General features: G+C 41.0%; 1 protein-coding gene and 1 long non-coding RNA gene across 6 annotated transcripts in view; both read right to left on the bottom strand.

The window, feature by feature from the left end:
- Positions 1-5,053: 5,053 nt before the first annotated feature.
- Positions 5,054-55,560, bottom strand: LOC135488913 (cilia- and flagella-associated protein 43-like). Of its 5 annotated transcripts, XM_064773844.1 has the most exons (34): positions 55,426-55,560; positions 54,277-54,527; positions 52,515-52,608; positions 51,593-51,760; positions 50,875-51,139; positions 50,007-50,121; positions 48,839-49,062; positions 45,896-46,012; positions 44,701-44,930; positions 43,705-43,964; positions 43,273-43,451; positions 37,638-37,787; positions 37,349-37,476; positions 32,733-33,087; positions 32,076-32,201; positions 31,823-31,927; positions 31,343-31,501; positions 28,057-28,101; positions 27,277-27,349; positions 26,088-26,105; positions 21,619-21,710; positions 20,527-20,733; positions 19,833-20,003; positions 18,464-18,589; positions 17,206-17,433; positions 16,242-16,417; positions 12,574-12,600; positions 11,068-11,287; positions 10,156-10,268; positions 8,822-8,981; positions 7,915-7,988; positions 7,681-7,771; positions 6,955-7,189; positions 5,054-6,640 (listed from the first exon to the last, which is right to left on the bottom strand). In XM_064773844.1, the coding sequence occupies exons 1-34, from the start codon at positions 55,452-55,454 to the stop codon at positions 6,471-6,473; spliced, it is 5,181 nt and encodes a 1,726-aa protein (XP_064629914.1). In that variant the 5' UTR covers positions 55,455-55,560; the 3' UTR covers positions 5,054-6,470. The 5 variants fall into 5 exon arrangements, with proteins under 5 accessions (XP_064629914.1, XP_064629917.1, XP_064629915.1 ...); XM_064773847.1 differs by lacking the exon at positions 28,057-28,101; XM_064773845.1 differs by lacking the exon at positions 26,088-26,105.
- Positions 55,561-71,957: 16,397 nt separating this feature from the next.
- Positions 71,958-72,089, bottom strand: part of LOC135489772 (uncharacterized) — a 10,101-nt gene continuing 9,969 nt past the window's right edge. Inside the window, exon 5 of the long non-coding RNA XR_010447220.1 lies at positions 71,958-72,089. This exon is cut by the window's right edge and continues 1,246 nt beyond it. This is a non-coding gene — a long non-coding RNA (uncharacterized LOC135489772).

The raw sequence follows: 72,089 nt of genomic DNA on the forward strand, positions 1-72,089 counted from the left end.
AACCTATCTATATCAACATGTGCTCCATCTCGTAGCAACTCCTCAAATGGTTTCACATGGGCTGGGGAAAGAGGACTCCTTCCATTACCCAACGTCGTCCAGTACACCTCACTTCTAATATTCGCCATGGCCTATACAGAATCAAACTGACATTGCCTCTCCCATGCCTTAACTTCTATTATACCCTGCAAAATAACACTGGACTAAAGAAATGGAAAGAGCCCTCAACCCCCACCCATGTGAAATAAATTTCACTGGGGAAAGACTCCCCGGGTTAGGGTCGAGAACTAGGACGAAATATACTCTAAATACTACTTTCATCTAGAGGCCTATTTCATTTTATTGAAGTCGCGGATGAAATGTTGGTCCGAGCCACAAAAATAACATCCAGACGATCCCCTACCTCTGCCCCTACTACCTCTATAATACCCTCTAATGGAGATGTTGGTCTCTTACGAGCTCGCGGAGGAGTCGAATCCGAGTCACTCTCTGCCTTCTTTACCCTTCTTCTTGCTCCTTGACAATGCTTTCGCGACGATATCAAAAGCACCCCCGCCCAACACCGATAAGGTGAACGCAGGCAAATCAATTCTACCCTGATTATGTTTGTCTAATTTCTCGTCACTTCTTGAAAGATGAGAGCACTACTTTCATCGGACGTCTGGGCAACCGTGGTTGTGTAACAGGGTGTCGTCAGTACAGGATGGTTGTGCTGAGAAACTGTCCTCAATGTGCTTGTACCACAGGGTTTCATCAGTATTGGCTGGTTGTTCTCAGTATAGTATAGTTGTGCTGAGAAACTGTCCTCAATGTGGTTGTACCACAGCGTTTCGTTTGGGATAGTTGTGCTAAGAAAGTGTCTTCAATTCAGTTAGGACAAAGGGTTTCGTCAATATTGGATTGTTATGCTCAGAAAATGCCCTCAATGTGGGTGTACCGCAGGGTTCATCAGAATGGGATGATTGTGCACAGGGACTGTCGTCAATATGGCTGTGCCACAGGGTTTCGTCAGTAGGATGGTTGCGCACGGGGACTGCTAACAATGTGGTTGTGCCACAGGGTCCACCAGTACGGAATGGTTAAGCACAGGGACTGTCCTCAATTTGGGTGAGGGTTTCCTCAGTATTGTATGTTTGTTTACTGGGTCTGCCCTCAATGAAGTCGGGCTGCAGGGTTTATAAATACTAAATTAGATTAGATTGTTGTGCTCAAGAACTGTATCAAAATATGATTGTAAATAATAAATTATCTTGTAAATAATATTCCAAGGGTATTATGTGCCTTGTATCCGATTATTGAATAAAAATACATTAACATTATGATAAGACATCTTGTTATTTTCATTGGCGTATACTTTGTTGAGACCTGTCCTGATTATCAAGCCACTTTAATATCTGCATCACCAAGAGAATACCACATGGTACAAGTTTTTGAACTTTCAATACAATTGTTGGTTGTGACAGAATGAAGAGAGTGTAATACATTGCCATGGACTTGAACACCAATATCAAGGGTTGTGACAAGATGGGGACAATAGTACATATCCCGGGACTTTCCCCTGGTTATAAGAGGGAGACAGTGAAATATTTCCCATAGACTTTAACACCGATGACCAGGGAATCCCTTCCCAAGTTAAGATAGGAATGGGATACAACTCGGTCCCTTTTGTGACTGCCACATCTTTTTCATCGTTTTGGCCCTATTCAGTGTCGTTGTGACTGTCGCATATCTCACATCGTGTTGGCAAGATTGTGGAGCGGCCAGGCCCTGTTCCGTCCAGTTGTTATTATCGCATTTCCAACATCCTGTTGGCAAGACGTTGGAGCTGCCAGGTCCGTCCCATTCAATCTAGAATATGTGACTGTCACATCTCTTTCATCGTGTTGGCAAGACGGTGGAGCTGCCAGGTCCTATTCGATCTAATTGTCACTGGTGCAACTCTCTGACCGTGTTGGCAAGACGTAGGAGCTGCAAGGCACCATTCGATCTAGTCCTGACTATCACATATCTTTCATCGGTTTGGCAAGACCGTGGAGCTGCCAGGCCCCATTTGATCTGGTTGTGACTGTCGCATCGCTTTCATCGTTTTGGTAAGACGGTGGGGCTGCAAGATCCTATTCCGTCGAGTTGTGACTGTCACCTTGTTGGCAAGACAGTTGAGCTGCCAGGCCCCATTTGATCAAGTTGTTACTGTCGCACCTCTCATCGTGCTGGCAAGACGGTGGAGCTGCCAGGTCCTGTTCTGTCCAGTTGTGACTATCATATCTCTCTCATAGCGTTGGTAAGACGGTGGGGCTGCCAGGTCATGTTCTGTCCAGTTGTGACTATCATATCTCTCTCATAGCGTTGGTAAGACGGCGGGGCTGCCAGGTCATGTTCCGTCCAGTTGTGACTGTCATATCTCTCTCATAGCGTTGGTAAGACGGCGGGGCTGCCAGGTCATGTTCTGTCCAGCTGTGACTATCATATCTCTCTCATCGCGTTGGTAAGACAGTGGGGCTGCCAGGTCATGTTCCGTCAAGTTGTGACGGTCACGTGGTTCAACCAAAGGGGTTCCTTGCTTTGGAATGGTTGTGCAAAGGGACTGTCCACAATGTATTTAAACCACATGGTTCATCAGTATGAGATGGTTGTGTTCAGAAACTCTCCCCATCGTGGTTGTGACACAGGGCTCATCAGCATGGGATTGTTGTGCTCAGAAACTGTCATCAATGTGGTTGTGCCACAGGGTCTACCAGTACGGGATGGTTGTGCTTAGGGACTGTCCTCAATGTGGTTGTGCCACAGGGTGTCTTCAGTACTGGATGGTTGTGCACAGGGACTGTCCTCAATGTGGGTGTACCACAGGGTGTCTTCAGTACGGCATGGTTGGGCACAGGGACTGTCCTCAATATGGTTGTGCCACAGGGTTTCGTCGGTATGGGATGGTTGTGCACAGGGACTGTCGTCAATATGGTTGTGCCACAGGGTTTCGTCAGTAGGATGGTTGTGCATGGGGACTGTCCTCAATGTGGTTGTGCCACAGGGTCCACCAGTACGGAATGGTCGTGCACAGTTACTGTCCTCAATGTGGGTATACCCTAGGGTTTCTTCAGTACGGAATGGTTGAGCACAGGGACTGTCAACAATGTGGGTGTACCACAGGGTGTCTTCAGTACGGGATAGCTGTGCACATTGACTGTCTTCAATGTGGGTGTACCACAGGGTGTCTTCAGTACGGGATGGCTGTGCACAGGGACTGTCTTCAATGTGGTTGTTGACAAAGGGTTCGTCAGTACGGGATTGTTGTGCTCAGAAACTGTCTTCAATGTGGTTGTTGACACAGGGTTTCGTCAGTATAGGATGGTTGTGCTCAGAAACTGTCTTCAATGTGGTTGTTGACACAGGGTTCCGTCAGTACAGGATTGTTGTTCTCAGAGACTGTCTTCAATGTGGTTGTTGACACAGGGTTTCGTCAGTCTGGGATGGTTTTGCTCAGAAACTGTCTTCAATGTGGTTGTTGACACAGGGTTCCGTCAGTACAGGATTGTTGTGCTCAGAAACTGTCTTCAATGTGGTTGTTGACACAGGGTTCCGTCAGTACGGGATTGTTGTGCTCAGAAACTGTCTTCAATGTGGTTGTTGACACAGGGTTCCGTCAGTATAGGATTGTTGTGCTCAGAAACTGTCTTCATTGTGGTTGTTGACACAGAGTTTCGTCATTATTGGATTGTTGTGCTCAGAAACTGTTTTCAATGTAGTTGTTGACACAGGGTTCCGTCAGTATAGGCTGTTGTGCTCAGAAACTGTCTTCAATGTGGTTGTTTACACAGAGTTTCGTCAGTATAGGATTGTTGTGCTCAGAAACTGTCTTCATTGTGGTTGTTGACAGAGATTTTCGTCAGTATAGGATTGTTGTGCTCAGAAACTGTCTTCAATGTGGTTGTTGACAGAGAGTTTGGTCAGTATGGGATGGTTGTGCTCAGAAACTGTCTTCAATGTGGTTGTTGACACAGGGTTTTGTCAGTATAGGATTGTTGTGCTCAGAAACTGTCTTCAATGTAGTTGTTGACACAGGGTTCCGTCAGTATAGGATTGTTGTGCTCAGAAACTGTCTTCAATGTGATTGTTGACAGAGAGTTTCGTCAGTATAGGATTGTTGTGCTCAGAAACTGTCTTCAATGTAGTTGTTGACACAGGGTTCCGTCAGTAAAGGATTGTTGTGCTCAGGGACTGTCTTCATTGTAGTTGTTGACACAGGGTTTCGTCAGTACGGGATTGTTGTGCTCAGAAACTGTCTTCAATGTGGTTGTTGACAGAGAGTTTCGTCAGTATAGGATTGTTGTGCTCAGAAACTGTCTTCAATGTGGTTGTTGACAGAGAGTTTCGTCAGTATAGGATTGTTGTGCTCAGAAACTGTCTTCAATGTAGTTGTTGACACAGAGTTTCGTCAGTAAAGGATTGTTGTGCTCAGGGACTGTCTTCAATGTGGTTGTTGACACAGGGCTCATCAGTATGGGATGGTTGTTCTCAGAGACTGTCCTCAATGTGGTTGTGCCAGAGCGTCTGGTCCTTCAGTATTGGATGGTTGTGCTCAGAAATTGTCTTCAATGTTGTTGTTGACACAGGGTTCATGGGTCTGGTATGGTTGGCCTCGGGGACTGTCCACAATGTGGTTGAACCAGTATGATATGGTTGTGCTCAGGGACTGTCCATAATGTTGTTCAGAATTGGATGGTTGTGCAAAGGATCTGTCTCCAATGTGGCGGACGGTTCATTGGTACGGGAGGGTTGTGCACAGGAGATGTACCCAATATGGTGAGGAACTCCTGGCACCAATCAGCTCTACGTCCAGACACACTTCCATCAGTAGATGGCATTATGATGCAAGCTCTGTGTGGCACTTTTGGATCCCAACGACATCCATTATTCAGGTTTCACTATGAATTGTGTGCTTCCTTCCAAAATACGTTTAAGACAAGAAGAGTCAATGTCTTTGATTTCCTTTAAAATCTCTGATGAATTAAATTTGATGAGAAACAAAGCTTTTGCAACATGTTTTTATTGTCAAGTGAAAATTCGTTTTGAAACGTTCAATAACAAACATGAAAAATTAAATCATTAGTTAACGGAATGTATTTATAACATTGCATACACATTTAGAAGGTTTATATGTAAATAAAGGAAAATTCAGCAGAAAATAGCAGAAATCTTTAACATTTATGTAGGGATGAAATGAAAAGGAAGAGTATTTGGAAATATTAAGGTACATGTAATTTGGTACAATTAATTATGGCCCATGTTCGCATTAATGTGTACTGCCAGCTATTTTCTGCACTGTCATGGCTGTAAGGGCAATAATTGTACCACTTTACCTTACTGGGTCCTTTAGATATGATTAGAAATCAGCACGAATCAACTGTAAACGGTAAAGGAAGTTACATGTAGATACAAAATTCAGCAGGAAAATATTTTATGCAACAATATGATATTAAATATCACCTATATCAACTTACAAAATGTGAAAGAGTATCATTGCATAATGTAATATATCTATTTTTGATAAAAACAGTTTCAAAGTTAGGAATTAACCTGAAACTGGAAAACTTGACATTTTTACTGTTGGCCCTGATCCTCTTAAACTTGGAGAACAGATAGATCATTACTATATATGGGCAATGCCATTCTGTTTTGCAACTAAACTCCCCCTACACAAAAACCAATCAAACAGAGAACTTTTGGACGGAGTACATTTGTAAAATGAAACGGACGGATCAAAAAACAAAAGATTTTCGCATAGAAGTTTTACAAAAGGAATTACTTTCAAAACTTATATCACAGTACAGAGGAGATACACAGCAAATTCTAAATGATAAAGCCTTTGCATAAAACTGTTACCATAGGTTCCTAGAAAATGATCATGGAATGATTTTGAAATCGATTACTCAGCAGTAAGTTACTAAATCAATATCAGGAAAGTTCTATGTAGACTTTGTGATGATTCTGCAAGAAACATCTTTACAATTCATAGACACCTACAAGAACAATAACATCTCAAATTTATCACAGACATTTTAACATCAAGTTGGACCAACACCTGTATCAAACTGCTTGTCTACAATTGCTGTGATATTTTTGGACCCAAAGGCCCTTAGATGTCAATGAAACAAAGCTAACTTTTGGTTTTCAACCGTTTTTTCCTAAAATGCAGAAAATACAAATTGATCACTGAATACCACTGGACTGGAGAGAGTGCCCCCTATATGAAAGCACATGACTTTCACGGAAAGCTTACAATCCCCGATAACTTTGTATGCGTCACAAGTTGTAATTGTGAAATTTTTCGGTAGAAATAGTGTCGTTTTTATTCCAGACTTTCTCAATCAAATTTTATAATTCCCGCGAGTGGCTACATTTATCAGAAATACACCTGGTCTTGCCTAGCATATATCGTAGAGGCAGAAAATGTCTTTTTCACAACGTTATCGAGTTTATCGTTCGACTTGTACCAGTGCAGGGAAGGTTCTCATCCTCAGCCTCTCCACCTCTGCCCTCAGGACGGCCACCTCCTGAGCCTGCGCCTTGGCGAGATCAACAAGTTTCCGCCGCTGCACGATATCTTGGTAACGTTTTTCGGCACCGCCGTCACTGTGCTTCTCAGCTGAAATGAATAAATTATAACAAATTGAAATTGACAGACTCTGGGGCAAAAACAAGACCAGAAACAGTGAAGACAAGTAAAGTAGAACCTCCCTTAGCGGACACCTCTCTATTAAGGACACCCTCTCTATTAACAACACTAGTTTTGGTCCCAAATTGGGTGTTTCCATTCAATTTGACCTCACTAATCAGGACACCCCTCTATTAGGACAGCACTTGTCTCACACTTAGCCGAAGCAACAAGGTATTACCCACGTTGCCCTTCATTCTGCAAAAATAATGCTTCGAGCAACAATCTTAAAGTGAATTTCATACCATTGACTTCATGGATGTGGCGTCTCTCATTGACATTGACGTTCAAATCCTCAAGGTCAACATCTAACTGTTTATTGTCCTCTTGTTTTTCTCGGATGACCTTATGTAAATCTTTCAAAATGCGTTTCCTCTCTTCGACATTTTTCTCATGCACTTCTTTCTGTTTGACTATGGTCTGTTCAAGCGTAGCGATTTCTTGGACCTTTCTGGCATCATGATCCTCTTCGATCAAATACTGAAATGGTAGGAAAATGAAATAACATTTATTTAACCCTTTGCCAAGAAATTTCTCATGCAAAAATTACCCATCTATGACCATCCTGACCCACCCACAAGTGGAGTATTATTGACTCCCTTTGCATGCACAACTTCTGACACATAGTCAGAAAGAGTTTTAACTCCATACTAGGTTAAAACTTCATGACAGTTTGGCACATGACAGTGTGACCCTCCAGCCCACAATAACCAAGCATCCTAAACAATGGAGAGTACTACTCCCAGTCACCTGATGTTACTATCAAAGCTGGAATAAGCTGGGGCCTGATAGGCCACTAGGCTCATGACAGATGACCCCCCATCCGACCTGTGATAAACAAGCATCCTAGCAATGGGGTGTACTGCCCCCAGTCACCTGATGTTACTGCTAGAGCTGGAATGAGCTACATGCCTCCTAGCTAGGAAATTGACCCCCAGACAACCAGAAGTCCTGCTCGTGTTTAAACTTACAGCCTGGATTTCCCTTGTGACCTTGAGCATCTGTATATCACGCATCTTATTTTTCAAGTCTTCCATTTCCATCAGCATCTTCTTGTGCTCCCTGAAAACGTAAGTTAACGAAAGAAAATAAGCACTTCATCAAGTTTTGAGGCCCATAATCTGGAAGACTGATCACCCAAGAAGAGTGAATCAGTTTCTCGCCACAAATCAGCATTTTCGTTTCAGCATTTCATCTTATCTTACCATTCTTGGTGTATGATTCCCTTCCTAAAGTCCTTGCTTTCGACCATGCTGGATATCTTGCCTTCTCCAAGAGCCTGAAAAAGCATATATAAATTCACTGTAAAATGCAATTAAAGAGAAGTCACCACTATAAAGCAAGAATTTTTTTTTTACAAACTCGATTCACCCCATCATGCAAATGTCTTCCCAGAAGGCACTTTGGTCTTCTTCTGCGTTCAAAATTTTTGAGATGCACGCAAGACAGTCAGTCTGTTTTCGGTAACCAAGGCACCTCTCCTAGAAAGTTCTGCCATTGAGCCCAAGAGTTTCGTTATCAGGGCAGTGTCTCTCGACCAATATTTCTCTTTTCTTCATGAGGTAGCAGGTCTAAAGCTCATGAGCCATTGTCAGGTCTCCAGCTCCACATAGGAGGCACTGTGATGAGTAGGCCTTCCGAAATTATAAGCCCCTGTGTTGTTCTGATGGAAGCTCCCCAGGAAAATGTGATGGGACTGCATCAACCCAGTTTTTGATAGTTTGCCGTATCCAGGAACAGTTGCCTAGATAAATGATGAGCCCAGTCTATCCTGAGTTACGTTTTTCTTCTTCTTCTTCGGCAATACAGTGGAACCTCCCTTAGCAGACACCTCTCCATTATGGACAACCTCTCTAATAAGGACACTAGTTTTAGTCCAAAAACAGTTGTTTCTATTCAATTCGACCTCTCTAATCAGGACACCTCTCTATTAAGGACATCACTTGTCTGTCCCGAGGGTGTCCTTAATAGAGAGGTTCTACTGTATTAACAATGTTAGAATTACCCTTGCTGACTAGGGTAGGGGTTGAAGCTATTTTTGTGGCACTGAGTGCTGACACTGTTGACCATCATTAGCAGACTAAAGACTAAAAGAACTATTGAATTCCTCACCCGGATTTTTGCGTTGAGATCCTCGACGACACTCCTGTGGATGAGGATGCTGTGGCTGTAGTCGTGGATGAACGGCCCAGCATCCACCTCCACTTGACCTTGCTTCAGCAGCAGCTGGATCTCAAGGTTACACTGGAACCGCATCTTGTCATCCTTCACCCTGAGCAGAAATAAGACAAGATGATAAGTTTGGCTTCTTTCAGGTTACTTTTTAAAAGAATCCTTCATCGAACTGCTCTGTCACACGGAATTTCTGTAGATAGTACATCAAAGTCTTTGAATGTCTATACTAACACACCTTGTTTGTAACGTAGCCTCAATTTGCAAGTATTTTATACAGCGCCTCACTTTCAAGCCAGCAGACTCTCGATTATACGATTGAGATATGGACTGCACAATCGAGTTGCAGGAGCTCGGTTGGATTTCAATTGAACAAAGCCACAGTCAATGAGAGTTTTCAGTACGTTCTGTGAGGAAAACACGCAAGATCTTCGGAGTGATAGAACAGAATTGAAACCCCACTGTTGGGTCTCTGTATTAAAATCGAGGCCGTCAGGGTAAGCTAAAAATTCCACTAAACACCTTCACCAAAAGCACCTCAGGTTTGGTTCACATTTTAGTTCCACCCTCCAGGTCTTGATTTTAGTAGAAACCCGACAGCGCTGTGTAAATTTCTTGATTAAAGAACTAAAGAGGCTCAGAGCTAACAATTTCACTGACTAAGTTGTTTCTTAAGCATGGCCCAATGACCACCATGTTATGTTCCACATCATTTTCCCCAGTTCATGTCACTATGCAAATACAAGACCACCGCTAGGAACAGACCTTATTCTAATCTAGACACAGACGAGTCTCAATCTATTAAGTAATGACTAGATCCACGATAATGGCCCAGTGGCAAAGAAACTGCCTCATGTCCATCAGATCAAAGATTTGTGGGGTCTGGAGGTTCCAACGACACAGTTTTTCAATTTTAAATTCAAATCACTCAACACTTTCAGCGCCCTAGTTTCACCTCCAAAAAAACCTTTTCAGACCCAAAGTAGCCGTATTTTCTTCTTTCTCTGGTTGAAAATTGACAACAAGTTACCAAAATGGCCACCTTTTCAGCAGTCCCCGACCCCCTCAACAATATTCTGAAGTCAGAATCACCGCATAACAGTGTTATTGCGATGAATGAGTCATTTCCTTCATCACCTTGAAGATGGCATATGTGTTGCTTTAACGTTGAAGCCTTTAGAGAACTAATAAGTGGCTGGAGGCGGGGGTATTTTGGGCAAAAAACCCAACATAGATCTACGTTGGAAAGTGTTAATGTTTTTTGCTAAACTTACTTGTTGAGAGCATGTGTGAGGTCATCTATCTCATTTCTCAGTTTCTCATCTTCCTCCTGGCGTTTCTGCATGAAGGCGTTCATGTCGGCCAGAATCAGTGCCTTGGCCTTCACCTGCAATCAAGGAGATAATACTGATGGGTTACAACTTCAACTTCAAGAGGTTAAGTTTTACGCTCTTGTCCAAGTCATGTCCGCTGTAGCTAGAGATACCAGTTGTCCCCCGGATTTAACTGAGTCTTAAGAAAAGATTTGAGCAAAAAAGCGCACATATGCCCAGGTTGATTTCATCGATGCACTCCCAGTTTGCTCTGTCTATTGGTTATAAACACCTGCACGTGATAGTTTGTAAGATTTAGCAATATCACACATTTTTTTGGCAATATGTGTACAATGTTGTATCTTTGACCATGTGTCAGACTATGTGGACTAGTGGCATCTCCTTGGCTAAGAGGAATGAGGAACCTGCACAACAAAACCTGCCAATAGGGGGCCCTGCAGGCAAGTGGACCATGGTTGTAAAGAGAAAGCCATTTCCCAGGTCAATGATTATTGAATATTTCATCCCTTAATAACTCTACACGGGGAAAAAGCACCAAAAATGTTGATTTATTGATCCTTGATTCGTTTTAGATGAATTTTAGGAAGAAAATCAGTAAAACTTAATTTTTTAATGGAAAATGCACTGGAAGTGTACCTTTTAGTACTGGTGCTGCCATCTGGATTTTTAGTTCTGTAGGTTTCTTATTTGGGTGTTTCGAGGGGGTTGGCACCCAAATTGGTCACAACTGCCCAAAATTGGCGACAGTTCACAAAATGGGGATATCCCTGCCTTACGAATCATAACCAACCATCTGAATTAATTATGACACAATCAGAAAGTGATGCTGTTAAACTAAAGAAGTCAACTCACCAGTTGTTCACTCTCTATCTTCTGCCTCCTGTAGGCACACATCTTCTGCCAGATGTGTAGCTCAACCCCCTCGGGTATGTTGATATCTTTATCGAGTTCGATCATTGCTGCCTCGAGCGATTGCTTGGCCAAGGAGTGCTGGCGTGCCGTGCTCGGCCGATCAAGGAATGGGTTCGGCGCATGGTCATGGCTGGGTGTGTCTTTGGCGGCCCTGGGACCTCTGGAGAGAGATGAAGACTATGATGAAATGGCAAAAGCTCCCATTGAGGACTACATTTGAGTCCACAACACAATGCTAACCTGGATGTTGTGATTATTGTTCCTTCAAAGACTAATCAAAACATACATGTGTGGAGGCCTACATGCACATGCACATGTACAGATGCGTGGATACTTGACTTCTAAGTATCCGGAAAAATCTTTGCAGTTTCCTTCTATGATCTTCGAAGCACTGCAAAAATTATACCGGAGAACTTTTATTGACCACTGCCACTGGCTAGAAGCCTTGGCCCGGTTGTTCAAAGCTCCAGTATCTGCTGATGGTGGTTTTGTCAGGCTAACCCAAAATGGCGGGAGATTTCAGTCAACCGATTTTCAGTGGCTGAAGCGCTTGTACATTGACTAAAAACAAAGCCATAAATGAGTTCGAATCAATGCTCAGGCAGCTAACCCTAAAAATTAGATATTCTTCTGAAATTCACTTTATTCGTTGTACATAATGAGCTTCTGCCAATTATTTCTGTTTCGGAAAAGGAGGCAAAAGTTCAATTTTTCATTAGAATGGCAACTTTTTGATTCTTTATATATCTTGGATTGCATTGCAGTAAATGAAAGAAGACACCAAGAGCTTTAAGATGACGTATGATGTATTGTAAGTAGTTCACAGCAATATTAATGTTAGATATTTTGATTCAAAATTGCTGTTTTTAAATTTTTTGGCGCGTAGCATGACAAAAATCATGCCACGGCATCAAAGAGTTAACATTATGGCAATTACCAGAGATAAAGACAACTGATCACCTTCAGATATAATAAAGAGAGGAAGTACTGTAACCAAGTAAGCTAGACCCCTTAGTTCCAGTCACCAGAACATACTGTGAATACGGAAATATTTGTGACCATTTTATTTCAGAGTTTCATGAAATTGCAATTTTTTCAATTTAACATTCTCAGAACCCTGTCATAGCAATTTAGATAAGATTTTCTTTTTCGCTGACACATATTTTTGCAAGTATCTGTAAATGCAAAAAACTCCAAAATATAAGGCACACAAATATTTCTGGGCTACAGTTTACCAATTAAAGCATCCCCAATGATAGTCCTTTCAATGCAGTCACCAAGAAAAAGAAATAATTAAAGCGGCACTGAGACCCCCTGCTCTGCCCAGAGCTAGAATACAAGGCAAAGTAAGGGCCAAAACTGAATTGAATGAAACAGAATAATTCAAAAGGCATTGAACAAAGTTTTGAAAGTAAGTTATTGATCATATTTGTATAAAGGGTTTACCTTTTCAATGCATTTGCACTATGGATCCTAAATAAAACAAAGGTAAGGGATGGAATTTAGGAATGACGATAAAACAGGAGAGGGTTCAAGGGATGAGAAACTATCTGATGCAAGGATTGGAAGTCTCGTAACTTTTCGACGTTGATTTCAAGTGGTTTATGTTCCCAAACCACGGTACTGCAGCTGTCCAGTGATAGTCATTTCCCAGGAACAAAAGCTTCTGTGAGTTTTCACTTTGTCAAAGGAGTCAAAACAGCCCGAGAAACAGTAACAGTCTGACAAAATTCTGTAACAGGCTGACAGAATTCTGTAAAAGCCAGACAAATTTCTGTAAGTGTAACAACCTGACAAAATTCTGGAACAGGCTGATAAAATTCTGTAACAGTTTGACAAAATTCTGAAACAGCCTGACAAAATTCTGTATCAGCCTGACAAATTTCTGTAAACTAAAAGCCTGACAAAATTCTGTAACAGTCTGACAAAATTCTGTAACAGTCTGACAAAATTGTGTAAGAGTCTGACTAAATTCTATATAGTCTGACAAACATCTGTACTAGCCTGACTAAATTCTGTATATTAATAAACAGCCTGACTAAATTCTGTGACAGTCTGACTAAATTCTGGAACAGTCTGACAAAATTCTGGAACAGCCTGATAAAATTCTGTAACAGCCTGACAAAATTCTATAACAGTCTGACAAAATTCTGTAACAGCCTGACTAAATTCTGTAACAGCCTGACTAAATTCTGTGACAGTCTGACTAAATTCTGGAACAGTCAGACAAAATTCTGGAACAACCTGATAAAATTCTGTAACAGCCTGACAAAATTCTGTAACAGTTTGACAAAATTCTGGAACAAATCAAGCTTTAGGAAGTGGAGTTGGAACAAAGTTAGAGAAATGGGTACGAATGTTAAATTTCCCATCGGATACTAATCAAAAGTGGTGCGTAGGTTTTTTTAAGGAAATAATATTCTACGGTACTTGTTCAGGTATCTCGTTTCTAGACTGAGGCAAAAATCATAAGGCGATAGACTCCATACCTGAGAGTGTCACTGAGAAAGCTTAGGTTTATACTAGCTAGAGTACCGCGTGACTTTGAAATCCTGTCAAATATCATAAATTGATATGTTAGGTTATATATGGTGATTGGAATGAGGTAAAGCTTCAGACTACTGAGGTTAAAGGGGTACTCCGTTCAGTGGTCCAGTTAAATAGAAATCCACTAATACACAATGCTGTAGTGCAGTTATTGTGAATACTAATACTGTTTAAACTTAGTATTCATAGTATTTGTATATCAGTCTACACAATGGCAGTGTTGAAATGTATATTTGATATATGTATTTTCGCAATTGGACATTTAAAAAAAATTCAATTACAAATTCAAAATCTTTAAAGGAAGGCGTAGGCCTTTAAGTATTAACAAGAATGTATCAACTAACAATGTAAATCATAAAAAATGGTGTGACACTGTGCAGAGAGTCGGGGAACCTGATAGCTCAACTGGTAGTGCAGTGGACCGGCAATCCAAAGATCTGTGGTTTGAATCCCAGTCAAGGCAGCTTGATTTTTCTGTACTAATTTCATTCAACTAAGTCTAAATCAGGCATGTGGCTGTGGCAAACTTATTAAGACAAAGATTATCTAAAAAATAATATCAACATTCTGAAAATTTTGAAAAAAGGGGATAAGACAACAGATAACCTTCACCAGAACATTGATTTACCATGTATAAGATGTTGTGAAAAAGGTTTATCGTTACCAAAATAGTGATATGTGATAAAGAAATGTACATCAATTGACAACGTTCTCCAATTTGTGATCGCATATGACATGAAGACATTGTGACAAATTCTAACTGTGCCCGAATTAATTTGCCTAAAAACTGTGCCATACTTAAATCAAGACGTTCCTTTTGTCTTGTGCTCGAAAAGGTGGTTCTTTTAGAAATGTCTTACGCGTCGAAAATGGAGTCATCATCAGTGTCCGAGTCTAGTATCATTGAAATAGGAGTCTTGCTCAATTCGGAGCGAGTCGTTGCAAGACTACCGCAGCCGTAGGACTGAGCAGACCTGGCGTAATGGCGCAGGAACGCATGGGTTCTGACAGCATGGGGGAAGAAATGTGAAGAGATATTCCGTTACCAGTACGTTACGATTGAATTTCAGACTTAGTTTTGAAGCAAAACAGAAGAGCCAGGTAACTTGAATGCACAAAAACTGGGGCCTTTAGACACATGATTGGGCATAGAAACAGACGCATGGCATGATAGGAGCCTCATAGTCTAGTGGTAACACTGCCAGCTACCATGCAATAGGGCCAGGCTGCTATCCAAGATAAAACCCAGAATTGTATTTCTGAATAAACTGGCATAGCTTTCAAAGCACCAAAATTCCTGGCTCTTGATCACAAGTTTGAGGCTCAATAAGAGATGAATTTTAAAATGAGGTGCTGTTGGATGAGACTCAAAGCCATAATCCCTTGTACCTGAGTGTCTTGGCCAGGGCAAGTCACTAGACCCCTCTCAGAAGTCAGGTGGACAGCAGCCTGTTGTGGACTCCCTACCACCCCGGCAAAAATCCAATGGGGTTATGACACTGGTAATGATGATGATGATGGTAATGATGATGATGGAGATGATGATGATGATGATGATGATGGAGATGACAATAATGATGATGATGATGATGATAATGATGATATCACACACCAGAGAAGCAAACCACCCATTCAAAAACCGAAATCAAAAGACCATACCAGAAATCAACTTAAATATGTGACCCGCTCTACCAAAACTAGGCGCTTGTCGCATCTGAACTTGACAGGTTGATACGGACTTGTTGTTCATTTCCCTATTGTAGACCTTTTGTTGAATATGACCAAATCAGTTTGTAATAGATTTTACAAAAGGTCAACAATAGGGAAATGAACAACAAGTCCGTATCAACCTGTCAAGTTCAGATGCGACAAGCGCCTAGTTTTGGTAAAGCGAGTCACATATAAGTAAACCATGATTCAAAGATAACCAGAAATACGCCTCAAGTCACTCAACCATGCGGCAGACTTACTGTTTAGTAGAACGATTTCGACCGATTGATTTGCTATCTGTATTGGATCTAAACATACTAAATATAACAGATGGGTAGGTGTGAGACATTTAAATACAATTTAAAGCTTTTGTTTATTATTCACTGCAAATTTCTGACTTGTAATGAATGATGAATAGTCAGACTTTGAATAAATGACATGGCCAGGGCCATTGCGCTCACCTCCCTTACGGACAGTTTATTGTTTTTTTATAACCAACAGGTGGCAATACAAGGAATTAAACTGGACCATACTAAGTCCTTATCTTGTATTCCTAAACCGACTGACTTTTAAAGACACACACTGCAGACATGGGGTCCACCTCAAGAGGATGAACATGGCCAGTGCAATGCAACAGATCAGACACCAGAGTGTGATCGAAAAGTGCCCGCCCTGGGACACTGAGAGACTTTCCACATGGCCAAAGGGTGCATCAATGGAGACAAAGCTCTGGGAATCTAGGGAGGTACAAGAGATGACAGCCAGGCTTATTATAGAGACGTAGGCCTAGTTTAATAGTATCGCCATTAAAAGAAAATCGAACCTTTAGGAGATGATTCAAGAAGAAGAATATATACCTTGGTCTCCTCCTGAACAACTTGTAAAGCTGTTCAACCTGAAGTGCCGTCGCGTCATGGAACTCCCGCTTAAACGCCTTGTCCATAACCTTGTCTTCGGCCAGCAGGATGTCGTAGCCATCACGGAAATTGTCAACATTCTTCCTGGCTTCGGAGAAGGCTTCTATGGCAAGGACCTAAAGAAGAGAATATGGTTCTATAAGAAGGAATATAGAACAACACTGTGCAGACTTGGGCTGCGATGTTCATTGTTCTCAATGATAGCAGGAGTGAACTTCTCTATGACTGCATGAGTAGACGGTCCAAGCACGGACTGACCCTGTGCCCTCAGTGGTGACATGTGCAGAGTAACTACCATGACTGAAACAAGACCATGACAGCTTGATTGTTTCACCACGAGGTGCTTGTTAGAGTCATCTCATAGTCTAGTGGTTAACCTTGCTGGCTACCTGTGTCCTCAGTGGTGACATGTGCTGATGATTCTTCTGATCATCAGTGTTATCCACAATAATACCAGTCGTTACCCCTATGCTGTTCAACTTGAAAACATGGTCAGGCAGAGTAACAACCATGACTGAAACAAGACTATGACAGCTTGATTGTTTCACCACAAGGTGCTTGTTAGAATCACCTCAAATTCTAGTGGTTAATACTCATGGCTACCATGCAAAGAGAACCCAAGATTGTATTCCCGGACCAGGATTGGACTCCATACCTCCGGCAAAAAGTCAATAGGGTTACCTAGGCAGTCGAATGATGATGAAGTTATTGCAATCATTGATTGACAAACATTCTCTTAGATGACGACTGCACAGAAAAGACCAATAAATCAATGCCAGAGAGAAAGTCGGGCCTAAGGCCGTAAGGGTTTAAATATCTTGCCCCGAGTTCAAGCAATATTGCTTAAACCAACCTTACATTGAACCTAGAACCTTTAGTTAATGAGACAAACACACTAGTTTACCTTGCACTCCTTCTTGTGCTCAAGCAGCCTGACCAACTCTCTCTCACGCGTGTTCAACTCATCCTCCACAAGGAGGGCGTATTTCAGGCGGACGATTTTCAACTCTTCCTGGTAGATCACCATCTCGGTTTTGATCTTCTTGGTGAAGAGCGTATTCAGCATGTCGTCGTACTGCTGGGCGCCATCGCTGATGAAGCCTTGAAGTTTCTTTAGTTCTGTCTCCAGTTGCTGTGAATTGATACATTCAGAATCAAAGAGAGCCTGTACTTTCAGAAGGGTGTAAATCAACATAGCTCATTTGGTATTGGTTTGGAAAACCTTTGTACTCCCATGCAAAAGGGCTCAGGTTTTAAGCAAGGTAGAACCAAGATTTCCATCTTCTGATGTACAGTAAAACATCCCTTAGCGGACACCTCTCTATTTAGGACAACCTCTCTATTAAGGACAACCTCTCTATTAAGGACAACCTCTCTATTAAGGGCACTAGTTTTGGTCCCAAATTGGTTGTTTTCATTCAACCTGACCTCTCTAATTTCTATTAACGACAGCACTTGTCAGTCCCGAGCGAGGGTGTTCTTAATAGAGAGGTTCTACTGTATTTGACTGGATTTCAAGAGAAACACATTATGTGTTTTTTTCAATACTCTAAATGAGCCTTATTGAGATTCTCTGTGGACACAAAGTGCATATACAAGGCATTCTAAATGATAACAGGGTATGTCTGCTACTTTCAAAACAATTATCAGGAGGAAAATGTTACCAAACCAAGGGGAGGGTCAGAAAATACCAACAGCTTCTGCACTTGCAGTGCTCATCATAATCAGAATCAAAGTCCACAATATTCAAGCATCTGAATACCACCGATTCAAGTAGAAATGAAAGCAGACTCGAACATTTATTTTGAGATCTACACAGATTTATTTGGAGAGTTTCAACTTGCTATAGGTTACACTGCATAAGCCTTTGAATTTCAATGAGAGGAGAGCTCTCAAATATGTGACCCGTCACAGCAAAACCAGGCGCATGTTGCACAGAAGATGAGCCTAAATGACACCAGGAGATAATGGAAGAAATTGATGTGCTCATATTTCACAAAAGGCAGACAATAGAGGAATGAACAAACAGTCCGTCTCAACCTGCCAAGCTCAGAGCGACATGCGCCTGGTTTTGCTGTGACGGGTCACATATTGTGACACTGGTAAAATGACTACGGTTCGAAATGTCCTTCATTCTCGATCAATAGAAGAGGAATACTAACCTTCCTGTACTTCTCTCTCTCCTCCTGGAGGTCTTTCACCTTCTTCTCATAGTCCTTGGCGAGCTTCTGCTCATCTTCTGTCCACTCCTCGGCAGGTTTGGACATGAACGCTGGCACAGGCACATCCTAGAATTAGACGGAATAAAGTTACTCATGAATATTCAATTACTGGCCGAACTTCCAAGCAACTCGTGGAAGAGATATCACCCTCTTGGCTAGATACAAATCCTTTTCAATCCCTCTACCGTAGAGCAGGATGAAATTGGCCCGGGGGGGGGGGTGAAAATGAAATTAAAATTATTCACAATCGTTTTTGGGGTAAATTAGGTTAAGTTTAGCCCACATATTTTTGCATAGTGATTCAATACTATCAATAAAATATTGAAATGAGAGGTGATCGTCAACAAGGACATTATTAGCTCTTTAAACAATGGGCGATTATAATGTATGGAGGAGGAAACCGGAGACCCCGAAGGAAATCCACGCTGTCGAAGAGAGTCGCCCTCTATCACATGAGTGTGCCGGGAACGACCAGGAATCAAACTAGGGACCTCAGAGGTGACAAGTGTTGATGTTGCCACTACACTACTCAGACAGCCATTTAACACTGCTCCGACAGTCATTTAACACTACTCCGACAGCCATTCAACACTACTCTGACAGCCATTCAACACTACTCCGACAGCCATTTAACACTACTCAGACAGCCATTTAACACTACTCAGACAGCCATTTAACACTACTCAGACAGCCATTTAACACTTCTCAGACAGTCATTTAACACTACTCAGACAGCCATTTAACACTACTCAGACAGCCATTTACTAATAATGGTTCTAGGGAAGGGTGGAAAGTGTAGCAAAATTTCACACCACTTTGGGATTATGCCGTCCCATCTTACGTTAGGTTTCTTCCTGTGGAACTAGGTAACATGACCTGCCGTATGACAGTTGATTCTCACAAATTTGCCCATCGACGAATTGTTCATGGGACCATTTTTCCAGGAGAATTTATTCAAGCTGAATAGTTTGCCCCCTTCAATGTACATGTACTCACTTACAACGACTCATATTTTTAAGTCTCATCTTCTTTCCTGACCTCAAGTTGGTCTACCCCTACCATCTTGATGTCAAGGGCTGCCCCCCCCCCCCCAGAAGTCATGTTAAACAGTTACGTTAAGTATCCTTAGGGACATTACCTCTTTCAGTTAATCCCATTGAAATTTTCTCGTTAAGACTGAACGCTTCCGTTAAATCTAATGTTGTTTTGAACAACTCAGCCCTGGAGTTTTCATTTTGCCCAAAAGTTTAGCACGAATTCGAAGTAATCAAAATTTCAGAAATTCATAAACTACAATGCAAACTATTACCTTTTTCAGTTCATCCTCCTTCTTCACCTCTAGTACCCCTCCCATCATGGTGTCCAGGGCTCTCTCCCTCGCATTATCACCCTTCTCCTTGGCCTTGCGCTCCTCTTCAATCTTCTGTTCTTTCTCACGCTGTTTCTGTTGCTCTGGGGTCAGGTATTTCTCAACCTTCACCTGAAACAAAAGATGAAAACTGAACAATGACCGAACTGCCTACCCTTGTGTCCAGCAAAACGATACTTTATGAAATTTATCAGTCAAAATCATTGTCAAAAACACATTTTTGGGACTTCTGTGGGCAATTTGATACTCCCCTGATGGTCATACAAATCTCACTTGGACTTGACTAATAGGGGAATGATGCCATGTCTTGGCTAGGAGTTGAACTCACAACCTCTTCATCATGAGGCAGAAGCTCTTCCACTGCACCACCACTGCCCCTAGAAGTAGATCACCCTCACCTTAGAGGACCTTTTTTAATACTTCGAAAGACTACGTTTTACAGCATTATCGGAGAACTGAGTGGGGAGACTAATTTTGTCACTATGTGGTATTAGCCACATGGGTTATGACCATCCCCTCAGGAATGACCTCAATCATGTCAATTGAACCTGAGTTGAATATTGTTCTAATCTACTCTACAGGCCTCACCGCAGCCATAATGAAATTAAGGAAAACGAAGTAATGATCTCAGTACCTCCTCATCTTCGACTACCAAGAGAGACTCTGGCTTCTCAAGGACGCCGAACTCTGGCTCAAACACCTCGTCCAAGAGGTCAAGGTCGACGATAATCTTCTTGATACGGCGGTTTTTATCTTTGATACGGGTGATCTCCTGCTCTTTCTTCTTCAGCATCTCTTCGAACTCTTTGTTGAAGTTGACCTTGATCCTGTGAATCGCATCCTAGAGGAAAGGAAAATATGGATGAGTATATACCCGGGTCGTTTAGACAGCAGAGCATGGACCTGTGGTGTTTTATTTCTCAGTGCTTCAATTGACACTTACACTGCACACATACTGTGTACTGTACACTTTTTCGGGTTGACCACAGGTACCGCCATTTTGGCTACAACTTGAATTCCTAAAGCAATTAGAACTTTTTCAAAATTTAGTGAATGCTCATTTCAAGGGCTTGAGTCTGTTCTTTGTTTTCCAGGGAACAGCCTCCCAGGTTTTAAATGAGCATTCAATTAATTTGGAAAGTGTTTTAATTGCTTTAGGATTTTGAGTTCGAGCCAAAATTGCGGTACCTACATGTATGGTCAACCCCACCAGTGGATGCACAGCTGTTACACATAAGTCTATTAGTCCAGAGAAACACACGTCACTTGTCACGAGTAACTGATGAAGGCTTGAAAACATGACATGAGGGTGAAAAGCGACATCATGAATCATACCATAGCCTGCTATTTGGAAATGACTTGTTCGTTCTTCTTGACACACATGATAATTTAACAGTGACAAGTTGCATGTGAAAATGTGAACTCTATACAATATAACGGCCTTGAAAGTAAAATAGGCCTTCTGTAAAGGCGCCCTGAACCGGTTTATATCCGTCAACACGTCACAGTATATGCGCGTAAAACCCAATTCTGACAGACATTTATAAAGTCAACTGGACATTGGCTGATATTTATAAAAGACTAGTAAATGCTTTTACTTTAAACTTCATGTACATTTACACTAGCCATCTCTGTAGAAAACTGTAGTAAAAACATTTACTAGTCATATTTGAATATTAGCCACTATTGTGTCGACTGGCTTGGCAATATATGCCAGCTGACGTACCTCCAACAGAACTATCTGGTTGATCTTCTGCTCCCTGGTGCAGAGCTCAAACTGACTGTAGAACAGCTCACTGCCACCACCATACTGGGCACCTGAAGAAAACAAACACAATGTCGTCACTACAGATACAAGATTGTTTAACAGATACACAAGAATCACAAAACAAAATTCAGATTTTGAATTCTTAAGCTGCCCAAATTAAGCGAATTTGATAACAGCCACCTGCAATCATGATTGCATGCGACCAAAAATCGCCCATCTGCATTGGTCATTGCAGGTACCTGAGATGATCATCAGTGATCGCACTCTCCTTCAATCAATATCAAACCCATCAGCGATAACCAGTTTTACCCGCAGAGAAGAGATATTTTTGTCACACATTGCAGCAATTATAATTGTGGGTCGCAGCCATTTTGAGTGGCACTTTATGGCTAGTTCTACACGCACCTCAGATAGGATTGCGCCCAGACTCTATAATTCCCTCATCTGATAATCGACCGGACATAAAAAATAAGTGGGTTCCCATTTTACTTGTGTGCATGTCCAAACAAGTACTTTCTGACTGTCAACAAAGCAGCTATGAAAAAATTGCAAGTACTGTGAGCACTGTGAAGTCACTTATATTGGTCTCAACTGCAGGTTACAGGCCATAAAGGAGTCATAATCTTAGTACATACGCATCTGATGGGGAAAGGGGGTCAAGAATTTGGGTGCTCATTTGTGTACCCTGCATTTTTTACCACTTTTAGGTATGGGGGGGGGGGGGGGTCTTGAAAATCAGAAAAATGTGTGTATGTTATTAAATTGAAAGTATGCCCCCCCCCCCCCCCCAAAAAAACACTTGATGAATACTTTCAAGTTTCAGAAACATTTTCTCATTCTTGAACTTGAAGAACAGGTGAGTGGGTTTATGACACCATGGAGGTATCAGTAATACCTCCATGATGATACCCAATCATTCTAGGATCTCTAAACCAAATACATGTAGTGAAATATAACTTGAGAGCAAGTGCAGTCATGTCGTAAATCTCAAAATGACTATGAATGGCATGACATCAATCAAACAACTCTTAAAGATGAATTTGAAAAATAGAATTTATGACAGAGGAATAAACTTAATTTAATCATTGGTGACCAGAAACTTTCAAAACCTTAGGAACTTTAGCAGTGACATCAAACACCTAAATAAAAAATTATAGCGAATACAATTGTCATTTTGAAGTGCAAAATTGGTTCTCTGATGTGCCCAAATGAAGCAATTCGATCAATCAAATGTCCTTTTTAAAAAAGTGCTGAAATTAAATTTGAACATTATAATATACAGACAGTGATTAGTGCTATTTGTGCCCGCCTCGAGGCAAATTATCATTTCTTACCCATTGACGGAAAGTCATATTGGTCGTCAGCTAATGATTGGAAAGACAGGACAGAAGAAGTAGGTGAGAACAAAGGTTAACAGGGAAGGAATAATGAGTTTCTAACAGGCTGCGGAAATGCAGGAACAGGCCTGATTTTTGATTAATTGATCATTTCACAGGCTTTCCAAATTCTGACTACTTTGAGGGTACATTAAATGCAGCCTCCGCCAGAGACCCTGGAGAGTGAAACACTGTTTTTATGCACCAGACTGCCGCTGGACTGGTTGACAGTTTTCTAAGGGTTGCCAAGCCTGGAATGAGTGTTAGTTGTAGTAGAATGGGGTATTTGTAGCCCCGGTTTATTTGTAGCCCCTGCATTGTTTGATGCATGGGGATATCAATCAATATCATAGGCAGGGGTTACAATTACCACGGGGCTACAATAACAATTACCCCGAGGCTACAATTAACTCTTGGGCTACAATTACCCTGACAAAGTGTCAGAGGTGTTGGTTTTGTGCCTGTAACACAGGATTTTGCTGTCTGACATGGATTGGGTTATTGTTGTAAAAACTGGCAGTTTGTACCTGTCAACTCAAAGAATCAGACAGCAACTCATGTGTACCTAGCTGTCAAAACCTCTAAAATCAAAATTCGGTGCCTGACAATGGCCTTGACCGGCACCGTATTTCCAGGCTAGGGTCTTATCCGGCCAAACGGATCTGCTTTCAAAAAACCTCTAAATCATGGTACCCATCAATTGAACCTTCTGCTAGGTATTAATTATCATTTTAAATCTGAGGTGAGCATGGACAATAGAAACTTTGCAGATTGTTTGGATTTGGACTGGAGAGTTTTAGGCTGTGTATATATCCATGGACTGTTTCCTTGCGGACCAGTGGCATTGTTTCAATGTCTCCAATGGCAATGGCAAAGTATGTTCCAAACCAAGTGCAAGGTTGATTTTGTGTGCGGTGCGTCGATCACTGGGTCACAAGCGAATACGGAAAAAATAAATACAGAAAAATGCCACAAGCAAACAGTTTGTGGATACACAGCCTTAAGGGAGAAAATAACTAAAGACAGATTGTTATCCTTCTGATAATTAAAAAAAATGTTATCAGAAATATGAAAAAGAAATGAAAAAGACGATTATCATTACGATCTATACAAGAATGTTTAGAATTGTAGCCATCCAGTTTAAAACTAGACAGTATAAATATGTGGTACATTGTAATATGGTAATTAACTGTGTGGTATTATGGTAATTAACTGTTAAGAGGGTACATGCAGACCAATTGTTACGACATTTAAGTGACTTACGGTGCATTTCGGGTGACATGGTTGCAGGTACATTTCCTAAAGTGCATGGACAACATGTAATAAGCATTAATGATACCACCACTACCAGTAACCATATGTGGAAGAATGGGTAATAAACAGCATTAGGAGGGATGCATGTTCAGCAATGTCAGTAGTCCACTACCCCTTTAAGGGTACATGTATAAATACACCCTTAAATGGGTAGTAGAATTTTCATTTATCCCTGTAGAGGGCGCAGCAAGGCCTGTACCTTTTCAAGGCCTGTGCAAACATCACAACAAATTGAATAATGCCGACTGCTGTTGACGATAATGATGTCACACAACTTCATGCGTTATGAGCTAACAGAGCCAGCTAATGAGGTCACAATGACACGTCATTTGATCTCTTCAACACGTGATTGGTTCCCTGTGGTCGTTTTAACTTGTTCGTCGTTTTTTCTGGTAATAAAACCGACCTCATGAGCCCCGAAAAGGTACACACTGCACCCCCTAGGAGATTTGGTCAGCCACTAGCTTACTGCAAAACTACACTATGGTGCATCGATACAGCTGAATCCTCTTTTGGAATTTTAAACTGCGACTGTCTTGTTTACAAGTGATGGAAAACCGGAAGGAATACCACCAATGGTATTGTCACAACATACACTGCAGGGATCTGAACATTTGAAAATGTTCTTCAATTTGAGGAGGTCGAAGTAATTCTAATTTAACGATGAGTCGGAATAATGAAATTCATCTTTATAAACTCAATACTGGATAACCAAAATCCCACCACAGTTCTAAATTGCACATTCCTACTTCCACCGTGATGTATTTTATGTGTCCCTAATTTTTCATCATATACCCTCTGTGCATTGATCCGGGAGAACCACTGAAGGCCAAAATTTTACCCCGAAGGTTTCATTCAAACTTTCCGAAAAATCACACGAAGTGAACCGGGGCCAGTCTTTTACAATATAAGAGAGTATTTGTTGCCCTTTATAACATTTCAGCATGTATTTTGAAGAAACAATTTTGAAAATGCAAGAAACAAATATCGCATGACCCAGGAGGGTGATCCACCCATGCTATAAAAATATCTGGATCACACAAGAAAAAACTGCAGTCTCGAGCTTTAAGGCCGGAGAAATCATCTCGTGAGATCTGGATGTACTCGTGCAGTTTTCTTATTATACACTGGCAGTTATTTTAATACACCTGGGCTGAGATTGAACTGCACATTTCTGACCCACCACGACAAAATGAGTCGCATGTCGCACAGAAGATGAGCCTAAAATGACACCAGGACACAATAGAAGAAATTGATGTACTCAGATGTCACGAAAGGCAGACAATAGTGAAATGAACAACCAGTCCGTCTCAACCTGTCAGCTCGGAGTGTCATGCGACTTGTTTCGTCAAGGCGGGTCACATTTATACAGTGCAAATGGACTACGTGCCAATAAAGCCTCATTTTGAATTCAGCAGTAATGGTTAGGCAATTACCATTACCGCTTGGGTTGGTGCAAAATATGGAAGCATTTCAAAAACCACGATATTCGTTATTTGATTTGAGGTGTTTTAGAATAGATATTGATACCTCTCTGTTGGTATTGATTATCTCACCAAAACTGCGAGGGTGGAGCTAAAACATTGGCCAAAACCTCGGCTACGCCTCAGTTTTGGTCTACATTTAAGCTCCACCCGAGTGGTTTGGGTGAGACAGCCAATACCGACAGTGAGGTATCAATTTTCTTAAACAATGATATGAATAACGCTGACATGGTTGATGGTCAAGTATACTAACCTTTATCATCTGAATAGCCTACAGCGATAGCAGTTTGGGAAAGAATTAGGAATATGAATTCAGGCTTTTTATACTATCAATGTCACTGACCCAACTGGTGACTTGAAACAACGTTGTCCTGTGTCCTTCTCTGGGCAAAGAAGCTTTACTGTCTCTTTTTTAGTGAAAAAACTGAAGTATGCTGATCTATGGTATTCTAGAGTCACTTCATTAGATACCTCAACTCCCGCTGCCCTATAAATTACATGGTTTTCACATCATTTAACAGTGAAAGAGGGCGCCACATGTCCTCAAATCGGCAAAATAAATTCAAATTTCTTTTTCAATTGTTTCAAGGGTTAATATTCATGACCCCTGTGAGGCTGTTTTTTGCACCTTCAGAATACTCAACTCTGATCCTAAATCCAATAAATAATGCCTTAAAACCAAAGAATACGATTCTTTTCAGTGGAGATTCTTATTTTAGCGACAACTTAAAATTTACCTCTGATGTTCCGAAACATCAACATGATCAACAGCTATCTGTGACAAAATGTCTCCTTATTGGACCAAAAAACACAAAACATATATCCCAAAAATGTAATTGAAAGCCATTTCCCGGGATATTGAATAAGCGGGATAAGCATTTGGAAAAGGAATGAATTTTTTATGATTAAAGCAATTAATACATAATTATGATCAAGGTATTGGTATGGAGCAGGATTCGAAGGATTGCCGGTTGGGGTTTTAAAAGGTTCGAGTGGGAGGCAAAGTTAAGGAGCCATTGCTGAGGTATCTGTGGTAGGGAACACATTATTTCATGCTAATTTTTAGGTAAATAACTCAAACAGATGTGCCGAAAATTGTTGCCTTATTGAGAGAAACTTCACTCTTAGAAATAAAGATTTTTTCGACCGCCAGAAATTTCCACCCATAGAGGGTTTTCAGAGAAGCGTAAAAACCTAACTTAAGTAAGATTTTTTCACCAACTCAAAACCATTTGGGGTTTTTAATTTGACCAAAAATCTCGATGATTGAAAAAACCTATGACGGTTTTCAGAAGCTTGAAAACCTTTATTTCTAAGAATGTTCAGTGCATGCACACACAAAAATACAGGCTGTGTTTTTACCAATTCACTTCAACAAATGTTCAATTTTGGAGAGTTCTTGGCTTAGATAATGTGCATTGTTTTTTTCTCTTTTTCCTTACCTAGACTGCCAATGGTAGAGGGTTGCTCCTTCCCGTCACTGACGTCATCAGGATCGAGTGGCTCCTCCTCAGGCTGGAAAAATAAAGCTAACAATCAGAAAAGTGTTTACTAGAATCATATCAGGAGCAGCTGTGAATTTTCAAATACCTCAGTCAGGCCAACATTTCAAAAGGTTTTTTTCAAAGGCGTGTTTCAGCCACAAAAGAAAGGGTGTTATGCAAGAAAACAGACTGATTGACTTTGAAGGTAATTCAAAATCAAATAGAAACTTTTTACTTCCAAATTCAGGTACAGTTTACATGAAATACAACACAAGCTTATATGAATTTCATATGAATTATCATTTTCACGAACAAGTACCAAGCTACATGTACATGTATATGTTCAAAGCATGGAGGTCCACTCCTCAAACATTTCTTTATTATTTCATGATTCAATACATGGACACCATATAATGATACATGCCACTGAAAAATGCCTCATTTTTTACAACTTTTTGGAGGGGATTCACAAAAATTCCAGAGAAGTAAAAAAATCATGATTTTTTTTCAGAAGATCACGAAATTTCTTCCGTTTTTCAAATCAATAAATATTTTCTTTTTACGAATCAAGGCTATTCGCAATAAAATGGTCACGAAAATTAAGCAATTTTCAGTGTACCACAAGGGTTAACAAAGCCACCATCATAGGATTCATGAACGTGTTCTGTCTTTACTCCATGTCATGACAACAGGAACTTTATCCTTGGCAATGATCCATGAGACTTGGCCCAAACTTACCGGAAAATTAAATTTTTCTCTCACAGCCTTTTCTAATGGCTCTTCCTGATTAAGCCAAGCAGCACAAACAGAATTTGTAAAATTTGTTAGTTTAAGTGTAAGAACATGCTATACAGGGTGGCCCAGAAACCTTTTTTCTTGCACAAATAGAATTCTATTGTGTATCCATTGTGTGAGGGAAAAGTCTTCTGGGCCACCCTGTAGTGTGAACGATACTGAAACTGTTGGGTAAGAGAACGGCAGTGGAACCATGGAAAGATACATGAAGAGACAAAATCTCGTCACTTTGACCCTTTTGGTGCAGGTGACGTGCATAGCACGTTACGTAGATGGCCCCATGGCGTGCGATGACGTACACAGCACGTCATGCCATGCAAGAATATCAAAACAGACTATAGTCCAACAATATTCTCTAAAACCAATTTTGAATATTTCTACATCAATATTCAATTCACATGATGTTTTGGATGGAGTGTTGCCATGGACAAATTATCTTACATATGGCCTGTTTTTCGTGACATGGCACTTGAGCCAAAGTTCCACTCTCGTCTGATGGGATTTTGCAAGCACATGCAATGGAGGGGAATGAAAAACAGAATGTGAATGGAACGAAACAAAATGCTGAATATATCGTGATGAATCACAAAATTTTCATGTGATTCTGAAAAACTTGAAGCATGCAGGATAACCGAGTATCATTGGCTAGTTAAACCAGTACACTCATAAAAATAAGGTTTTTTTTACTTTTAAAAACCTAGTACATATATAGAACCTCTCTTTTAAGGACACCCTTGGTACTGACAAGTGATCTCCTAGAGAGGTGTCCTTATAAAAGAGGTCAAATTGAATGGAAACAGCCAATTTGGGACCAAACCTAGTCTCCTTAATTGAGAGATTGTCCTTAATAGAGAGGTGTCCGCTAAGGGAGGTTCCACTATATTGGGGTTTTACAGGCAAAACAAATGTGCACCCCCGAAGGTTTTTTAAGAGACATGAAGAACCCTTAAAAGTTTTTGAGCTCGTGAAAGCGTCAAAGAGTTCCTCATATCCTTGAAACACCTCTGTGGAGTGCATATTTGCGTTGGCTAAAACCCCCCTAAAAGGTTTTCCCAAAACTCGAAAACCCTTATTTCAAAGAGTGTAGTGCACTGTTCTTACACACTGAGTGCCAAAAGTAAAAAAAGTTGAAGAAAATCTGGTTTAATAATTCCCACTGATTGTTTTCTAAAATGATCTATTCAAATCTTGTCAAGTGATCTGGCATCAGTGGGTTCCACTTCTGAAAACCACCAAACTTTATTTTTGCGATTTGCAGAAATAAACAAACATCCCAAACACAAACAATTTCCATTTTGACAGATTTTAAAATTTCTTTCCCTTCCCCAACCCCAAAATATTTTTTTCTCGCCTCTTATTTTTGTAGATACAGTGGAACCTCTCTTAGCGAACACCTCTCTATTAACAACAACGTCTCTATGAAGGACACTAGTTTTGGTCCCGAATTGGTTGTTACCATTCAATTTGACCTCTCTCATCAGGACACCTCTCTATTACGGAGAACATTTGTCAGTCCCGATGGTGTCCTCGATAGAGAGGTTCTACTGTAGTTTACAAATTCCCCGAAAGTTTTGTGGTTTACAGTGCCAGTATGTATTCATAAGATAGCCAATGATACCAAATTATCATCAGAAAATTGATTATAGAAAGCTTGACCTCATAATACATCAGAAACCTATCGTCATCTTCATCGAAGGCTGGAGTCTTTTTAAACTGACGCTGAAAGGGCGGGAATTAGGATATATGTTATGGAGGGGTTGCAGGTGAAAATATAAATGGCGAATTTATGGTATATGTTGACCAAATCAGGTGATCAATTTGAAGAGTTTCATCTCCAGTTGTCCCATACACCAAATGCAAAATGTTTGACATGTTCAAGAGTTTAGCATGCTGGAATGAAGCCACACCCTGTAAACGTAGAAATGGGTTAAATTTTTAAGCCAGGTTTTTAGCTGTTTGCCTCAGTGATGTCACTCTTGCATATGCAGATGGAGTTTACAGCGTTTCAAAGAGATGATTACCGCAGTCAATGGAACCCTCTGTTTGGTGACGTAGATCTACGTAATTGGGCAGTGAACGGTTGAGAGTTAAAGACGTATATCTACGTCATTTGGCACTTAAGGTGTTAAAGTCGAAGGGATTAGTCTGTTGACCATGAGAATTATGTACTAGCTACTCTTTCTGGACAATTGTTCACAATATGCAGTGTTTTTTTTCAAGTTGACATCGCCCCACACACCCACCTTGTCAGAGGCAGAGTGGTGACAAAGTGACATCAATGAGGCAACCATTCTGTCAAAGATTTGGGGAAAGCCTTGGCAGGAGTCGCTGCATTAACCATTACCTGCTGCTCCCTATCAGAAATCAGTTTAGATTTTTTCTTCTGAAATAAAGGTGATGGAAGCCATTCGTCAATCTATTGAACTATGATTCCTATCATATAAAGTTAGGAAGATAAGTGTTGATCAGGTAAGCCTAGTGATGGACTGAACATGGTTAAAACGATGGATGTGGGAAATCAGGGGCGTAGCTATTTTTTGCTCTTGAGGGAAGCAAAAGGCTCTCTGAGAGGCAAAGTTACAGTTTTTTATATTTTTCTGACAAAATCACCGTCTAACACATTTTTTGGTGACTTTTTTTGGTGGGGGGGGGGGGGGGGCCCAGCTAGCTACACCCCTGGCAATGAATGGAGTGTCAAATTGATTGTTTCTAAACGAATAATTGTAACAGGTGGCTAAATACAGGGTACCCTAAGGACTGTTTTACATAAGTGTTCCTACCAACTTTACATACCATAAAAATTATTTCTAATGACAGGGAATTTATAAAAGGCTACAAATGACGGGACTTTATGTACTTACATGAAATGTTATCTATTAAACACGGCAAAAACACACATGGTTAATTAAAAATGAAAAAGTTGATGGTTGCAACCATTAGAATGAGGCAAAACCACAAAATAGTGTGCACAGATTCTTCTATATCATCTTTCAAACAATTTTGAGCACTTTTCTAATGATGAAAAGTTAAGTATTGTTTAGAAAACAATCACACAATGTCAAGCGCAGGCAGATTAACAGAAAAAATTGGTTGTCAGTGGGCTAGAAAGGTTTAACTTTGTAGTTCATTATTCGAAACAATTTGTGTTTAAAATCATCTCAGAACAGTTTGCCATTTACAACCACTTCTTTCTGTGCTAAAAACATTTTGAGGAGTTTTGATAACGTACTGCTGATGATTTGTTGCCCTGTTCCAGGACGTCTTTTCGGTCCTTCATCTCGGCTATCTCCACTGTCCGTTGCAGCGTCACTCGTTCCAGTTCCTCGACCTCTTCCTCGGAGCGTTCACGCATCGGGTAGTTGGCAACTTCCAGATTGGAGTTGAAAGCCTGACGAGAGAGAACGAAATATGTAAGTGGGCAGAGAATGTTCAGGTTATAAATACTGATCTCGATGGCATTGTTGTTAAGGTGTCTGCCTCGTGAATGGGAAGTCAAAGGTTCAAGGCCCGCTGGTAACCTCTTTCTGATGCGGCCGGTTGGTCAGCCGCCTGCTAGTTGAATATAGGGTACAAACTCAGTGCCTTCTCGCCATGTGCCTGGCATTAGAGATAGGAGTTTGGAAGTAAAGAGTGTCTCATAAAGCTGGCTGGCCCTTTCATCAGCTTGTCCACTCCTACACATGGCGGCATAGCAACCATTGAGCCTTACCCCGATGGCTCTTCCCTTGACGACCATCTCATCCCAACACTCCTTCTTGATCAACTCTCTCAGGTACATCTTGGCAAGGTTGTCCAGTTCAATTTCCTCTCGAATCTGCAGAAGGAAGACAAAAAGACAGATATACAAACTGCTTCATACAAATGATAATATGTTTTTATTTCCATCAATCAAAAGTTGCAACACGTCATTGCTAACACACTGATGACAGCAGCCAATTGATATAACCCCCACGATAACCTACCCTCTGGACTTCAGCCTGACCATCAGCTTGCAGACGACCTTGCTCCTCAAGGTCAAGGTCGAACTCATGTCTTCCCAACTTCTCAATATCAGGGACAATATCATTTTCACGCATCATGGTTTGAATCTAAAAACATAAAAGAAGTGCCAATGGAGAAAGAACTCTACACTGCGGTAGAAAGATTAGTGTTGATCATACCAGAAAAATGAACCCACTATATTGTTTGAACTCCACCAACTGATGCTTGGTAGGATTTGTCAAGGCTGTCATCAAATGTCCTCACTGTTTTTACACCTGCTGTTGGGATATTTTTACTGTGAATAAATGATAAACAAGTTATATAGATTGGTGCAAAATCCCCTTGTGTCATAATCTAGTAGTCTTACACTGCTAACGCTCAGTGACTCTTGCATTGTAGTTCCCTGGTAGCTTTATACTTGTGATGGAAAAAACCCGAGGTAGGTGATGTACCCGACAATTACCACCTGGTGCTGCATGAGACACAAAGAATCTAGTTCAGATTTGGTGTCAAATTTAAAGGAGGTGACCCCACAATGAAAACATAAGTAGACGAGTTGGGCTTGACTGCAGGGCATCACTATTGAGTAATGTGTATATCTGCGCAGAGGGCGCAACTAATACAAAATATGTTCTTACAATTTTCCTCATTTCTCTAATCTCCGTCCTCAGTTGTTTCTTCTTCTCGGAGTACTTCTTATCCTCTTCCTGATGCGCCTCCATTTCTCTAATCTCGATCCAGGTGGAGTCGGCCCCTGGAGTCGGGGTTGGTGTGGTGTAGACTTCCTCTGCCTCCGGGGTCTTGGGCTTCTCATCATCGGGGTCTCCCTCAGTCTTTCCTGTGAGGGTGCCGGGCCGGGAAGGCATGGGTGACCATTCGGCCATACCCTGGATGGTCTGGTGTTCCTCCTCTGTGGTTGACATGTGTTGCATGTGGTGCTTGCGCGCCAATTCATGCGCAGACTTTGCTTTCATCGCTCCATGGCTGGTAAATCTGATCGGGGAAGAGGAAATGTAAGATTTACTCGTCTATGCCGAGACAAGACCTAAAATGGCTCAATTTCATTCAACCATCGCTGGCGTTTTTAATGGAAATGACTGAAGCTGTAGCTGCTTATCTACTAAACAAAGTGTGTTGCAATTTAAATTCATTTGGAGAACAGATGTGGACAACTCAGGTCACTTCTGAGGTCCGGGTTTTATCCCTGGTCCAGCTGTCCCAGTACTCATGCAATAGACACGGCGACTCTCTTTGATTGACAGCGTAGGTTTCCACTGGGTTACCTGGTTTCCTCCTACAATACAAATCACCCCAATATCGTCTCAAGAGCCAATAATGAGCCAAGTTGGCTCACGTGCTCACAACTCAATATTTAAAAGAAGAGCAGACAAGAGCACATTGATGAAAGGGAAAGGACTTTTGGGAAACTCGTCCTGACATTCATTCACAAGCAATTCAACCAAGGCAAAGAAGAATACAGAAAAGCAGAACAGTTTTGTCAAACTTTCAAAGTATAAAAATAAAGGTTTTATACAATTCTTTTAATTCAAATAGCCAGATAATAATCAAGTGCAGAAGCCAAGTTCATCTTCTGGTATCAATCAAGGATAGTTACTCAAACCTAAAAGCGTTGCTAATCTGTAAGCCAAGCTTTCCAAGTGGCACGCTTATGCCACATGTCATGCTCTATCAACTAAGGCGGTGAAAATTCCTTTTGAAAAGGATGTAGGAGGGCATTCATTAGGTTACTGCATGGTGTATGATTCATTTTGACATCTATTTTACACCTATACTTTAAGTTTATAAGAAAGAAATAACAAGAATATTGGACTTCAAGAATACCAACTTGAATATCCAAGTACAGTGGAACCTCCCTCAGGGGACACCTTCTCCATTGAAAAAACCCCTTTATCAAGGACACTGCACTTTGTTCCAAATTGGTCATTTCCATTGAAGTTGACCTCTATAATCAGGACATCTCTCAATTAAGTACCAGGCCCAAGGGTGTCCGTAACAAAGAGGTTCGACTGTATAATCAACAAGCATTAAAAGCAAAATATACAGTAAACCTTGCATGGAGTGGACTCGACAGGACCAGTAGGGTTTGTTTGTTTTAACCGAAATCCGGTATACACATCACCAATTAGGAACTCATCCTGAGGAAATCAGGGGTTAATATTTCCTTTCCCCTTCACACATACCCCGAGACACTTTCCCAAATTTTCCCAAAGTAAAGCACAAAGTAAAATATGTGTCACTAGCATCCAAGTCTGGACTTGAAGACTGGTCTGTTATATACTAGGTGTTAAAAAACATTTGTCGCTTTTGATTTCTAATAACTTCTGAACTACTTCTCCGATAGGGACCAAATTTTAGTACATGTAGCATGCAACTGCCACACCCATCATATTTTCTGATAAAGGTTTAGTTGCGTAATGAGTTATGACAACCCTTGTTACTCGGTTTAGTTTAGAAGTTATTAGAAATCAAAAGTGACAGATATTTTTTTTAACACCTAGTAATCGTATGAGTATCCATTTTTGCGAGTCCAATTCATATATGTATGCAAGGGTTAAGCATGATCTGAAGCAATCAAGTTACATGTACGTGGATAGCCATGACACCGAGGAGAAGTTAAGCTTCATGTCCAGCTCCAGCGTTCTGTCTTGGATGTTTTTGTGAAAGAATATATAGAAACCACATTGCCTTTATAATCCGTTTCACGAGAAAATGGCACCCAGATTTTTGGTGATTACACACAGAAAATGTAGCAGTAGCCAGTAAAACACCTTTATTTTTTTTTTAATTTGAGACATCGAAGTCTGTAGTATTGTCAAACAAATATCTACTTTGCCAGAATCCGACCAGGAATAAGCCATTTGACAAGTTTGAAACGAAATTATGTCAAATTTTTCCAGCCAGGCTTTTTGTGTGCAATGTCTTGATCTCATTTGCTCGTGAAATGGACTATAGTACACCAATAACCCACCCCTAACACCTCCTTATTCCAAAACTGCTCAGGAACCACATGATGTTAAAGGGACAACTTGGGTGTGGGATTTAGCTGACCAGGAGGATAATGATCCTGCTTGCCACCATGCACCGCCACAGGTAGCATCACACTAATTCTGATGTTTGTTAATTATTTTCGCTAGTGTTGCGAGGCATTTTTGGATTTGGCTTGTAAATTTCAGGCAGGCCAAAGGCTACCTCCGTTCTATTGCATTGTTTTTTGCAGTTCCATGATTTTTCAGTGATCTTATTTGGAGAAGTTGAGGGCCTGCTGGAAGCCAGTTTTGTACGGAAAACCAACAAGTCTTATGCCCAATTTGGCCCTTTAAGAAACCCTGATGTCGGCCAACCTACAATTAGGCTGATGAGGACTGATGATTCTTTTGTTTTGTGCAGAAAACATATAATAAAGCCAAGGTTCTCTTCTTGTTGCAAGATATCCATCTCTTTTTTCTTCTGATCTTTCTGAATGATGTTTCGAACTAAAGAAAATTATGATGGCAGAAGAGAATGACATCTCAATAAAATCACTTAACTCTTTGAAAACACAATCGCAAAAATAAGTTGTTTGGTCCTGCCTCTTCTCATGTTTGTCAGAAAGAATCCTCAGTCCTCTTGTTTATTAATAGTTACAATGTACATGTATAGTCCATTAGTAAATTTTTCCAGACTCTGGAGTGGGAACTACTGGTTGGGTTTCTTTTTAAAGCAAGACTTTTATTAATCTTAGCTTTGCGTTTGGGGTTCAGCATTAAATGTCGGTGCAGAAATGAAAAAAGGTTTTCAGCAATGCCTGCTGATGATGGTCATTTTGGGGGTCACCTAGATAAGTTATATTTTGTTTCAGGACATTTCTGCCTCATACTTGAACACAAAAAAATAATAAATTGCACATTTCATCCAGATTGGTCAAGAAATAAACTGTACAGAGCAGAAAATGTTGGATTTCAATGCACTTAAATGCCAATGTACACAAATACACACAAAAAACTTGATTTTGTCACTGTGTATTAGAATGAAAAATTTCTTTTTGGTCACAAAGCAAGGATTAATAAAATCTTCAAAGAAATCTGACCAGCAGTTTGTGCTCCAGAGCCCCAAACGATGCAGGCAAGACATTTACGATTGGACTTCAGCTATTTAAAGGGGGACTATAGGCAGGAGCAGAGGAGCTAGTTTGGCCATCTTCAGCCTCAGGTGATTAATATACACAGTATTATAAAGGGCCCTGGGTAATGTCACATTCAGAACTTATATCCCTCGTACAAGCGTGAATCATTTCGACGTACTGTGAGATGTGAGAGACCCCTATTGGCAACTTTGTGTAACTTTATCTTGCCTGCCTAGCTGCTGCCTATACATTGTCCTCTTAAGTAAAAACTAGTCACACCCTTAAAGGTGTATTAGTAGACTTGCACACTCACCCTTCACTGGAAAACATGAGGCAAACAAATTATTAGGAACATATCGTGCAGAAAATAAGGATGGGAATGAGTGGGGGAGGGGGAGGGGGGTTCTGATACCAATAAATGTTCGAGAATTATTTGCAAAAGCCGGTGGAGCAGTAAAAAATTTCCCCCCGGAAAAAGTGGCTGGCTCTATTGTAATCAGATTATGATATGATTCTAAAGAAGCCACGACCATTAATACCTAGGAGATTAAAAGTACATGATAGAATCCTAATTTCCCCAGACATTCAATCAAGGGAAATTTTGAAATTTACACTTGTTCCAATCTTTTTTTTAATAACGTGTTTACTTATTTTAAAACATCTCAACTTGTCATATAATCAGTTCCCAGCTCATTCTAATACAAGTAAACAGGGAGAAAATTTACTGTGGAAATCTACAAGGTTATGAAATCTGTTCTATCATGCAAAGAGATCGAGCTAAGGGTAGGGGTAAGGAATGGTACATGCAGTTGTTGGTTGGAAATAACAAATACTGCAAAGTGACAGCAAACCTCAAAGTTTTTTCGCATTTTAAATTTTTTCACAATTCGCAAACATTTCTATGTATAAATAAATTTCATGATGTGTATTTTGGTGGAATACCAAATTATTCATCTGTTTTTTCAATAAAAAGATAGTTTTTCATTACTTTTTTTGCTTTTGCGAATTTAGGTTATTTGCACAATCTGCAAAAAATAAAACACATGCAAAAATTGAGTGGTTTACAGTATCAACAATTTATGTCAGTCACTCCTCACAATGAACGCTTCACACGCAAACCGGACTACTTACTCCCATTTATAGCACGCCAGGGTGCCGTCAAAACCGGTTGTGACAACATGGAGGGCATCAAAGGAGAACTTGATGCTGTGGACACCGCCCGTCGTGTAACTGTGAGGGTTGATATCGACAGTGCGCTCCTGGAAGACAAATCAAATATGTCTGATTGTGAACTGGATGCGTCAAATCTTGTATTGGTTTTGCCTTGATGACGGGCCAGATAGTGGAAACCTGAAAGATGTCCCTGATGTACGAGACTGCCGGCAATTGACACTGACAATTTGAATTATACTCGACATACCATAGTTCCGACTCCTCTGATATGGCCAGCGCCATCTGGTGAGCAGCTAGCCAACCATTTCTGGTGAGCGGAGAGACAGACCATGCCGCTAGGTAGCGAGTGTGCAGGGATGGTGACTTCAGGCTCCAGGTACGAGTCTTTGCTGTATTCCTGAAGAGAGTAAGAAAAACATGTTAGAAGTGACACAGATTATGTATGATATTGGCAAAAACTAAGGACGCTTCTTTGCTGAAGACATCTGATTATGACACACCGAGGTACAAGTACTTGTCCGGGGAAAAACCACTGGTACTTTTTTTTCCGTACAGAAAGAGAAACAGTTTCTGTTTCAGAGCTGCCAACTCTCCAAGAGAGCTATCAGGGATGGTTTCAAGAGAGTTCCCTTTCATCAGTATTTATGATCAAAATTGAGAATATTACATTTGAATTGATGAAAGTTATGAATTACAAGAAGTCAACAGAAGCTTTGGACTCCCACCATATTTCTTCCATTCATCTCAATTCCCTCCACAACAGATCATACCATTGACTCACTTGGGATGTGCACAGTGTAAGGTAAGATGGTACAATTATAGCCTCAGGGCCTGGTTGCTCTTTCGGCATCAACTAATGCTTGGTGGAGCTAACACTGGCCATTGGCTTGAATGCCGACTGAGCAACTGGGCCCAGTACAATCTTTGCTGCTGTGTGCATTACAAAATGTATACCATTAGCTGTCTTCTACATGGTAGGGGCCATAATTGTACCAGGGGTATAATTGTACCACTTTACTTTAACTTTTTAAAACCCGGTTAATGACCTCCAAAATAAACAAATGTGATTTAATTGCTTACATAACTATTAACTTGGAAGAAGAAAATTGTATTACTTAGTCAAACTAATTTCTAAGACTGAAAAATATTTGATTATCACCATTTGTCGATTGAAAAAGAATATATAAAGGAAAAAATTATTCACAAAGAAAAGAAATGCCTAAATCTAAACCCTTTGCCTTGTACTAAGAAACTATCTTTTGTGGCAAAGATACTCACAGTTTACTCAAGTTACTACTCAGGTGGACACCTATTGTACTCAACTCAGCATTCTATTAAATAATTCATAAGATAGATATTACCTGTACACTAGATATACTCAAATTTGAAACCTTTTTTTGAACAGGTGGTTTAAAAGATATTTTGCTTTATTAATAGTGAGTGGCTAAAACAAGGCAGTATGCCTTGCCTAGGACTACAACTTAAAGTGTGGTTTCTTTGGAACTACGAGATCATATTTTAAGAATACCAATATTTGGGCCCGCCCCGCCTGTCTCCGCCCGTGATATTTCTTGGTGCCGACTACGATCTGAAAATGGCAGTTAGTATGACTCATACAGCAACAGAAAAGGTTAGTATAATCAAGAGTTAATAAAGACAAGTCTTTATTGATTCTTGGTATAATGCAAAAGATAGCAACGGTAGTGATTCTGAGATTCAGCCTCGTCAATTTTTGCTCCAAGAAAAAAAATTCAAACAAACTGAAAACATGTCGCCCCTTTTTCACCATTCGTCGACTGGATGTTTTTTTCAAATGAGAATCTTACAACAAGATCACCGTATTAACTGAGGACCCCAGTTTTGGTCTAACTTTAAAGATATTCTCAAGAGGTATTGGCAGAATAATACTCGAGAACAATTTCAGAATCACTCAAGGCATCATAGAGTTGTCACGGCTCATGAAAATATGCATGAACAAGAAGCAAGACAGGGCAAAATGCAAATTCATGTAAATGAACTGGAATATTTATGCAGAGATTCATTTTCTTTAGGTCAAAGATGACAAAGGAATCATCGCATAACAAGACATAATTCAGACAAATGTGACCCGTTGGCGTTATAGCAAAACCAGGCGCTTGTTGCACAGAAGATGAGCCTAAATGACACCAGGAGATAATGGAAGAAATTCATGTGCTCATATTTCACAAAAGGGAAACAATAGAGAAATGAACAAACAGTCCGTCTCAACCTCTCAAGCTCAGAGCGACATGCGCCTGGTTTTGCTGTGACGGGTCACAAATTCAAGTCAAAGCAATCCTTCTCCAAACCATTCATTCATAAATCTTAGGCCTTACATTGGCAACCTTAGGATCCCCACATATTAAGCGTTTCTTGCCACCGTTATGCTCTGCCTACGGGCATTGGAGGTCTTCATACTGACAATAAAACAGTTGACAACAGGAACATGTCAACTGCCTGTGGAAATCACACGTCAAATTGATGGCCAGGGCGCCGGTTATGTAGCTTATAAAACCAGGCCCAGGTGTGAGGAGAGGGGGCTTATCAGTATGTGCACTTCAACAAATCTAGTGACTTTGCAAACTTTGATTTGAAAGTCAATCTAAGAACAGTGGAACCTCCCTACAGCGGACACCTCTGTCAGCAGGACACCCTCTACAAGGTACAGTGATTTTGATCTCAGGCATTTCTCAACAACTTGGCCTCTGCTGTAATCAGGACACCTCTCTGATAAAGACAGTGGTCAGTTCCAACTGAGTTTCCTTATTAGTGAAGTTTCAATGTATGCATTACTTGGGCTTCAATTGAGAAAGAAAGGAGAGGATCCTTAGAACACGGAATGCAAACTACGAAAGATAAAACAATGAAGCACCCCGCAAACAAGCAATTTTTCATGCTGCAACTTGCAACAATTATCGTTGCAAAAGATAAAAAGAATGCTTGTCTGCGTGAAAAATCGGTTATCGCCAGGTTGCAATGCAAGCCACATTGATCATCGATTCTTGTTGCGGGTGTATGTTGTTTACGGGATGCTTAACTTTGCAATGAACCTATGAGATTGATACTCACCTCTTCACATATATCACATATGTGGTGATGTGCATCATGTCCATGGTGATGTGCATCATGTCCATGGTGATGTACATCATGTCCATGGTGATGTGCATCATGTCCATGGTGATGTACATCATGTCCATGGTGATGTGCATCATGTCCATGGTGATGTACATCATGTCCATGGTGATGTGCATCATGTCCATGGTGATGTACATCATGTCCATGGTAATGTGCATCATGTCCATGGTGATGTGCATCACGTCCATGGTGATGTGCATCATGTCCATGGTGATGTACATCATGTCCATGGTGATGTGCATCATGTCCATGGTGATGTACATCATGTTCATGGTGATGTCCATAACGCACATGGTGATGTGAATGGTGGCACGACTGTTTCTCTACCTGACGTAATATCATTGAGGAAAAAATGTTAATGCTGCAGCAGGAAGGGAGAATTTAGGGGTATCCGTCCCAAATTACCATTTTCCGTAGCGTAGTGATGTGAAATGGAATATGGAATGATGTCGCTAGTGACGTGACTCTGTTGCGATTTCTGAGAACTCTTCTTGCCTTCCCAAATCCTGCTAAAATACGGGTGTCTCTCTCGAAAACCCCAGCTATTTTCTTTCCATCCAAGTGTCCCAAAAAGACCATTCCTCCTCGAATCAATGAGATATGAATAAAGACTAGTAAATACTTTTATCTTAAACTCCATGTACATTTGCACAAGGCCTTTTTGTACAAAATTGAAGTAAAAGCATTTGCCTAAGACTTTACTCATATCAGCCAATGGGTGATATGAATAAAGACTAGCAAATGCTTTTATCTAAATCTCCATGCACATTTACACTAGGCCTTTCTGTACAAAACCGGAGTAAAAGCATTTGCTAGTCTTTATTCATATCACCCATTGAATGAATGACAAAAATAAGACTGAAGAGACCTTATCCCATTCATAAACCGAAAACATGGAGATCACTGGAGAGAAGAGTGATCATCAGGCTTTGATCTTTTTGGACAACATTTTAAAGACAATGATTTGAAGAGGTTTTTTTTAGATAAACAATATGCTAGGAAAATCTGATGTGATACTGATGCACTAAACTTTTAGCACAGATTGCGTTTACACAATGCATAACGTTTCCACATCCACATCGGATGACCCGGATTGAATCCTACTACTTTGGTGGGTGCGAATAGGACCTTGATTCAATCTGGATTCAATCTGGATTCAATCTTGACCATGATTTGTCTGATTTTTACACACACTTTTTGATCTGACATGTCTAATGTTGCTTTTTCAGCATCATGTAAACGTCACCAATCCAAGTCTATAAAACATGTATCTGCGCAGATGCAACTGCATGTACTTGTTACTAAGAATGTATTACACATGCACATGATTAGTGTTATACCCAATGTGAAAAACATGCACTTATAACAATTCTACAGGGTGGCCCAGAATTATTTTCCCTCACACAATGGATGCACAATAGAATTCAAATGTCCAAAGGAAAAGAATTCTGGGCCACCCTGTACAATGGATACAGTAAATTTATGAATACGAAGGCTTTTGACTGAACATACAGTAAAAACATGCAGGGCGGCATTGAGAGTTTAAAATAATTATTGATGGTGCAAAATGGGACAGGGGCAATGGGTGACGCAAGGACTCCATATTAGATCATTGTGCCTATTCCAGGATGGTTGATTTACTTTGGGAAATACAAAGACGTTTAAGGGCGTCGTTCTAAAGAGTGTACGTTCATACTTCTTTTGAGCGCCTCTTTCGAATCTTTTTTCGCAACCACAAGTTCCAACCACTGCGTCCCTGACGAAGCTAACATTCGAAACACATCGGTAAAATGGAAAAGGCATACTGCATAAGATTACATTAGATATTAGATGATGATGAAAATGATAAAAAAGTCACAATTCAAACACTATCTTGGTGTTCTAAGTACGAAATGTGATTTTTTAACCAAAAATGTTGTATCTGAATAGAAAAGTCAGAGAGGGTCAAACCAACATTGGGTGTGGCCATTCTCTCAGCCAGCTGACCTCTGAAGCAATCTCTGAAAACCTTGTTTGTTACCTTCATTCTGTGAAGCTATGGCAATGCTCAAACAAGCTTGCATGTTTTACTCCATTTCACGAAAAAATGGCACTATACGCAAAAAAGCCAATAATGGTTGGGAAAAACTGTCAGTTGTTTGCCTTAAATGGCTGGCTTGTTCGTTGTCATGCTTGGTCCGATTCTGGCAAAGTATGTATTCTTCGATACTTTGTACTCGATGTACAAGATGAAATACTCTATTTTCTCACTCCTAACGTCCAGCCAGATCTTTACATAGTGCACATTTCTAGGCCCGTAATGGGGTAATTTTTAGGCCTTCTATAATCCTCCAGTATTTGAATGTGAATAGCCATTATAAAGACTGTCCGCCGTACTTGTAGTAACTTACAAGACACAAAGGAAGTATCCTCCACTCTCATTTGCTGGGTGTCTTTCACCTATTCAAGCCACTATTGCCATTGACACTGCTGGTCAATGCAGTAGAGGCCGAGAAAAACTTACTCCCGTCATGGGCCTAGCAACTGGCTTACTACAGTGGACGTTAGGCGTGCGAAACTTGAGTATAACACTTCGTACAAATGTTGCTCTTTCCGTGTGAAATCACTAAAAATTAGAGTGCCATTTTTTTCAGAAATAGACTATAGTCCTATGTCTAACCTTTTGACCACCAAATCTACCAGCAATCAAACAAACTATGGAAACGGTTGTAATTGACAACCACACTCACCTTCTTTGGAGCTTCATCTGGTATGATAATCTTATGGATGTGTTTGGTATTCTGGGCGAGGCAGAAGAAGATGTTACCAGACGTCAATGCGGCGCCGTAGGACGGAGTGGTGAAATTGAAAATGACCTTCTTTATGCTATCGTCAAGGAGGTCGTGTTTGAGACTGGCATATGGAGGATCTGGAAAGAAAAGAAAAATCGTAGATTTTTGCATAAAATGAGCAAAATCTGTTAAAATATGACCTTGTCCTTGTTTAGCAGGAAATATGTACTTGCTTCCATAAATCCCTGGTCAAAATACATCACTTAACCTTCAAACTTTGATGCAGAATAAATTGGTATTAGCAGCAACACTTGCCATTAACCTGAAGGCTACTAGTGAAAATGAAATTTTCTTTAAGCCTAAAACGGTCAATGGGAAAGCCGGTCCTACCATGGGCTATGTTCTCTGTCAGCTCAAAGATAATCATCCTCGTTGCCCCATTCCTCTTCTTCTTGCTGTCATTGACGGTAGCAATCACTTGGATCACACCAGATTTCTCCTTGGTGTAAGTACATATGGCGACGACATCACAATCGTTGGGTGTGGTCGTGTGGCCCATCGGTTCGAAGCGACGGAAGGCACGGGCGTGGCTAATGATCACATGACCATCATCGGAGCCAGAGATAAGGTAGTGTCCGTTGATGTCGTAACTTGAGAAAAGCAAGATATTTTGAATGAAATACATATTAGAGCTAAAAGGGGGACTATAGGCCAGAGGAGAGGGGTTAATTTGGCCATCTTCAGGTGGCTAATAAAAAGTAATATACATGGTAAGGGCCCCGGGTCATGTCAGATTCAGCACTAAATGTGTTCCTCGTACAAGCGTGAATCATTTCGACGTACTGATACGAGATGTGAGACCCCTATTGGCAGCTTTGAGTAACTTTATCTTGCCTGCCTAGCTGCTGCCTATATTGTCCCTTTAAGGGGTATGCCATTTGTAATTACTGGTGGCAGCAAAATAGAAAGGCAGTTATACACAATGCTGTACTGCAGTTACAAATTTGCTAAAATTTAGTATTTATAGTAATTTTATATTTGTCTACACAACTGAAATGTATATTTAGTACGTATTTACATGATGAGAATTCAATTACAATTTTTTTTTACAAATCTTTAATAAATCATGGTGCTGGTCTTTAGAAGTGTTAGTCTCTCGCTATGCAGTTTTTATTGGTTGTCTTGGCATCAACAATGACACCGAATGAAAATAGCTCTCCCAGAGCTGTCCATGTATTCGCAGTGATGTCACGTCATTTCAACAAGTCACAAGTCGCACGGCAAAATAAACAAATACACTGTACGGGTCTATTACCAAACTGAATATCATCGAGGGCGAATATTCTCGGCTCCTTTTATGAGATATAGATGTATACATGTACTTACTCCATTGCCTTAATAGGCCCGGCATGAACTCGCATTCTCTTCACAATCCTTGGCTGGTCGACTTTTGTGAAGTCAATATAGTAGATGTGGCCTGCTCCACTGCCGACGGCGACAATATTGCTGACAGGGCAACACACTAAAGCCGTGGCATGCAGACCGATCGGAATCGTCGACAATAACTTTCCACTTTCTATGTCCCATGCTTGGACTTCCCCATCTTCACGGACAGTCTGTAAGAAGAAAAAATATTTAAAGGGTACGCCGTTCGTAATGTACTTGTGGTCCGGTTAGAATTCCACTAATACACAATGCTGTAGTGCAGTTATTGTGAATACAAATTTGTTTAAACTTAACGAACGGCGTAGGCCTTTAGTTTAAGAAAACAACTGAATTTTTGTCACCAACATAAATGAGTTAACCTTATCAAAAGTCTTGATATTTCACCAAATGATAAGCTGTATATCTTTATGAACAGTGAAATGGTACATGTAGGTTCCAGACCTGCCTGAAGTATACAGCATTCTATCCCCAGCCTTGTATGTTTATCTTCATGATAGGTAAAATGGTAAGGTTCCAGACCTGCCTGAAGTATACAGCATTCTATCCCCAGCCTTGTATGTTTATCTTCATGATAGGTAAAATGGTAAGGTTCCAGACCTGCCTGAAGTATACAGCATTCTATCCCCAGCCTTGTATTGCGTTGCGGTACTTTGACAGACTTACATAACACCATTTCACCTGGGTTTTTCTTTGTATTCTCCTGCGATTCACTCCCCCTCAAAGTCTTGTTGTGGGAATCGCTTCTTGGTGTGATACAGGGTTAGGGCCTACATATATTTTTTTTTGGCGAGACTACTTGAATCGACTTAATTGTTTGGTTTTAAAGCAGAACGCCTTCACACGAGCTGTCTCAATTTCAAACCTAGCTTTTGACTATTAGATCTGATGCACAGATAGGGCCTGTGAACACTAGGTTTTTTTTCACCGAGGGCACACCCTTTTGTTTACAATTCTGATTACAACTGGAACACCAAGGATCAGCATATACCTGAAAATCAGGCATAGCAGGGTCAGTGAAAAGTCATCTACAGGGTGGCCCAGAATTATTTTCCCTTGCACAATGGAATTCTATTGTGTATCCATTGTATGAGGGAAAATAATTCTGGGCCACCCTTTAGAAACCTCAAGTACCTACCACAACTGTCTCTGTGCCTGGGCATAAGAATCCCGAGGCCACGAAGTTACCATGGTGAACGTCAACAAATTCCTTGGCATTGTCAGGGGATTTTGGGTCATAGAGATGGATTGTCCCCTGCAATATAAGAGATCGAAGATTACAAGATAGAAACTTTAAAAAGTATTGAAGTGTAATGTTTTATTGTCAAACAAGCCTTGAATTGTAGAATACATGGTTTTCTACCATAAAAAAGGCACATCTGCACATGTTTAACCTTTACCATGTTTATTTCATCGATGAACTCTGATTTTGCTGGACGAATTGGCAGGGATCGAATTTATCGGAGGCATGGAAGGCAATTGCCTCTGATGCCCTCCCCTGTTACCGCGATGCCCTTCATATTTCTTCTGTCACCATTTCTATTCCCATTTAAAATGTGCCCTTTTTTCACCAAAAGGCAAAAGTGCCCTTTTTTCGGCAAAAATTGCTTTGCCCTTTTTAAAAGCGAATTTCATGACCTGAATTGGTATAAGTTTAACACCACTTAACAATTGGTGGTATAAGTTTAACACCACTTGACAACTGGTGGTATAACTTTATCACCACTTGACAATTGGTGGTATAACTTTAACACCACTTGACAATTGGTGGTATAACTTTCACACCACTTGACAATTGGTGGTATAAGTTTAACAACAATTGACAATTGGTGGTATAAGTTTAAAGGTCATATATCAAGGTTTTTTGCCATTTTCTGCTGTAAGACGATTTCAAAAGTGTACCTAACACTTTATACAATACAGAAAACCAAATGCAATTAGCTCCATCCATTTTGAAGATATAGCCAATTATGTGTTTGACAACTTGATTACCTGATCAGGCTAGCAACTGGCTTGTTAGAGCCAGGCGGCGGGTTCAGCAAAAGTTGTGATGTAGATCAGGTCATCTGTACATGTCATGCAATCATAAAAGCAGGAGGGCCTTAATTAATTATGCACACCTGGAAGTAATGTGTTTCATTCACTATGGTGTATTGTGTGGCTCCGAATTGTGTCAAGGATAGCACAAAGAACAATCGAATGACGGATGGGACCCATTTTCATGAATTTCCAAAGCCAGTTGAACGAGAGAGGAGGAAGCTGTGGATTCGGAAGTGCAAACGTTTGGAGTGTTGGAAGCCTGGGCCTTCGGCCAAACTTTGCAGTGATCACTTTATCGATACGGATTATCACATGAAGCCGGATATCTGCATCCAACTGAATATTAAATGCCACTTGTTAAAAACAGCTGTTCCAACCATGTCAATTGCATTTAATGCCCGAGGCTGCTGAGGTCGGTTGTTATACATAATGTGTAGGCCCTATTGGGGCCTGTGATACCCCATAGTGTCTTCTTGTGTTCCAGCCATAGCAAGGTGACAGCGACACAGGTCAGTGTCAGTGACAGCCACTGTCAATGACAGATTATTGTCATCTGACATCTAGGCCTATCTAACGTTGCACGGCATTATATCGTCACGTCAAGATGATTGTGCATAATACCGTCACTTTTCAATAGTAGTTCAGCGTCATGACATAACTGGCGATACAACACTGACGAGGCGAAACAATATTGTGCAACATTAGTCTGTTCAAAAATCATACATGTTATGCATCTGCAACCGTCTATCAATGTCTTCTTTGCTATATCTGCAGGTCTGCCATGCAAATTGATTAACCACAAATTCTAATCACTTTCGTCCGAATGATCACTCTCATTATGATCTAGTGATATTAATGGCTCGAACATGTACGGCTCAACGTTTAAATATCCTTCTGTATCGACCAAAACGTCCTCAAATTCACTGCTCTCACTCTCTGAACTGTATGCGGAAGCCATCTTGCTTTGTTCTGACTGACCTGATCTACGTCATCAAAAAATCCCTAGCGGCCACATGTGGAACTAATCTAAAGTTGTGTGTGGTGGGAAATTCAAATAGTTTAAAATTGAAAATTGAAATAACTAAATAATGACTTTATTATTAGAATTTTTTTAATGTCTGGGATCTTGTTTTTTTAACCCTCAACATATTTCATGAGTATCAAGCATGTTTTCAAACCTTGATATATGGCCTTTAACATCACTTGATAATTGGTGGTATAAGTTTAACATCACTTGATAATTGGTGGTATAAGTTTAACATCACTTGATAATTGGTAAGATTTAGCGAAATATTACACATTCTATTACATGATGTACATTCAATGACATGTCCGCACAACTACATCTAAGTTTGAGGTGGTATCTCAAAGGGTTAAGTCCAATCGGGGGGGGGGGGGGGGTTTCAAGGGGGTTGCCGCTTGAATTGGCAACATCTCCCGAATAGGTAACGACTAGCAAAACATGATGCTAGCCTTTGTGGTGACTGCTGCAGTCTCCTCTACAACATCAGTGAACAAGAAGTTTTACTCTGATTCGTTCATTAACATTGCAATATGGTTTCCAATTGAGGTTAGCATAATGGAAAGAGTCAGCAAAACTTAGAAGAGCCGGATCATCGTTACTTTAGCCTAGTGCCTAGTGGTTAACAATGCTGGATGCAGCGCAATAGGGCCAGCAATAGGATTCAATCACTAGGTGAGCCCCGAGTATTGTATTTCTGAAGGAACTGGCCTGACTCTCAAGGAACTGAAATTCCTGGCTCGACAAAGTCCTTTAGAGAGACTTAAAACCGAGGTTCATTGTATCTGGTGTCTATGTCAGGCCAAGCAAAAGACCCACCAAGTGAGAAACATGAGTAGCTTGCGTGGACTCTACCTTTGGCCAAAGACGGAGTCACTAGGGCAGTTAAACCAATTCGGGCCTAATCATAGTGGCACGTAAAAAATGCTCCTGCCACCTTTGAGGAGGAATACTCCCTGGAGAATAGCACAGGAAGTGCAGAGCAAACACTGAAGAAGAAGAAGAAGAAGAAAAACTTACCTTATTACTTCCAACCGCAAGTTGCGAGTAGTTTGGTGAGAATGCTATTGAGGTAATACAGTTACCAATGGGATACGAATGGTCTAGTTTGACAGAGCCTTTGAGCACGGTCAGGGTGCGTATGGTTCCATCCTCCCCGCCTGCATATAGGTGATGTCTGTCCAGGGTGATCGAGTTGAAGGCCCCAGGTCCGAGAGGAACATCAGTACTTCCAACAGATTGCACTGAAAATAAGAGCAGAATGTGTTTTGAAAGAATCAGTAGATCGTATAAATAATAATAAAATTGTCATTTATATGGCGCAAACTTTCCAGAAAGAGTCCTGTTTAAATGCACCCTCCCACCTAGTAGTAGTACTGTCTGTGAAGTTCTGTTTTTATCTGTCTCCTGAATGCATACGTATGCGTACGTATCATTTCTGAAGTTCGTGTTTAGGCTATTCCATAGTCTAGGGGCACTCCTGGAGAAAGCTCGGCCTCCAAACTTAATACTGTTGAACCGTGGTTCAATGAGGAGAGTCACTTGAAATATAGTATTCAGAGTCATTTGAAATACAGTTTACCCGCAAGACACCAGCGAGATGAACCACAATAGCATTCCGCGAAGTTACTATTTATAGCTCACAAGGTCATTTGCATAAGATATTGATGACGTTTTAGTCACGTGACAGTCGGACATCGACACTTATTTATTCGCATTTGAGCTTATTTCAAAGTCAATTATCTTTGACCCTGCATTGTTTTTAGCATGAATGATACCATAGAGTCAGAGAGAGAAATATTCAGAACAGTTATGTAGTATTTCCAACACTCGGACATGAGCCAGATTGAATCTAACTGCCCTAGTTAGAAAGCCTGAATCCATTACGAAACTGCATGTTTGTCCGACAATGCCTGTAATTCAGCGATGGAGAAATAGAGGGCAGCAGCTGCAGTGACCTCATCTTTGCGGAATGCTATTGACCAAAGCTTGTGTCAAAGTATAGTTACATGAAAAACATCAGACTTTCAAATCGGCTGTTCGTTTAAAGGTGCTAACGTCTTGATGCAAAAAAAATCATGTCGGTCATCTTGACAAAAAAGGATGTCATACCATCATCACCATCATCATCATCATCATCAATTAGGAAGGAAAAAAGGCTAAAGAATCATGGAAGAAAATGACTTACTAGATATGTTTGAAGGTTCCTTTTCACCAAGTCTGAAGGTGCTGTCTTGCTTGAAGATTGCCTCAGAAACAACAGGGTTATGCAGCATTTTCACCTTCATCACCTCTGTGTCAATCTGAAAAGAGTTCATACAAACTTCAAACCATTTCATCAAAAAAGAAAATCAGGAATTATCTCTATAGTTTATGATACTAGGATAGAGTACAATGGTTGACTAGGTTTGCATCATCCATATCACTTAGAATCTTTCTGTTTTAACGCGGCCGCTTATCAGGTTTTGTTCGTGATTGCCAGAAGGGGAAATGCACCAAGATGTCTGGTTTTCGAAAGAACCAGCAGTTGGTTTGATATGAAAACTGAAGAATTTCTACTTTTCCTCAGGACAACTACTCTAGTCTAATGAAGTCACTTGTCTGTCTGATCTGATAATTTTGATGTCCTGGGCAAACAGACAACATGTGGGATAAATCTAACTCCGAGTCTGATTATGTGTTTATCATTGAAGAATGTTGTTGGTACATCATGCACATCATTTTGAATCTTTCTGTTTCATCTCATGTGTTTAAATTTTATGCAAGTTTATAAGTTTAAATGCAAGTTCTTAAGTGCTTCATTATGTACAACATTCCAAAAGCACTTTACGTCTATTCCCCAGTCTAAGGTGGAACCTTTCAGTAGAACTCAGATGAGCTGCTCAATCAGCGCTACAACCTGAGCATTTCCGACTGGTACCTATTAGACCTGGGTGGAGTCAGGCATGTAAGGCAAAGAGGCCTGCCTGGATTCCCACACTGACAGTGGGGATTGAACCAGGGATCTTTTATCAGATATCATACCAGAGCCACTATACCAGTGCAGCTCAACTTACCTTAATCAATTGTCCTCCCTCACATCCAATGTACACATCACCCATAGCATCCCAGCAGTGTGACAGTGGTCGAACTCTCGGTGACTGGTCTTCAAGTTCTTCATACTCCTCTGCCATCTGCCCGACCAAACCAGCAATGGCCGCTTTGGGAAGATCGACGGTGACGCGGCTCAAACGGGTCGATGCCCGCGTGGGCATTCCATCATCTCGGTCTTTCTCTTCTACAGCGAGCGTGGGCATCGTCACAGATGGTAATCGGATAGGTCTGAAGGATGAAATTAAGGAAGAGATTTAGGACAGGTACAGGAGGCTCATAGTCTTGTGATTAACACTGCTGGCTAGCATGCAGTAGGGCCCGGGTTCGTTCACAGAGGAACCCAGGATTGTATTTCTGGATGAACCGGCGGGGCTTTCAAGGAACTAAAATTCCTACAACTTCACAGTCCTTCGAATGAGACTAAAAACCAAAGTTCCTTGAACTTGGTGTCCATGCTAGGGCAAGTAAAAGACCCAACTAAGTGAGAAACATAAGTAGCTTGCAATGGACTCTTCCCTGGTCAAAATGGAGTTAAGGTCAATAATCCGAATGGGTGCCTAACTGAAGTGACACGTAAAAACACTTATCACAAATGCTATTGCATTGCTAACGATAATTGCGTAAACAGACTGCATTCAAGTGCTTCAACAAGATAATTCCACACCAACATTTCTGACTTACTCCTTGATAACAATATATTGGTCATGTGCCTGCTCAATGTTCCACACTCCTATATCCTTCTCAGTTGTCAGACAGATTTGGCGCCAGTTTGTCGGGTTGAAAGAAACACTTGTTGGGATGGTGTGACTGAGGGCAGCAGAACAAAGCTTCTGACCAGTTTCATATTTCCTGAAACAAGAGGTGGGTCAATGTAATGTACAATTTAATGAAAATATTTCAAATTATTACACAAGCTAAGCCTACGCGTAGGTAGACTTTTACCAATGGAGACAAATGATAAGGCATAGACAGCCACAAAAAAGTCTGCGAACGATAGTAGACTAGTACCTGTGCATATTCTTTTTAAAGGCCTATGCCTTTCGTTAAAAATTTCGAATTTGTAATTGAATTAAAAAATATCCATTGTGGAAATACATTCTAAATATAAATTTCAACATTGCCGTTGTGTAGGTAGATATACAATACTATGAATACCAAGTTTAAACAAATTTGTATTCACAATAACTGCACTACGGCATTGTGTATTAGTGGATTTCTATTTACTGGACCACCAGTAATACGAACGGTGTACTCCTTTAAGGTATGCCCACACAGTGGCACAACTAGGCCTACTCTAAGCAACGGTAGAAATTCCACTCCATTTTGAAAATTACTGCGAACTGCAAACAATTTGCAAAGCTAAAAGTAAGCGAAATTGCAGTTCACTATTAACATCTGTTTGCTGCAAACATTTTGTTGTAAAATGAACAGTTGCAAGTTTCGTGCTTGTTGACATTGCAAAATCAAACTGCCCAAGAAAATTTCACAGTTTACACTACAGTATGCAACTTAAATCCTATATCAGTTGGTTTAAAATACATTCTGAGGTAGTTACCGTCAATGGCATTAAGATGATTATATCAAATCTGGCTCTATCACTTACCATACTGTCATTTCAAATTCTGGGAGAGACGTCACACTGACCAAGTAGTCACTCGAGGAGAAGGCCAAGTGAGTGAATTCAAGAGATGCACCCCCTGGAAGAGAAAAAAACTTGACTTTTAGATATTTCAAGAAGGGTTTGTCCACAGTCAGGTGACTTTAGACAGTCGCCTGTTCATCTGTGCACCAGTAAGTTAGTTATCCACGTGCACAACTGACAACGAATCCAACCCAGCACAACGGAGAAGTTCAGAAGACGTTTGAACCAGGCGCCGTCTACTTTTAGAAAAAGAACCAGCTGTTGCAAGTAATGTCATTATGATGCACGGTCTTTGACATGTGCATTTTGTATGGCGAGGATATCTGCGACAGCCAGAGAGGTGGTTTTTAGTTTTGGTTCTGTTGCAAGTAATGTCATTATGACACACTGTCTTTGACATACGCATTTTGTATGGCGAGGATATCTGCGACAGCCAGAGAGGTGGTTTTTAGTTTTGGTTCTGTTGCAAGTAATGTCATTATGACACACTGTCTTTGACATGTGCATTTTGTATGGCGAGGATATCTGCGACAGCCAGAGAGGTGGTTTTTAGTTTTGGTTCTGTTGCAAGTAATGTCATTATGACACACTGTCTTTGACATGTGCATTTTGTATGGCGAGGATATCTGCGACAGCCAGAGAGGTGGTTTTTAGTTTTGGTTCTGTTGCAAGTAATGTCATTATGACACACTGTCTTTGACATGTGCATTTTGTATGGCGAGGATATCTGCGACAGCCAGAGAGGTGGTTTTTAGTTTTGGTTCTCGTCCTCAAGGTTGTGACTTCTTCTTCCTCTTCTTCTTCAGCGTTCGCTCTGCACTTGGAGGGGTCATTCTCCTAGGAGTAATCCTCCTCCAAGGCGGGATGAGCGTATCATGCGTGCGACTACGGTTAGGCGCCAATTGGGTTTATTGGCCTAGTGGTCCGACTTTGGCGAGAGAGATAGAGTCCACGCAAGCTACTCATGTTTCTCACTTGGTGGGGTCTTAGCTTGCCCTGGCATAGACACCAGGTACAAGGAACCTCGGTTTTGAGTCTCATTCGAAGGACTGCGAAGAGCCAGGAATTTTGTTTCCTTGAAAGCCACGCCGGTTCATCCAGACATACGATCCCGGGTTCTCCCCGGGATCGAACCCGGGCCCTATTGCGTGGTGGCCAGCAGTGTAAACCACTAGGCCATGAGGCCAAGGTTGTGACTGTCTTCATGGATGTGACAATAGAGACAAGTTGTACTCAACTTGAATTTATTGCGGGGTTTTACTTTTATTTTGTTGTAGGATGATACGAATATGGTCTTGTTCCAAAACTGTAACACTGTAGCAGTATTTAGTATGCCCATTGTTGTGTATTTGCAGATTTCACAGGCTCGGCGCTCGAAAGTGAACCGTTCGCCTCAACATGGACACCGACATGGATGTTATGTACATGGGTTTTGAATAAGAGGCGAAAATGAGAACCGTCCTGTTGTGTCCTTTGATTGAAGGTAATAATCCCAAACATTTATTGCCCCGGAGCTACACAACGTCATCATATTCTGGAGCGGTCCTCATGAACAGAGTGAAGTTTTCAATGACAATTGATGTTAAATAAAAGCGACAGGACATCATGTGAAGATTCATATGATGAGATAGGTTCACTGAAATTCCAGGAGAAAATGTAGAATTGGGACCAATATAAAACATTTCTCATCAATATAATCTTGGAGCAGACTATAGACACTCACCCTTCATTTCTGCTACTGACTGAAACACTGGGTAGGTAAACACGAATATCTTCGGTTCCAAGCAAGCTTCGGTGAAGGCAAATACTCTATTCTGGCTGTGAACAGCAAGGGCTCCAACACCATCCCCAGGACTTGGCAGTACGGACTCTTGTCCATCGCTATAGACAAACTTTACGCAGTTACCACACTTGAAACTTATGGTGTCTCTGTCGATGTATTCCGCCTTGGTACCAGTGTACCCCTGCGACCAGCTGGAAAAAATGAAGGTTTAAAGTCAGTGTTTGTTGACATTAAGTTAACCAACCATAAACATTTTCGACAAAGTTAGTTTAGGCGCTGACCAGTTATCATGCGTTTCACCTGAAACAAAAGGGTACAGTGGCTTCTGCTTATGGCATTGTCCAAAGTGAATTTGTCTTCACTCTGGCCTTCTGTTCGGAGTGTGTGCATTTGTTTTTGTTTGATGTTTGGGCTCTTCGATCTCGTTTGTCTTGGACGGTCTAACTAAACGTAAACCATTCATTCAGACCATAAATTGCCATTGGGGCATTTATTCATTTTATTGGCATCAGTTTGGATTATTCCAATTAGGGGCCTAGGCCTATCATGACCCCAGACATTGAGACAATTTTCTGCTGAAAAGGAATGAAATATTGGCCGATGTCAGGCCTGCCTCAGAAGGAACCGATGCATACATTACGACACATAAGCAGTTGGCCCGGAAGTGGCGACGGTACGGTTTAGACAAAAATGGCCAATGCAATGCCAATGGGAATGGGTAGGTAGGCCTAGGCCTATAGCTATGGGAGACTGCTAATGTCAATCACTCAATGTCAAATCTGCCAACTGAACTGGCAAGCCAAGCGAAGTAAGATGCAATCATTCCCGACTCAACATTTTACTAGCAGTCTCCCATAGACCATTTTCTAAACCATACTGTCGCTACTTTCCAGCCAACTGAAATATATCGCATAACGCATGACATGCATGAACGCCATGCATGCATAGGCCTATTCTTGAACACAACCATGCACTGCATACATGCATCTGACATCTCAGATCTCTGCTAAAACATCTAAACCCAACTTTTTTGTAGGTATTTTTGTGGTCTTTCACGATTTGAGAACAAATATCGAGCAACAGATCTACCTCAACTGCAGGACTCCGATTTGATCCATTGTCTATATCAACTCAGACACGAATCTATGCATAGAAAAGCTAAGTTATTCCACCGAAAGTTTAGAAAGCAGCAGTCATTTTCTTGTTGCTAAGATTCCATGGATTCTGTTGTTTACATTCTTCTCGAAAAATCTCGGCGTTTCTCGTGCACCTGCCAAGAGAAAAACTAACGACCATCGGTGTTTAAAATTGCTGAAAAATATCAATTATATCGAAAAAGCTTGATATAATGACCACAGCTACTGCTAAATAATCGTTAAAAATCATTGAGTATCAATTTTTTTGGAAATAACTCTGGCTGACTTGAAATATAAACCAACTTGATCCCGTTTAGTTCAACAACCTCTGTGGAGGTGGCAGCACTTCCAGTGTTAAAGGGACACTGCTGCTATACGATGAAGACGCGGCAAACACCACGTCACCTTGGCAGTGACAGGGCCAACATATTTTTTACCATTAGTTCTTATTCAACTGAGGTGTAATTTCTGTGGTATTACGCTAATTGCAGCTATTTGATCCTAATTGCCTATATATATATATAAGTCAAGAGTCATGCCCGGGGTGGCTGTAGAAACCTTGCAATGGCTTCAGATTAGGGAGAGGGGGCATCTACTGACCCTATATGAGAGAATGTAAGCAGGTCTAAATTTCAAGCTCTAGAAAAAAAGGTGTTTGTTCCCTCTCAGTGTCCTTGCATGATTGGGTCCGTAAGGTAAAAAACATGCTTGTACTTTTTAAAGCAAGTTAGGGATTTTAATGTTTTTATTCAAGAAATTTCCCGATTATTTGATTTTTTGTCAATATCATAAAGACGTATTTATTACTTATCACACTGAACCGGAAGATATTATGTCTTTCTTTGTCACGCGGTTGAAGACACCGCTCATCCAAACTGACGAGCGTTTGTCTCCAGCCTCAAGATCCGACATCATACGTTCCTACCACTTAGTCTATCGATCTTTGGCAGGTGGTACGAATTTCATGGCCATTGATGTTACCATTCCCCAGGTGTAGACAAATTAGGTCTACTCTCCGGTTAAGGACAGCTTATAACAACCACTGACCCGACAACTCACAAGACGCGCCGAACTAATCGTGTTACCACGCAGAGAAAGTGATAAAAAGATTAGAAGAAAGACTTTGGTATGAATTAGGGGAAGTGATTTTGTCGATGTTGTCCCCATATGCAAAATATAATTCGCGGGGAAGATGATTTGTCTGGTTTGTGACTGAAAATGAAACCATGCACTTGTCACAAAGACGTCACCCGGATTCTCATTCTGGTTGTGACTGTCCTCAGGATCAAAAACAACAGAACCTCACTCTTCGAATTGTCTGTATAACATCAAATTAGATTGGATCTACTTAATAACATCAAGTATTCTCTAACCTATTTACTTTTTAACATCTGCATGTATATCTTGTTTTTTGAATCGTTGCATATACATTCATTCAATATACATGTATAGAGAGTTTATTTATTCTTAATTTGGGTCTGTGAAGTTAGCTCCCAGTTCCCAGGTCTGTGAAGTTAGCTCCCAGTTCCCAGTTCCCAGTTCCTTATTCGTGCCCATTTTGAAACATGGTATGTTTGAGTACGAATAAGGAACTAGGAAATGGGCTAATCATTTCCCAGTTCCCAATTCAAATTTCTTTCAAATATTAACCCTCCACAGTCCGATAACTCAACTTGGTGGTTTTAACCCTTTCCTACCAAGCTCCCGATTCAACTATCAGTGACTTTAACCCTTTCTGACCCATTTCCCGGTTAAAAATACCAGCTCCTTATTCGTCTTAACTCATTTTAACGGCTTTATAACTCCATTTCCCAATTCATTTACAATCACTTTAAAGGCCATATATCTAGGTTTTTTGCCATTTTCTGCTGTAAGACGATTTCAAAAGTGTACCTAACACTTTATACAATACAGAAAACCAAATGCAATTAGCTCCATCCATTTTGAAGATATAGCCAATTATGTGTTTGACAACTTGATTACCTAATCAGGCTAGCAACTGGCTTGTTAGAGCCAGGCGGCGGGTTCAGCAAAAGTTGTGATGTAGATCAGGTTATCTGTACATGTCATGCAATCATAAAAGCAGGAGGGCCTTAATTAATTATGCACACCTGGAAGTAATGTGTTTCATTCACCATGGTGTATTGTGTGGCTCCGAATTGTGTCAAGGCTAGCACAAAGAACAATCGAATGACGGATGGGACCCATTTTCATGAATTTCCAAAGCCAGTTGAACGAGAGAGGAGGAAGCTGTGGATTCGGAAGTGCAAACGTTTGGAGTGTTGGAAGCCTGGGCCTTCGGCCAAACTTTGCAGTGATCACTTTATCGATACGGATTATCACATGAAGCCGGATATCTGCATCCAACTGAATATCGAATGCCACTTGTTAAAAACAGCTGTTCCAACCATGTCAATTGCATTTAATGCCCGAGGCTGCTGAGGTCGGTTGTTATACATAATGTGTAGGCCCTATTGGGGCCTGTGATACCGCATAGTGTCTTCTTGTGTTCCAGCCATAGCAAGGCGACAGCGACACAGGTCAGTGTCAGTGACAGCCACTGTCAATGACAGATTATTGTCATCTGACATCTAGGCCTATCTAACGTTGCACGGCATTATATCGTCACGTCAAGATGATTGTGCATAATACCGTCACTTTTCAATAGTAGTTCAGCGTCATGACATAACTGGCGATACAACACAGACGAGGCGAAACAATATTGTGCAACATTAGTCTGCTCAAAAATCATACATGTTATGCATCTGCAACCGTCTATCAATGTCTTCTTTGCTATATCGGCAGGTCTGCCATGCAAATTGATTAACCACAAATTCTAATCACTTTCGTCCGAATGATCACTCTCATTATGATCTAGTGATATTAATGGCTCGAACATGTACGGCTCAACGTTTAAATATCCTTCTGTATCGACCAAAACATCCTCAAATTCACTGCTCTCACTCTCTGAGCTGTATGCGGAAGCCATCTTGCTTTGTTCTGACTGGCCTGATACGTCATCAAAAAATCCCTAGCGGCCACATGTGGAACTAATCTAAAGTTGTGTGTGGTGGGAAATTCAAATAGTTTAAAATTGAAAATTGAAATAACTAAATAATGACTTTATTATTAGAATTTTTTAATGTCTGGGATCTTGTTTTTTTACCCTCAACATATTTCATGAGTATCAAGCATGTTTTCAAACCTTGATATATGGCCTTTAACCCTTTCTGACGCTATTTCCAGTTCAAAATGCCAGTTCCTTATTCGTCTTAACGCATTTTAACCATTTATAAGTCCATTTCCCGATTCAAGTACTGGCTCCCAATTCAGCTACAAGTCACTTTAACCCTTTTTGACTCCATTTCCCGGTTCAAAATGCCAGTTCCTTATTCGTCTTAACTCATTTTAGCCATTTATAAGTCCATTTCCCGATTCAAATACTGGCTCCCAATTCAGCTACAAGTCACTTTAACCCTTTTTGACTCCATTTCCCGGTTCAAAAACCAGCTACTTATTCGTCTTAACTCATTTTAACCCTCTATAACTGTTTTTCCCGATTCAAATGCTGGCTCACAATTCAGCTACAAGTCACTTTAACTCGTTCTGATTCCATTTAGATCATTTGCAAGTCACTTTAACCCTTTCTAAGCCCATTTCCGGGTTAAAAAAACAGCTACTTATTTGTCTTAACTCATTTTAGCCCTTTATAACTCTATTTCCCGATTCAAATGAGTTAAGACGAATAAGGAACTGGCTTTTGAACCTGGAAATGGGCTTAGAAAGTGTTAAAGTGAATTGTAGCTGAATTGGGAGCCAGCATTTGAATCGGGAAATTTAGTTATAATTGTTAAAATGAGTTGAGACGAATAAGGAGCTGGCATTTTGAACCGGGAAATGGAGTCAGAAAGGGTTAAAGTGACTTGTAGCTGAATTGGGAGCCAGCATTTGAATCGGGAAATGGAGTTGTAGAGGGTTAAAATGAGTTAAGACGAATAAGAAGTTGGCATTTTGAAGCGGTAAAAATGGAGTCTGAAAGGGTTAAAGTGACTTGTAGCTGAATTGGGAGCCAGCATTTGAATCGGGAAATGGACTTATAGAGGGTTAAAATGAGTTAAGACGAATAAGGAACTTGTATTTTGAACTGGGAAATGGAGTCAGAAAGGGTTAAAGTGACTTGTAGCTGAATCGGGAGCCAGCATTTGAATCGGGAAATGGACTTATAGAAGGTTAAAATGAGTTAAGACGAATAAGGAACTGGCTTTTGAACCTGGAAATGGGCTTAGAAAGTGTTAAAGTGAATTGTAGCTGAATTGGGAGCCAGCATTTGAATCGGGAAATTTAGTTATAATTGTTAAAATGAGTTGAGACGAATAAGGAGCTGGCATTTTGAACCGGGAAATGGAGTCAGAAAGGGTTAAAGTGACTTGTAGCTGAATTGGGAGCCAGCATTTGAATCGGGAAATGGAGTTGTAGAGGGTTAAAATGAGTTAAGACGAATAAGAAGTTGGCATTTTGAAGCGGTAAAAATGGAGTCTGAAAGGGTTAAAGTGACTTGTAGCTGAATTGGGAGCCAGCATTTGAATCGGGAAATGGACTTATAGAGGGTTAAAATGAGTTAAGACGAATAAGGAACTTGTATTTTGAACTGGGAAATGGAGTCAGAAAGGGTTAAAGTGACTTGTAGCTGAATCGGGAGCCAGCATTTGAATCGGGAAATGGACTTATAGAAGGTTAAAATGAGTTAAGACGAATAAGGAACTGGCATTTTGAACCGGGAAATGGAGTCAGAAAGGGTTAAAGTGACTTGTAGCTAAATTGGGAGGCAGCATTTGAATCGGGAAATGGAGTTGTAGAGGGTTAAAATGAGTTAAGACGAATAAGGAGCTGGCATTTTGAACTGGGAAATGGAGTCAGAAAGGGTTAAAGTGACTTGTAGCAGAATCAGGAGCCAGCATTTGAATTGGGAAATGGAGTTATGGAGGGTTGAAATGAGTAAAGACGAATACGTAGCTGGTTTTTGAACCGGGAAATGGGCTTAGAAAGGGTTAAAGTGACTTGCAAATGATCTAAATGGAATCAGGGTTAAAGTGACTTGTAGCTGAATCGGGAGCCAGCATTTGAATCGGGAAATGGACTTATAGAGGGTTAAAATGAGTTAAGACGAATAAGGAACTAGCATTTTGAACCGGGAAATGGAGTCAGAAAGGGTTAAAGTGACTTGTAGCTGAATTGGGAGCCAGCATTTGAATCGGGAAATGGAGTTATGGAGGGTTGAAATGAGTAAAGACGAATACGTAGCTGGTTTTTGAACCGGGAAATGGGCTTAGAAAGGGTTAAAGTGACTTACAAATGATCTAAATGGAATCAGAACGGGTTAAAGTGACTTGTAGCTGAATTGTTAGCCAGCATTTGAATCGGGAAAAACAGTTATAGAGGGTTAAAATGAGTTAAGTCGAATAAGGAACTTGTATTTTGAACTGGGAAATGGAGTCAAAAAGGGTTAAAGTGACTTGTAGCTGAATCGGGAGCCAGCATTTGAATCGGGAAATGAACTTATAGAGGGTTAAAATGAGTTAAGACGAATAAGGAACTGGCATTTTGAACTGGGAAATGGAGTCAGAAAGGGTTAAAAGTGACTTGTAGCTGAATCGGGAGCTAGCATTTGAATCGGGAAATGGAGCTATAGAGGGCTAAAATACGTTAAGACGAATAAGGAGTTGGCATTTTAAACTGGGAAATAGCGTCAGAAAGGGTTAAGGTGACTGTAAATGAATCGGGAAATGGAGTTATAAAGGGTTAAAATGAGTTAAGACGAATAAGGAGCTAGTATTTTGAACCGGGAAATGGGTCAGAAAGGGTTAAAGTCACTGATAGTTGAATCGGGAGCTTGGTAGGAAAGGGTTGAAACCACCAAGTTGAGTTATCGGACTGTGGAGGGTTAATATTTGAAAGAAATTTGAATTGGGAACTGGGAAATGCTTAGCCCATTTCCTAGTTCCTTATTCGTACCCAAACATACAATGTTTCAAAATGGGCACGAATAAGGAACTGGGAACTGGGAACTGGGAGCCAACTTCACAGACCCTTAAACAAAGGATAAGTTGCAACTCGGAAGGGGTCATTTACCTCATTGAATGCACCAAAATACTGCAAGCCAAACATCCAGGAAATTGAAAGCTAGACTCAATGAACACCGATCAGATATCTCTAGGAATAAACAAACTTCGGTTGCTAATCACTTTAACTCCAATGGACACAATCATTTCGATCACATGAAAGTCTACGAACTAGAAAAACTCCCCACAGCGCAATGCAACGAAAATCGTCTGCTATAGAACACGAGTCTTACTGGATCTATACACTTCGGTCCGCCAGACCTCTTGGTCTAAACATAATGAACCAACTGGTCTCCGTGATAGCATCCCGCGAAGTTACTATTTATAGCTCACAAGGTCATTTGCATAGAAAAAAAGATATTGATGACGTTTTAGTCACGTGACAGTCGGACAGCGACACTTATTTCTACGCATTTGAGCTTATTTCAAAGTCAATTATCTTTGACCCTGCATTGTTTTTAGCATGAATGATACCATAGAGTCAGAGAGAGAAATATTCAGAACAATTATGTAGTATTTCCAACACTCGGACATGTGCCAGATTGAATCTAACTGCCCTAGTTAGAAAGCCTGAATCCATTACGAAACCGCATGTTTGTCCGACATTGCCTGTAATTCAGCGATGGGGAAATAGAGGGCAGCAGCTGCAGTGACGTCATCTTCGCGGAATGCTATTGAACACTGTGCATAATACTTACTATCCGAAGTCGTTCCGATGGCGTTGTGTGCACTATCTCTCCCATATTCATGATTTTATTATCATTTTTATGTGCACTTTCGCATCATTTAATACTTTGTACTTGATTTGCCATTTTGTCAATCCCATCACGTGACTTCGAACTCGGAGATCCACCAGAAACTCCCGAAGCGTAAACTCAACAGTGCCTTCACCTTTGACCCCTGCCCTCCGGCCAATCAATGACTTTGTTTATTTTAGATGTCAACAAATGGACACGTGGACGGGGAGTCCCGGTTTTTAATGACGTCCGTCATCACCTCACGTCTTCTACATGTATATAAACATTATTTCCTGTCTGTACATTAGACTTTGAAAAAGGAAGCAAAATATCCGAAACGTCGTCTATTTCGAATGTAGGTAATAAAGGCACTGGAAAAAAAGGTACGGAAAAAAGGCACTAGGTAAAAAGGCACTAGGAAAAAAAGGCACTAGGAAAAAAGGCACTAGGTAAAAAAGGCACTGGAAAGAAAGGCACCAGGAAAAAAGGCACCAGGAAAAAAAGGCACTGGAAAAAAAGGCAATGGAAAAAATGGCACCAAAAAAAATGTAAAATCTCTGAGAAATCTCTACTACATAGATAAAAAATAAAAATAAAAAAAAACTATGTGCATTTCTATGTGTAGTTTTTTTCTACATCAACAGAATACAGGGTGGTCCAAAAAAACGGAACAGCCTATTTTCAGTACCCTCCGACCAGAAAAACTAGCTTGGATGGGCAGGGAATCCTTATAAAAAATAATACAAAGATCATCCGATTTGGTCCAGTAGTTTAATCAAGTTAGATTCAGGGTTCCCTCACCAATAACCTATTTCTACAAGATACAATAGTTTCACAAGAGTGGTGTTATATTCTGAATCCTCCGTGGCCTAGTTGAAACTACTTATTTGCCTCCCGAAGTATTTGACAAACGTCCTGCATCCTTCTATGGAATAAACCACGGTAAAACGAATGTCCCGAGTATTTGATCATGAATTTATTGACAAACTTCGACTTGACAAAACGTGCTATCGTCAGCCAGTCTCCTCGTGCACACGCGAGAGAGATCTGGTAAAACTAAAAAGGAGAGACTGCGCAGAAGCGCGTGCGGGTTTTTATACCCTGACGAGACGTAGCGAAACTGACCAATCAGGAGAAAGCATTATACAAGATGTGGCCTTGAGTTTGGCGGGAAAACTGTAACACTACAGTACTGTTTGAAAGTAACCTTATTAATATTATATAACATCCCGCAGAGTTGAGAAAAATATTTTGACGCAGTGAAAATATTTTGATTAAAACTTGGCTTGACTTGCCTAATTATACATAGTAATTCTGATAGGGATATGGGTACATCGAGTGTACAAAGTTAAATTTTGAGAGAAAAAAAAAAAAATTTTCTGTCAAAGAAACACACAATCTGTGGGCAGCCATGCCAGCAAAATGGCTACCAACACAGATGAGAAGTACTACACACATTTGAGTAACACTACATCAGATAATGGCCAAAAGATTTTGAGTAAAGTTTTAAGATGATGATGTTGGCCAACAACCAAGTACGCAGAGATCAAATCTGCAGTAAATACCGGTAAAACCACAAGTTATGAGTACTAATGACGAGGCCGCATCACAGCAGTCACTTGTGAGAGCCAATTATCTGTAGTGGTCATAAAATTATAGAGTCCAAAGACTCATGACAAAACTTGGTGTGAAAAATACTACGAGTACAAAAGTAGAATTTCCTGACAGAAGTATAGAAAAAAAAATTTGAAATGCAACTTAAAATTATCTACAGTGATCGTGGTGATCATAATATCATACATGGAAACAAAACATAAACACAGCTGAGTACAGGTGTGTTGACAAAATCTGTCAATGCATGTTGTTGGTACAACACATGCAGACAAATTGTTAGGTGTTTTTAGAGATTTGGGTGCTCTGGTTCCGCTACTTTTAGTAGTTTGACGCAAGTAATCTTATCATTGGCTCACTGGTGTGAGCGTCTTACTTCACTACTGATACTTTGAGATACTTTGTTAGACAGAACTAACAATATAATGTGCATGCGATGCTGGATACTTGAAACAAAAAAAAATGAAGTGCCAAGGCCGAAAACAGAAGAAACACTTCGACACTTTGAACACCAATGAATGTACAATAGACTTATCCCTTCTTGGGATCACTTAGTAAAAGAGCAAACTCTCAGACAGACTGGCGCTTCTCATTTCTCTTGCATACTTTGACCAAGTGTTTAGAAGCTGAACCAGTGCATGGTATATCCTTGGCGTTTAACACAGAGTTGACTAATGCAGAACACTGGGAATCAAAGAGAGGAGACCACCAATAGCAAAAACTGGAGGAACCAAATGGTACAGACAACAGAAGCTGAAGTCTACCACACTGAAAACGAGCCTTCTTGATCCATGTCATATCAGACTCAGAAGGGCTGTTGACAAGCAACGCAGCCTGCTTCTTCCTTTGCCAGGGCGTCAACAATGAGGGGGCCAAGAGGCCATCATTCATAGATTGATAACTAGCATGTGCTTCGAGACTGTAGCACTGACCATCTATAGAATTATGGGGATGAAGATAAGAGGAACCATCCACAGAGGTTGGTTCACAGAGAGCACCCTTCTCATCAATGAAATGGTGAACAGAGGGCTGTTCAGAGTGCACTGTGGTGCGAAGCAAGTGTTGCAGACGGTCAAGATCCTGCACATTCTTCTCACCAGTGGCCCTCAAGTAGGCGGGTTTTAGACGGGCAAAATTGAATATATCCGGAATGATATTACCCTTGAAGTCTGCTAATATATAGTGGGTTCTATCCAAAGCCTGGTGGATTACAAACGGGCCAACCCAGAGGGTCTTGAACTTTCTGGAGTTGGCTGTAATGCCAGTGGTATTGGGTTTGTGCAGATAGACTAGCTGGCCTTCTGCATAGATGGGGTTCTTTTGCAGTTTGTTTGCAAGTTTGGCATTCTGGGCAAGTTGGTGATGCTCTTGCAACTGGAGCATGCACTTGGAAGCATTCTGAAACTTTTGTTGAAGATGTTGGACATATTCAGCATGAGAACGCGAGAGACCAAGACTGGGTTTGAACTGTAAACTTGTCAAATCGGCAGGCTCGCGCAAAAACAAGAGATAGAAAGGAGAATAGCCTCCAAGATGAGCACTAGAGAATGAATTGTATGTATACACTGCAGTGGAGACAAACTGGGTCCATGATGTACCGTAGGGTGTCAAATTTGCTCGGATGAGGTCAGCGATAGACCTGATTTGCCTCTCAGCAGGCAAGCTACCATGGTTACCAACAGAAATGAATTTTTGCTGAATACCAAGAGTAGAGCAGAGTAGTTCAACGAGATGACCCGTCAAGGAGGCTGCAGCATCAGAAATTATTACTGATGGCACGCCGAACAGGGTAAGTACCTTTTGAATGAGGGCTTCACAGACAGTAGGGGCATCCAGAGTGCGTAGAGGTACAGCAACTACAAACCGTGTCATGGAGCATGTGACAATCATGATATGGCGGTAATTACATGGAGATGTAGGCATGGATTTGAAATCCAAGCTGACGGTGCTAAATGGCTCAAAGGTGGCAATGATTCGCTCATGAAATGTTCGAGCTGTGTCGCGCTTGCCCTTGATTTCCTGACAACGATTACAGGATTGAATGTATGCCACTATACGCTGAAACATAGCGGGGAAGTGAAAGTTTTTCCTAACCGTCAAATATGTTCTGGTGCAGCCGCCATGGCCTAGTAAACCAGAACCGTGGTGAAGACCTATGATTGTGTCTATGTACTTTTCAGGTACTGCGAGTTGTAAGCAGAAATCATCCGAGTTGGAAGGAAAGAAGATCCGAAATAAAATACCATTACACAGGATGTACTGCTCAGATTTGATTATAACGATTCTAGCAGCCTTCTTTTCGGCCGGGATTATATCATAGGCCAAATAGTCATAGATCGCCTTGAAGTGGGGAGAGGTTTGTTGAGCTAAAGCGAATTGCTGAGACTCAACAGGGAGATTGAAATCCCGGATGACTCTCCGCTTGATGATCTTGAGTACTTTGTTCAAAGAAACCTGGTTTGGAACATGACGTGTTTGCATTACATCAATCTGAGGAATCAAAGGCTGAGGCTTCTTCAAGAGATCTGATATATCATCTGAAAACTCCTCAACAGTTTGAGAGCTTGGAGACCTATCAACAGAATCAACTTACCGCGGCTCAGTAGCCTCCCTGGCTTGAGCAGAATTAGTCTTGGGCGGAATGAATGGAATAACTGGCATGGGCAATGCCGGAGCCATGACTGACTGAGCTGGCACGAGACTTGATCGTGGTGTTACAATAGGTGGAGCCCTCTCAGCACATGGCTGAACTGGTTCGCCCACAGGGGTGGTGGCAGCACTGGCTGAGAAGAGGGTGTGACATTATTCCGGGACCTAGGTTTTGGTTGTGGCCTAGGTTTGTAGAGAGGTTGAACCGGAATGCGCATTTGCCTAGCATATGCGCGGGTAACAATCTTCTCAGGAGCTGGCAAATTATAGAAACAATCATGAGTGACAGTGTCAGCTAATGATTCCAATTCATAGACAGCTTCAACAGAGAATGCTATTGGGAGAATCCGATCAAATTCCTTATCATCGTCCACAGGAGCTCTGGACAAGAAATCAGACAATACAAGATCTGTGCCTTTGATGTAGGCCAATTGAAAACTATACTCAGAAAGACGCTCAAGTAGCTTTTGAATGCGAGTAGTGGGTGGTTGACGCTTGCTTCGAAAAATCTGAACCAAAGCACTGTGATCACAGAAGATCTAAAAATTTCTAGCCAAGAGCATGTAGCGGAAAGCTGAGACATTCAAGTATATGCCCATCAGCTCCAACTCGCTGACTGAGTAGTTCTTCGCTGCTGGGGGGAGCCTCTTGGAGTAATATGCGATGATGTATTCCTTCCCATCAATATACTCAGCTAAGTATGAACCAGTAGCTACACGAGATGTGTCACTATAGAGTCTGAGCTGGCCTTTGCCAGTAGGAGCACACAAAACAGGGGGCTGAGTCAGCAATAGTTTGATTGCTTGAAAAGCTTCCTCATGACGAGATTGCCAGGAAAAGGGTTCATTCTTTCTGGTCAATTGATGCAAAGGAGCGAGCAATGACTGTAACTTAGGCAAGAAAGAGCTGAGATACATTACTGCGCCAATGAAGCGACGCACACCACGTGCATTGGTGGGTGCTTTCATTTTCTGAATGGCAAGACATCTGTCATTTAAAGCAGTTATCTGTACACGACCATCAGGAGAAACAGAGATCACATGCCCAAGATAGATAACACGAGATTGGAAGAATTTACACTTCTTGGGTGAAATCTTAAGACCATGTTTGCTCAAGGCCTGAAATATGAGACGCAAGTGCTTGTTGTGATCAGCAAGATTCTGGCTGAAGATCAGAATGTCATCATGGACAGCTTGACAGAAAGAATCAGAATCGGGTATTTTCGACAGAATGTCGTTGATCTTTTGAGAGAAAACAGACGTCGAAATCTTGAGTCCCATGGGGAGCTTCTTATGATAGTAAGTAGGCCCGCCTCGATAGGAGGAGATTCATGTATAGGCTTGAGCCTTGGGTGACAAAGACAGACAATGGAAAGCACTCTTCAGGTCAATAACACTGAGCACCTTACAACTGGATTTACCAAGCTTTTGCAAGATGTCTTGGACAGTGACGACGTCACTGTTGGCATTGACACAGCGGTTGTTGAGAAACCTGAGATCAGCTACACATCTTTTCTCAGTGGAATCTCGCTTCTTGACCAAGAGAACAGGACTGGTGTAGGGAGTGTGACCTTGCTGCAAGATACCTAGTTTTGCCAACTTGGTGAGTTCCTTATCAATAAGAGGCTTGTTTTCATCAGCTACAGGGTAGGGCCGAATATAGAATGGACTGGTGTCTGTCAGATGAATATCCACCTCAAAATCTGGGCAAGTACCAACTTCACCATACAAACTGAAAGCTTCATGATTCTGTTCAATAAGCTTATAGAAATCCTGCCGCTGACTTGGGTTGAGGATACTATTATCAAGTTTGATATCTCTCCTAATGATGTGACCAGTGGAAAGGTGAGAGTCTGGGTCATCAGGAGTGAGATGAGGGTATGCTTTCAAGTTGTGAGCCTGGAGATCAGACACAGGAGGTCGAGCTTGACTTGGCTTGACTGGAGCGGTGAGAAGCTCACTGGGGAGCTGCTGAGTGACATAAATAAAATCATCTAGATCAGTACATGCCACAGGTTTATCTGGCTTGAGGTACAGAGGCCTCTTAGAATGATTACAGATCCTCAATGGAGCAATGCCATGCCTGAACTTGGAAAGCGTAGTAGATGGACAAAACTTAGCCAGAGACGGGGTAGGTTTCAATAACACAGCAGCATTTTTCATGTGCTTGGGAAGCCTACCTCTCACATGGATGATTTCCACATGTTGAGGTTTGATTACCATGGGCTTGGTGGGAGTGAACCAAGCTTTCTTTGGCCTTGCCTTGAAAGTGTTGGTGATGAAATCTAACGAGCCTTTCAATTCCTTGAGAGTGGATGTGCCCAACAGAATATCAGGACCTGAGAAGTTTTCAGCAATGATGGTAAATAACTGGAAAGAATGGCCCTGAAATTTGACGTCAGGTTTGATAGCCTGCTTAGCATAAAGATACTCTCCATTTCCAATCCGAAAGCGAACAGGGGTGATATCTACCTTAGGTAATTTAGATAGATAGGGAGAGTCAGTGACTGTCCCTAGACCAATCAAGCTTTGAGTTGCACCAGAATCAAAGAGACAAACAAGACCTTGGCCATTTGGTAAATAACCTTTGCAATAATTTTTGCTAGTTAACTGTATTTCTACGGGTTCGTTACCCAAATACTGAGATTCTGGATTGGTATGAGGATGTCCAGAAGGATATATAGCGTCATTTTCATTAACACAGTGATGATTCAAACTAGAACTAGAAGGAGGATAGTCAAAGGGGGGCGCTCCCGGTTGCTGGCCGGCGGGACGACCCTCTATTGAAAATCCTGACGCTGCCTAGGGTGTGGAGGCTGGCTCGAGTACTGAGACTGAGCTTGGAATGGATAGGACTGAGCATGTTGCTGATCACGAGAACCATAGCTGTCAAACTGGCCTGGATAATGAGAGTGAGGCTGGCTTGGATACTGAGAGTGAAACTGAGGACCGGAGGCCGGGCGATGTGGATAATAAGCAGGGTTCTTACCCTCACGTTGCAATCGTTTATACGTAAAACAATCACGCCACTTGTGATTGGGTTTGTGACAAAAATGACAAGTCAACTGAGATCGCCTAGCTGAACGATAAGAATCACGGAAATCACGACTAGAGCCACGGGGGCGGCTTCCACTACGGTTGTTGTAACGATCTCTACTACCAGAATGAGATCGGCGTGAAGATGGGTGTGGAGACCTGGGGCGGTGTTCACCCTGACCCTGACTTTGTTGAGTGAAATGGACGGAGTCACGACTGGAGTCGAGTCTAAGCGACTTCAGATCGTCTTGAATCCTGGAAACCTGATATGAGAGGTCAGACAACACTTGTGCTTGAGCAGCAAAAGCATTATTGCTAGGCTCTGAAGCCATGGATGACTGAGCGACATAGACTTGGTCCGTAGGTTGAAAAGTAACCTGCCTGGTGTCGGAAACAGACTGAGAACCATCAAAACTAGGGGAAAAATCGAAGAACTGTTGGGCCCTTGCGGCGAGTACCGCAGCATTGGCGTCTGCCGGGGAAGACATTATAACAGCAGCCTGACACTGCGAAGGGAGAACCTGGAGAAATTTATCTCGCACTTGTTGGTTGCCATAACCGATACGTTGGGCTGCCAATCGTATCTTATTGAGGGTTTGCTCAGCCGATTCACCAGCGGTGTGGGCGAGACTGTGAAAGTATTTTACATTACCAAAGTTTGAGTGGGATGGGCTAAAACGCTGTAAAAACTGATCTCTGATCTCATTAAGGGTAGCAAAAACTTTGCCCTCTGCCCAGAGACGGGCTTTACCTACTAGAGTGGTTTTGAAGAGGGTGTTTATGTGGGCAACTTGGGCTACATTTTGAGGGTCATCTAAATCATGAGCCAACAGGAAGTCGAAAAATGATAAGTAGTGAGCATGACAAATGTCATAGTCAATGATTTCGCCTGTGAATGGTTTAGGCAGAAAATCTGTGGGACGTAGTTGTCCGGCCATTGTGAGCTATATAATAATGTAATCTGAATCTAGCTAGCTATGTAGAGATGGGGTCAGTGTACAATGACGTGTACCTGTACGAGTGAAGGGTCTTACTATTTTACTGCAAACTACTGGAATAATGTTTACTGGTCTATTTTACTGCAAACTACTGGAATAATATTTACTGCAAGCTAACTGTCTACACTATGTTAGATAAATTGAAGTCTAGAGTTGTTGATATAGGTTGAAAGCTGTCAGGCATGCCAGGCTAGAAAGCTACATGGGGTACTGGAATCAAGCGGATTATTTATGTGGAAGCAAAAATCATAATATCTGGGAAGCAAAAGTTAATAGTGATCTGCAATGCAATGGGGAATGCCATGGGTCAGTCAGATGTTGTCAGGCGTCCTGAAAGGGGACATGGATTAGAAAGAGTTTAGATTAAAACATTTTAAAACATGTCTCAATGGATGAATGTTGTGATTGTTAAATACAGTTAATATTACGAGTACGAAGTCGGACCAAATGTCTTTAGATAATCCGGAGAATGAAAAGTTCACAAGCCTATCGGCGTCTGATTCACAATGTGGTTTGTGAGGAGTGTCATAGTCGTCAACAGTGTAGCTTACGTATTTCGAAGACCAGTGGAATTGGCGGCGTCAAATTATTAGTGAAATTTAAAATTTACAAATTACAAATTACAAATCGTTTATTGAAACCGTGTAAAAAGTTACATTTTACATAAGATGAAAGTACAATGACCATAAGCATGATGAACTAAATAACTGGTGTGACATTGTTGTGGATTTGGTGGTGTGCAGCTGGAGGAGTGGACAATGTCACAACCAGGGTTCCTACATTATATACAGTGGAACCTCCGTTAGTAGACACCTCTCTATTAAAGACAACCTTTCCAATAAGGACACTAGTTTTGGTCCCAAATTGGTTGTTTCCATTCAATTTTGACTTCTCTAATCAGTCTTTGGGTGTTCCGAATGCTTGACACATTTCGAACATGTTTTGGTTGGAAACAACCCTACAGTCTTACACTTATGGCTGAATGAATGACAGAGCATTTTCGTGTAAGCTCGGTGACGAAATGCTGCGACACTATTCGTCACCAACATGCTTGATGGGTGGTGCCATCTGCACAAAGGACGATGAATTAAATAACTGATGTGACATTGTCGCTGCATTTGCAGGTGTCCACATCGAGGAGTAGATGATGTCACTACATGTACCAGGGTTTGTACTTTCATATACAGTGGACCTACTTTTTGTGGACACCTTCCTATTGAGGACAACCTCTTTAATAAGGACAGTAGTTTTTGGTTCCAAATTGGTTGTTTCCATTCAACTCGACTTCTCAGTTTAGGACACCTCTCTGTTAAAACAGCACTTTTCAGTCCCTGGGGCATTTCTGGAAATTTCATGCTATAGAGCAATAGGTTCAGCTAAGTGACAAGAACAGTACTATAAGACGGTTTTAAAAAGTTGAAAATTATTTATTTAAATGACATATGAATGGTTCAGCAGTAATTGGCAG

The sequence above is a fragment of the Lineus longissimus genome, chromosome 6, assembly GCF_910592395.1.
Source record: "Lineus longissimus chromosome 6, tnLinLong1.2, whole genome shotgun sequence".
NCBI classification, from domain to species: domain Eukaryota; kingdom Metazoa; phylum Nemertea; class Pilidiophora; order Heteronemertea; family Lineidae; genus Lineus; species Lineus longissimus.

What these genes read in the sequence shown, in the direction of transcription:
- LOC135488913 (XM_064773844.1), bottom strand. Translation starts at nt 55,454, where the DNA reads ATGGATCAAATCGGAGTCCTGCAGTTGAG. An exon ending in GTCAGTAGCAGAAATGAAGG is followed by an intron (nt 52,609 to 54,276) that starts GTGAGTGTCTAT and finishes TTTCTCTTCCAG; the next exon opens with GGGGTGCATCTCTTGAATTC. An exon ending in AGATAGAGAGTGAACAACTG is followed by an intron (nt 10,269 to 11,067) that starts GTGAGTTGACTT and finishes CCTTGATTGCAG; the next exon opens with GTGAAGGCCAAGGCACTGAT.